Source organism: Cavia porcellus, unplaced genomic scaffold (assembly GCF_034190915.1).
Source record: "Cavia porcellus strain 051 isolate PalLab524CR breed Dunkin Hartley unplaced genomic scaffold, mCavPor4.1 scaffold_12, whole genome shotgun sequence".
NCBI classification, from domain to species: domain Eukaryota; kingdom Metazoa; phylum Chordata; class Mammalia; order Rodentia; family Caviidae; genus Cavia; species Cavia porcellus.
In genome coordinates, this window is record NW_026947495.1 from 53,557,125 (window position 1) to 53,629,213 (window position 72,089).

The 72,089-nt window shown below is 35.5% G+C and overlaps 1 protein-coding gene and 1 pseudogene across 4 annotated transcripts; both read right to left on the minus strand.

The window, feature by feature from the left end:
* Nucleotides 1–6,572: 6,572 nt before the first annotated feature.
* On the minus strand, nucleotides 6,573–51,757 carry Slc38a11 (solute carrier family 38 member 11). Of its 4 annotated transcripts, none has more exons than XM_063259187.1 (12): nucleotides 51,648–51,757; nucleotides 50,774–50,888; nucleotides 48,846–48,920; nucleotides 43,162–43,296; nucleotides 42,132–42,197; nucleotides 40,801–40,907; nucleotides 39,066–39,145; nucleotides 22,653–22,723; nucleotides 21,794–21,955; nucleotides 18,806–18,918; nucleotides 15,779–15,910; nucleotides 6,573–6,971 (listed from the first exon to the last, which is right to left on the minus strand). In XM_063259187.1, the coding sequence occupies exons 3-12, from the start codon at nucleotides 48,904–48,906 to the stop codon at nucleotides 6,678–6,680; spliced, it is 1,221 nt and encodes a 406-aa protein (XP_063115257.1). In that variant the 5' UTR covers nucleotides 48,907–48,920; nucleotides 50,774–50,888; nucleotides 51,648–51,757; the 3' UTR covers nucleotides 6,573–6,677. The 4 variants fall into 4 exon arrangements, with proteins under 4 accessions (XP_063115257.1, XP_063115256.1, XP_063115259.1 ...); XM_063259186.1 differs by lacking the exon at nucleotides 51,648–51,757 and adding an exon at nucleotides 51,312–51,501; XM_063259189.1 differs by lacking the exon at nucleotides 51,648–51,757 and adding an exon at nucleotides 51,063–51,204.
* Nucleotides 51,758–63,618: 11,861 nt separating this feature from the next.
* LOC134478240 (large ribosomal subunit protein eL8-like) lies at nucleotides 63,619–64,381 on the minus strand (annotated as a pseudogene).
* Nucleotides 64,382–72,089: the final 7,708 nt, after the last annotated feature.

Here is a 72,089-nt window from a genome sequence, read left to right on the forward strand (position 1 = left end):
TTCTTAAACCAAATACTTTAAGCTGGTGGAGTACACATGCCTCTGATCCCATTTACTTGGGAGGCTGAGGCAGGACGGTTGCAACTTTGAGGCCAGCTTGGACAACATAGTGAGACCCTACTTCAAAAACAAAATGGTCAAACAAATAAACAAACAAAAAACAAAAAGGGGTCTGCAGATGCAGTTTAGTTAAGTAGTAAAGTTTATTGTCTAGCAAGCATGACTCCTTAGCTTTGATCCTCAATAACATAAAGAAAAAAAGCCTTCTGTGCCTGTATATCTATAATCCAATATCCCCTTTTACAAAGCCCTACCATTTTCTAACTTCTATTCTTCTTAGTGTTTAAACTTGCTTTCCTTCCCTTGTCTATTCTTACACCTTGGAAAAAAAATAAAACCTTTAAACTCATTTTGAAACTTGAGATGCAGCACAAGAAACTCAACCTCTACATCCTTTGCAGAGAATAGCAGTTAAAAGATGTAGCTCTTGAAGGCTTTAGGAACATGCAAAACGTTTGTAAGAAAAGTTAGAAATTGCCTAAAGGCTGTGGTTCTGACATAGAATAATTCTTATTTTTTCTCAGAAAATATTTAATGTTTTCTCTCCTAGAACCTAAAGAGGTAAAGGACAATGTTTGCATGCGATGGCAGTCAACTCTAAGGAGCCTGGACTGAATTTTTTTCTTTCCTTTTTCTCTCTCTCGTTTTTTTCTTGGAACTGGCCTTACTACCTTCTGGCAAAATGAAATTTCAAAAATGATAAATGCATAGCTGCCACCGTGCCTTAGAAATAAAATTTCCAGTCTTCCATTTTGAACTGCAAACTAAGATGTTGCCTGAGGTGCTTTTCTGAAATCGCTGCCTGCTTGTTCCTGAGCCGTCTCTTCTCTTCAGTGTTTTATCAAATTACCGAGCTGAAAGTGGAGGAGCAAAAGGGTGAGAAACCACCAGCCAAACCCTGAACGCAGATTTGGTTTATAGCTTTGACTCTTTGTTTCCTTAGAAATAATATTAAACAAACGAATGGGTGCAAGTTTGTCTTCGTGGGATATAAATTTAAACATACTTTAAATATATCTAAATTAGATAAATTTAAGTATATTGAACATTTTGAATGAATAAGATCTAAGAGTCTACCCTGGCAAAATTCAAACTAAATATGACATGGATTTCGGTTTCAAAGAGCTTGTGATTAAGAAAAATTCACATAAACTTTAAACTCATTTTGAAAATGAGTTCATTTATCAGTGAAACAAGTGAAAAGACAAATACTGATTTTTATGTACATGAGCCATTTAAGGCCATTTCATATAATTTTTTTAAAGTTTCCATGTCCAGAAAAGCAAAACAGATACAATTCATCTAAAACAGGTTTTTAGAGAAATGAGTGTGTATCACATTAAATTGCTTCTTTACTGAGTGACAATTATAAGGGAAAACCAATAAAATATTTTGTAATGTTATTGGTACAATTAACCAGTTTCTGTTTCATAGCATAACTCTCATGTCAAAAATTTAAAATTTACTATGTGGGGAGGTGCACAGTAAACTCTGTTACTATGTCATGGGTCAGAAAGGATAAAAAGAGGCTTCTAAGCACATTCTCCATTCTCAAGGAACTGTTAGTCTGGTTGGTCAAATAAGGTTCTTTCGTCTAACTTAACTACAAGAACTACAGAATGCCTCGGGAGGAGCCAGCCTCCCATTAGTAAGGCTGTGGAGAAGACTGAAGGACTAAAGGAATTTTCAAGGTAGCTTTGGGTAATTTCACACAAGAGAATGGCAAGAATTCAGGGACAAAGGTGAAAGGTGCATTTCAGTGTGAAGAAATGCTTTGGTTATGTTTGAATACACAGCTTCTGTATGTAGTTCTATCAGGGCTAATAAGCTCAGACCAGCACGCTGAGGCCAAACTATGAAAGGTTTGAATACAGGCTGTAGAGTTTGTACTTTATACTGCAAGCACAAAAATTTCTTGGAAAGTTTTAGAGCAAGCAAGCGATACTTTCCAAGCATTGAATTAATAAAGTGACCCTTGTAGTGACAGACAAACTGCTTTGCAGGGGAAGAACTGAAAGGCACACTGCTCAGGCGTGGGGTTAGGCATTAGTATGGCTGTGGCTTGGTAAAGGCCAGAATCAAAGGACAATTAAGAGTCAAGGACAGACTAAACCCAGCATTTGTCTGCTTGTTTGTTTTTATTTTGAGGGAACATGTACAGATTGCTACAGTTGAGTAATATAATGAAAATATCAAAGCTAAACATACTGATAATCTTTATGAATGGGATACTAAAACATCTTACAAAAGAGGACAGAAGGAATTCTTCATTCACGGTGTTATCAAGGACGTGGTGAGCATTCTTTATAACCACTTTTCCTCATATTCTTTATGCTATATTAAAAGTAAGACATAGTCCTCCAAAAACCTGACATACTTTATAAAATATTTTAACAAGTTTATTAACTGACATAATAGTGTAGAATTTAAGTTTTGACATATGTGTCTTTAAAAAGCAGCTTTAAGTTTCATTGACTTTATTATTTCTAGGCTATTTCATTGAGTTATAAATTCAGCTCTCTACTTATTAATTTTTCTTTCAGTTTACTAGGTTTAATTTGTTTTTTGTTTATTTTTTCTTTCTAAAGTTTATTTTTATTATAATTATTGGTGCATATCAATTATACAAAATTAAGGGCTTACATTTTTTTTTCATTTAATATAGGATTTCAGGCATATAATGAGATTTGATTGTGGTTGGTGTACTTTTGAGGAGCTGGTATGTTTTTTTCCTTCTCACAATGAGACTGTAAAGCTCCAACAATCTTCCCTGAATGCAGGCAGGCTGGGAACCAGGCTCACTGCCTGATGACCACAGCTGTGTTGACTTTAGGTTGTAATCTCTGTTTTCTCCTTTGTTCTTAATTCTTCTCCCCTCCTTTCCTGTATCTTGTTTGTATTTTGCCCCAGCCTCTGAGCCCTCATCTACCACTTTATTATATAAAATTTCCAAATTATTAGAGTGTGATTCTTGAAGCAATAGCAGTAGTAGCTTTGGGGACTTTTCAGAAATGCAAATTCTCAGGCTCCTCTCTAGAGTCCTCAGCCCAGGTATCTTAGAGTAAGGCCCAGATATCTGCGTTTTTTCACATCCTTCAAATTATTCTGGTACACACTGAAGCTTGAAAACTACCACTCTGAAGAATAATCTATGTTCTTTTCTTTCCCTTTAGGGTTATATGTTCCCTAGCTTATGCTATCTCAGGTCTACTTTGCATAAATTGTTCAATTATCCTGGTGAATTATATATATATATATATATTGTTTCATTGTTAGGGGTAAGAAATAGCAGGAAAGAGTATCCGGGGTGGTAGCACAGGCCTAAAATCCCAGCTCTGCACACTTCCTAGAATAAGTAAAAATTTTAAAAGGAGTTCATCCAATTGGTGTAGCTAATTATTATCCTGCCACAACCAGCACACAGAGGTAGTCTGTCTCATCGTCACTTGCTGGACCATGCCTCAAATACTCTTAGGTAGTGTGACAACACCTGGTCCAATCAGGGGCTATCCTTCAGTAAAAAACAGATGAGAAGTATTTTCTTGAGTAGGGTTGGAACACATAAACCAGTACATGACTTGTTCCTGTCCAAGAAATTTGTCTTATTGACATAAATGTGTACAGCTTGACTCTAGTAGAAGACTAGTTAGGATTTTCCTAGTTGGATAACCAGGATTCAGACCATGTTTAGAAAAGACAAAGGGTGACACGCACTGCTTAACATAATTGAAAATAGTCCAGAGGCAGGGACTTTTGCTCCTTCTGATGTGTGTTCCTTCTGATGTGTGTGTGTGTGTGTGTGTGTGTGTGTGTGTGTGCGGTGTTAGGGATCAGACCCAGGGTTTGCACTTCTTAGGCAACCAGTCTACCACTGAGCTATCTCCCCTTGTCCTCATTGTGACTTTTGAAGCTGTTTTAAGGAATGATTGAAATTAAGGATTATAAATGAACAAGAACCCAGTTCCAAGATTACACAAGATGACACCCAACTTATATTCTTAAAGGAAATATACTGTTGGATGTTTTCATTGGGGTGTATAGACACTGTTGCTTTTTAAACCATCCTTTAAAAACTATACATTTAATAAACTTAAACATAATGACAGTTTCAAAAACTGGTGTAAAACTTCAAGTTTCGTTGTTAGGGATAAGAAATAGCAGGAAAGAGTATCCAGGGGTGGTAGCACAGGCCTAAAATCCCAGCACTCAAGAGGCTGAGGCAGAGAAATCAGCTTGAGGCCAGCTTGGGCTACACAAATGAGTTCAGGGCTAGTATGGGCTAGTAGTGAGATTCTGTTTCAAAACAAACAAATCAACAAATAAACAGCAGGATGGAATGCTTTTCATTGGAAATCTCTTTAAATTGAGACAGAAAACATGTAGAGATGAAGGATGATTTATTTTGCCCACCATTCTGTTCTCTGTGGTGACAAAATAGGCAGAAAAGCATTCTTGCAAAATAGATGTGAAATCTTAAGATTTTTTTCAGTCATGACTTGCATGATGCTGGCAATCCATGCACCTCAGAGCTGGGTTAAAGGCTGTGTTGTTCTACAGTTGACTAACGGCAAACAAATATTTACTAGATACTGATGCTGCATCTAGATTCCATGAGAAACTTTTCATCTATTTGAAGACTCAAGGTTAACATGTCTGTAACAATACCCGAAGTACAAATAATAGATGGATAAGTGCTAAATTACGTTACGTTTGGCATATTTTTGTATACTCTTGGAAATCTCATCTCTCATGATTTTATCTAATGATTGTAGGTCAGTGTTTCTTAGGAGTGATGTAGGGATAAACTGCTGCAAAAAATACTTAACATTCATTCCCTCACTCTGGAATAAAAGCACTTTCATAATTATTTTGTCTAACCATGTACTAATCTAAAAATAGCTGCTAAATGCTCAGACTGATGACTTTTAAACAGTGATAAAAAAACAAATTTACAAGTTATAACTTGTAAACAAGTTGTAACAACTAGTGGGAAGGATGACATTTTATTGAAGCAGATACTACCACCATCCACTGGAGCTTTAATAGTTGAAGTTTCTTGGTAATTTTTAACTAGGACTAATGTAATAACTCAATCTTTACTTTCTTCACATTGCTGTGAAACTATTTTTATATACATCCTGTGGGATTTGCTTTTGCCTGTGAGTTGTACAAACAAATTATGTATGTATGAACTCTGCCTGTGATATTTTCTCATTATTTTGCAACAATATAGAACTACAGAAGAATGTCAACCCAATGGAAATATAGATAAAAGGTTAGGAATTCAATCTTGGATGATACTTGATAAAAGGAAACCATTCAATGGTCCCATTATTTTTTCTTTGTTACATTTTAAGGATTGCTACTGATCCAAAGATGTGAAATCTTCATTCGAAGACAGAAATCCTTGTTAAAAATTGAGGGCATCTGTAGGGGACACAGCTGTGCCTCTCAGCTCTCCCTACAAGGAAGCCTGCAGTCCGCCAGCCAGTGGCAGACAGCTGGTTTCCTGCTTTCACTTTTTATGGGGTTTGCTCAGCTGCAGAGAAAGAACTGCCTACCCTAAAGGCTCGTCCTCCCTGGGTGCCCACGTTCAGTGACTGATGGAAGCAGTAGTACTAAAATGTGGCAGTTTCCTCTGAATGAGGTCTGCTCCCACCACCCTGTGTGCTCCGGCTCCCTGAGGAGTTGGTCGAGGCTTCCTCAGCTTGCCCCACAGTTTCACTTGCCCATCCCAATCCTGGTTTCCCATGTCTCCCATTACTCTTAATCCCTGATGCTACCATCCATACCCAAAGAACTCAGTCAACAAACGCTCCAGGCATCACTCCCCGGAGGCCCTGCAGGGTTGAGAATGCCTTCTTATAGCTTCTAGTCTCAAAGTCCAGTTTCCGACTGTGTATTCCTGCCAGCACTGAAAATTCAACTGGTCCAAAACTGACACATAACTAATTGTTTAGGTGCGTGTCTCAGAGCAGTAGTGTGTTTTCTGTCTTACAATCGTACGGCCCTTGAAATTCCTCACATATCTTGCTCTGCACATTCAGTTTATTATTCATGCTTCTCACCCTCTGTAGGGCTTTTCTCATTTCTCCAGGGATCCCCTTTTCCCTAAATAAAGGATGCTACTGAAATTATAATAGACAACTTCTCTTTGCTCTTGGGATAGCTACTCTTTTTAAAGCTATTCTTTGTAATAGCTTTATATTTCCCTCTCCAACCAATTCTGTAGACTAAAGTTATTTTTTTTTCCAGAAGGACATATACAGAAAATTCCAACCCATAATCACCTACTGGATGTATTGGAGCACAATACATTGGCTTGCATATTAAATAAAAGAGTACAGCTTTAAGAAGATAGCAAGAAATGCTCAAGATTTCACTTTTCCTTCTTCACTGAGTGTTTGGTGCAGCCATTAGAAAAAACCATTTGTCATAGCTGAAGATGAAATGTATTCATTTTTTTCTTTAACTTTTACATTGTACTAAAAAGCAAAGAAAGCAAGCCTTGGTAAATTCCAAAGTGAAAACTTTATAACATAGAAACTAGAACAGATGAATATTACTAGGCAACTCACAGGTCTGCGGAAATAAACATACATTTTAAGGCAGAAAGCTCACTGCAAGATACTGGCGTTTACAATGGAATATTGTGTTGTCAGCTGAAAATAAGAATCCGAGGTGTTTGTGAGGGAGAAATTGTCAGTAAAGCAGTAGAACATTTCCTGCCCATGAGTACAATCCTGAGGGTTCGTGATCGCCATGACGAAGCCAAAAACCATCACCACAGCTCCGACAGGCAGCAGGACACAGGACATGATCTTATCTAAGTGTGTCCTTGGTTCTTCAGACAGCTTCAGATAACATGCTGACGGGATGATAAAAATCAGGGGGGCAGCACAGAGTGCACCCTGTGTATTGAAGACAAGAAACACAACAATGTTACAGGATGGAAGCACTTTTCAACAGTTTTTTCTTAATCATTTTCAAAATGTTTTTTTCATTGCATACATTAAAATTTTGATAGGTTCAGTTGAATCAAAAAAAGGAAAGGAAAATAATTTTAAGAAAGACTTAGACATAGGATTTCCCTTTTCTAAGGGACTATTTACAAACGAATAAGGTAGAACAGTATTATCAGACCACAGAAGAGAAGACCTGGAAATAATATAGAAAATGAAGTAGATGTTAAGAGTATCTTTGGGCAAATGTCAAATCTTTCATTTCTGAGCCACTTCCTATATTTCCTCCTCTTCACTTAGTATCTCTGTGTATCAATTATGTTTTCAGACTTCACAGGTTTGTCATTTGTGTATAAATGGGGACCTTGGGAGATTTTTGTGGGCATAACTGTTTTTCTTTCAGAGTTTGTACTATGTGATTTTAGAGCTTGATTATGTGAAAATTATAACCCTAAGGGCATTTGATATGAAATGGCATTTGTAAATCCTTTTTCACTGACAGAAGAACAAAATGACTAACTTCCCAAACTTCCCCTACATCAGCCATAAGTAAATTCAACCTGAGGGGGAAGGTCAGATTGAAGATAATGAGCAGTAGAGTATTCTATTATAAAAATTATCAAACATAGGGGCTAGGGATTTAGCTCAGTGGCATAAGCTCCTGCCTTGCAAGCAGGCAGTTGTGAGTTCAATCCCTGGTACTGATAAAAAGGAAAAAGACTAAAAAAAAAAAAATTATCAACCATTATTGATTTCAAAGGAAAAGAGGCTTTCCTCTTTTTAGGCCTAATTCTAAATAGAAACTTTAGAAGTAAGTAAATGTTAAATTTTAAAGCATTACAGACCAGATATTTTTCTAATTATGTCAATTGTTTATCATGTTGCATACTAAATATTGAACAAATCATAACATTAATAAAATATATTACAATTTTACAATACATGTTATTTTCCTAATTTATAAGATATAAATTTACTTTAAATTTTTTTTGTTTATTTCAGATTTTCTGGAATATATACAAGTAGTGAAATGGTTAGTACAGTGAAGCAAATTCACATATCTATCATCTCATGTAGTTTTTTTGTGTGCATGATGAGAGCAGCTAAAATCTATTTATTTAACAAAAAGTTCCAACAGCAACACAAATTTACGAACTTATACTGTACTTAAACTTATGGTCTTTAGCTATAGGTTAGGTTTTTTAGGCTTCCTCATCCTACTGATCTACAGCTTTGTGCACTTTGACCTACATCTCATTTCTTACTATTCTTCCACCTCAGATAACCATCATTTTGCTCCTTATCTCTGTATATATCACCCCTCTTTTAAGATTTCACACAAGTGAGATTGTGTAATATTTCTTTCTGTTTTATTTAGCACATTGTTTGCTCAAGATGTCGCAAATGGCAGCATTTCCCTCTTATGGCTGAGTCACATCCTGTTGTGTATATGTGCCACATTTTCTTTATTCATCCATCCATTGATGGACACTTTGGTAGCAGCCATATATTGGATATTGCAAATAACACTGCAATGAACTTGGAAGTCCATGTATCTTTAGAAGATAGTGATTTTTGAGATGAGTTAGGATTCTAGTGACCCCAAAATGGAATTAGGAAGCCCAAAATGAGCTTGCTGAGTTATTACCCTCAAGGGGTTACAAAAACATCTGTCAAATGTCCTGAAGTTATCACTGTCTTCTCTAGACTAGGCTGGAACATGGTTACGCAGGCCATTGGCTCAATGGTGCATATGTCCTGTGTAGACACTGTAAACACTCCACAGATTGGACCCTGAAAAATAGTCTCTTACCACATAGAGATTATAGCACTTGAACAACACCTTGCCTGAGCTTTCTTCTAAATCCCTTAAACCGCTAGGCAAAGGGTCTTTGGGGCTATCCCACTGAGAACACCCTCTGGGCTAGAGAGAGCTCTACTTTCTTGTCTTTATTTCTTTTAAATACACTTGCTTGTGTTTTGCATCCTCTGTCCCAGGTTTCATTCTTCATCACTGTGGGACATGACTTGGAATTTCCTCTCCTTTGGGTATAAAAACTCAGAATAGAAATTACTGGAGCACATAGTAGCTTTGTTTTTAATTTCTTTAGGAACATTTTTCATAACCTATCTATCTAAAATATATTACTGACTTTCATATCTATAATAATTACTAATTAAGTATAGTAATCAGTGTGTCACTGATTTTTATATGTTGGATTTAGCCTTTCAACTTTACTAATACATTTTTCACTCTAACATTGTGTGTGTGTGTGTGTGTGTGTGTGTGTGTGTGTGTGTGTGTTCTTTGGGTTTTTGTACATATAGGATGCTCATTTGCAAATAGAAACAGTTTTACTTCTTCCTTCCTAATTCAGATATATTTTATTTCTTTTTCTTGTCTGATTGCTCTTCCTAGTACGTCTAGTAATATATAGAACAGCAGTGGTGGAAATAGGTGTCCCTACATGGTACCGGATCTTAGTGGAAAAGCTTTTTAGTTATTTCTCATTGATTATGACATTAGCTGTGGGTTTTTCATAAGTAGACCCTTTTATGTGGAGGAACTTTACTTCTATGCCTAACCCATTAGTTTTTGTAAAGAATTGATGTTGAGCTTTGTCAAATGCTCTTTTCCTATCAACTGAAATGATCACATGGTTATTATGTTTCATTTGTGCTATATCACAAATATTATTCTCCCAATCCATAAAATGTAAGTTTTTAAACACACCAGTGAATAGGAAATGTGATACTGGTTTGCAGTTAAACTCAAGGTTTCCATTAGATACATTTTTCTATATTTTAAAAGGTCATGTAGATTTATAAATATATATCAGAATGATATAATAAAGCCATAGTAACCTGTCACCTACAGGTTACAAGTTTTTGACATTATTTTTGTAGATTTTCCTAGGATCAATCAAAACAAATTAAACTTGCAGTTGCATGATACAAAAATAACAAATTATATCTGAAAATATTTAAAATAATTATTTTGTCAATATCATTAATAAAATTATTTTTGTTTCATAGGAAAAGCAAACCCCATGTCAGAAATACTACAATTATAATTTCAATAATTTAAAGAATCTTTTTATAAAAACAAAAAAAGAGTCCAGAAAAATGGTCATGAATGTTTTGTATTTTGAACTCAAATAAACGAGATAATTTGTGATAATTTGAAGAAGCATTATGAGGAGCACACTGCCTGAAAAATGTTTTTACAGGAAAAGAAAATACAAGTATAAGAAAATACTAAGTGGTATCACTTTTACATTCTAATTTCAAATATATGGAAAATATGGTTTTTCCATTCATAGCATTTGAAGACAAATGCATACCTACAAAGACATAATAAACGGAGATCAGTGGTGGCTAGAATTAAATCAATTATGGATTCTGTAGATTCCGTCATGACTTTTTAAATTATGAAAAATAGTATAGAACTCAATCTATGATTTTTCATTAAAATGTTTCACTCTGGTTTCTCTGAAGTAATAATTTTTGAAAACAGCAAAACAATTCAAATTCACGTGAGCCCTGGCTTTGCCATGCAGTCTCTTTCTTTACAGGAACAAACATGTGAGCTAAGTCTTTGGGAGCTGCAGAGGGAAGGGGTTATGAGGATGAAGGGACCACCAGCTGCTGCCAAGAAGGTATCATCAGTCGGCCCTGTGGAAGGCTTTCAACCTAATTTTCTGGGCAGGACAACACAATGGGTGTTCTGTTGGTGTTGTCATTCTTAAAGGTTGAGAAAGTAACAATCAGAGGGAAAACTACATAGTTGATGTTCGTATTGGAGAAGGCCCAGTTCATTATCTTGTCTGGATACTGGTAGCTTTCCAGGTATCTAAAATCTCAGTCTTGACAAAGATCATTGCTAATATTGAAGATTAAGTTAAAAAAATGATGGTACAGTTCCATCTGATCTATACTCTATAAATTAGTCCATCTTGACTCATCTATTTAGTGTAGACCTATTGGAGGATTTGAAATGAGTTCTTTTAAATTAGAGTACTGGTCATAACACCATAACTATTTACTAAAAACACAGTAAAATATGGTCTGATTTCTAAAGACAAGATAATGCTATTCATTGACAGTAACACTAAGAATGCCAGGGAATTTTGTCTTTGCAATAGGGAAAGAACACAAGGTGTTTAAGATTTTACTAGCAATGCAGGTTGGAAAGTGTCTCAGTGCTCTTGCTTGAGTAGAAACCTCTCAAGGATGCTGAAAACTAAAAGAATGCTTATACATCTTTTAAATGTCTACTCTGTAATCAGTTCAGACATACGAAATTTATTCCTATAACATAAACAATAAACAGCCTCTTTCTAGCTCAGGGTGTCTTTGGCAATGTGGACCTATGGCTTGCTCACAACCGTGACTATATTTCTGTGACCAGGCTCTCACTGTATATTTGACTGGCTTCCTTCTTTCTGTGCAAAATGCACACAGCACTTGTTGGGCTGGCTACTCTCACCATGGACACCAGCTGTTTCTTTTCTTCTTTTTGTGCTGCTGCAAGTAGCAACCCATAGAGCCCAATTACTGCAGATACGTCTTTCTCTAACAGGAGCATCAGGGCCAAGGAGCTGGATTCTTATCACCAAGAATGGGATTTATACTGATGTTGCTAGCTTTTAAAATGAATCCTTCAAGCTTGGGGGAGGCTGGTTTCGAAAAATCATTTCATAGTTATATATTGCCATGAAAACAGTGAAATTAAAGTAAAATTTTAAGGGCCAGGGATTTAGCACAGTGGCATAAGTGCCTGCCTTGTAAGCACGAGGTCATGAGTTTGATCCCTGGTACAAAAAAAAAAAAAAAAAAAAAGGTAAAATTTTAAGTGAAGTTTTAATTTTATTGACCTCTAAGTCCCAAATAACTTATATTATTTAGTTTTACAAAATGACAGCATTTCCTTAACATTGCAAGGTTGAAGGTCTTTGTGCTGCTCAGAGACAATTCAGAAGCACAACAGAAAAAATCCCTAAATTACTACAATTATTAACTAATATGATAAGGCTCTGTGTTTAATCCCAGTATCTTTCCCACAATTAACTAGAATGAAAGCTATCAATTAAAATTTAAGACAATCAATTAAAATTTCATTTTATTTCATTTCTTAGTATTTAATCCATTATTAAAGTCTATTCCTATATATTATGGATTATTCTTAACTTTAGAGATAAATTCAATGCATAGATTTTTTTATTTTAAAAAATAAGTAGAAGAACAGAATTATTTTTATATAGTTAAGCCCTCAGACCTAGGAAATCTCAGAAATATTACAATGATTAAAAATGTGGGCTGGGGCTGGGGATTTAGCTCAGCGGCATAAGCGCCTGCCTTGCAAGCAGGCAGTCGTGAGTTCGATCCCTGGTACCGATAAAAATGAAAAACACACACACACAAAAAAAATGTGGGTTAGAGGATCCAAATACCTACAACTAGTATGACCTCAGACTGTTTAATTATAGTGCCTTAGTTCTCCGCCTGTGAAGTTAACATGGGTTAGGAAAGATAAGGCATCAAAGTACTTACCACAGTATAAGTAAATGTTAGCCCAAATTTTCATTATGAATTGGAACATAGCATGCTTTACTTCTAATATGTAGCACATTCCATTGTGTGTTAGTGACTGACATAAACGATGTTCCACTTGGCTTTACTTGAAGTGGTAAGTGCCCACACAGAAGAGGGCAGGGAAAAGGCCTGAGTATGTCATTATGCACACCATAAGACTGTTAGTGACAGGGAAATGTGTATTCTATGATAGTTTATAGAGAAAAGGGTCCCAGATTTCATTAATTCTCATAAAGTGTTTTAAAACTAGTGCAACTATTGGGTATTAGGTCATAAGAGACAATATAGAACTCTTCCTTGTTTTGTGTATGTATCTATATAAGCAAGTTTTAAAAAAAATCTGTGTTTTGAAGAATGTTTTAAATAATAAAAATAGTCTTTCACACACTGCCCATATCTTAACTTTTAATGGATAGATATTCACAAAGTATTTTTCTCTTGTTGTAATACTCAGGATCCTGTTAATCATATAACATTTTCAATATAAGTAAAATAGAGAATATTTAGTGTAAATGCTTTTACAATTATGTCGCACATTGTTAATCATGGAGATTAACAATTAGTTCTAAGGAAAATAACAGTCAAATTTACAGAAATATATCTTTTCTTAAAAATGAGCAATATGAGCTTAGAATGACCAAAAACTTCTCAGGCAATTAAGATGTGGTGAACATTCAAGCAGCTGATAAGCATATTTTCTCTGAGAACAAAATCCTACAGCATTAAGCAAGCAAATAAAATGTGTACACTCAATGACACATCTTTTTCCCAATGGCACATTTTATAAACATTTATAATACATAGGTACTTTATAAACAGGACCAGGGATGATTATGCTGGTCCTCTCTGTAGCATACTTGAAAGAGTACGACTATTGTCAACCTCAATACTGTTCTGTAACAATTTCCTGGTACTATGCCAAAGAATGTCTCTTATGACTGAGAGAGGAGGGACAAAGTGGAATAAAAGAATTGAAGGTACCATATATTCGTGTACCCACTCCCCAAGATGAATGTAATCATTATGTCCTGCAAACATATACTAATCAAAAATTTAAAAAGAATGTCTCTTATGTTGAGGAAGATTTGTAGAAATAGGTCCTGAACCGTAGTCTCAAGGAACACTCATGTAGTGATCTTAGTACAGTGTTCTCAGCCCTGCACCAAATATCATGGAGCACAATATTCTTGTTTCAAAGATCTGACAATTTTGTAGGTAAGGCAAATTTATAAGTAATTCAAAAAGTATACAACATGAGATCATAGAAATCAAGTTATTGCATTAAAGTAATAGCGATTCATTAACACAAATCAAGGTTGCCACACAAAATTATTTGGAGTGGACCTGCTATCCTTCATCTTGTGCAAAATGTGAAGTAGGTAGATGTTCCCTTTGACATTTATCTGTCCCTTGTGTGCGTTTTGTTCCTCCCAGAGACGGAGTCTCACCTTGTTGCTCAAACTGACCTTGAGCTCCTGGGCTCATGTGATCTTCCTTCCTCAGGCATGTAGTTAAGACCAAAGGCAAACACCACCATAACTGGGCTTTGTTTTTCAGTACTGATGGAACACAGAATATTTCCCTAGTCACCTGAAATTTTAGAAAGCTGCATATTTTTCATTTTCCATTAATTCTGCTACAAGAAAATACCCAGTAGTATGTTCTTGATTGAATCTCTTACTGCCTTTGTCTGGAAGTTCAGATTGAAATGGCATCTGTAAGGAACAGTGAGGTGGCTGGTGACAATACTTTCATTTATCCCCGAACTGTTAATGCAATGAATGAATGAAGACTTGGGGTTTTAGTGGTAAAAGTTAGTTCTCTTTGTGATAAATGATCACAAATGCTAAATATTGTGATTCTGATCAGCAATTCTGTAAGGATTGTAAATGATCTGACAGTGGCAGATTTACCTCTATTCCTGTCTCACTAAATGGTACCATTTTCCTGGTTTTGAAACATACTCCCAAGGACTCATTCTTAACGTGCTCCTTTAGCTCTCTATCCTCCCAGTTAAATCTGTCAGCAAATAATATCATTTTTTTCTTACAAAATGTCTCTTAGGAGCCAATCTACCTTCTCTCTGTCTTCTATTACAATCTACATAGCAGCTGGACTCTTACATTTGTGAAAAAGCATAGATCCTTTATGATTTCCTTCTATTGTGTGGCAGATAGTAATTAATAAAATATGATCAATGAATAAATAAATTACAAGTTATACCAGACTGTAAAATCTTTGTAATATTTTGATAAAAAATGAAAGGAAAATAATTATTAAAAGAAAGAAAAATTAGCTAAGATAAAGGATAAAGAAAGAATTGACCAAGTATATGTATAGGCCCCAAATAAGGTTTACTAAAGTTTGGAGAGAGTTCCAATGCAAATGAGAAATTATTCTTTAAAGATACGGATCAGGTTATTACAGCAACAGAGTTGATGCTGGCTCTGAGAGGAAAATGGGAATTATGTGGGAAAGGATACTGATAAATTGAAAAGAAAAGTTAACTATGTGGAGTTCAAGCAAAAAGAAAAAACAACAAAACAACAGCAACAAAATACCTGAGATCAATTAAAACGTGATATGATGGAAACCTATGTTTGAGTTGTGGCATTAGAAACTACAAAAGAAAGGCTTGGAAAACAAAATAAAGAAAAAGAAAACTGAGCCATGACATATTTTTAGATGGCAAAAAATTCCATGTCTATTTTATTTATGAATATTCTTAGAAATAACTGTATAGTGTAGTGGTGAGATTTGCAACCTTGGCTGTATTGATCCTTTTCAGATCAGGTAATTTGTTGTGAAAGGTTGTTCTATGCCCTGTAGGATGCTGGCAGCGTCCCTGGGTTCTTCTAGTTACGTTCTGCTAACACTGCCAGCCCCGTTATGCAACCAAATATGTCTCCAAAGACTGTTAAATGTGCCCTGGGGGAGGAAGAGTTCCCCATCAACCTCCATTTGAGAGCCACTGCTGTAAAACTATCCAGTCCTGTAAAATGGAGAGTATCACCATTATAAATATTTGCTATTGTACTACAAAACATTTTCATTCCACTTCAGAAGTGACACTTTTTAGTTAAGGAAAATATATCTTATATTAAATGGAAACATTAAAGAAAGTTTTAAAATGGAAGGAGGAAATATTCCAGTGTACTTACATTGAGTTCTAAAACTATCCCAAGGCAGTCGATCAGCAGAGACACCAGTGTGGCTACAGTAATGATCACCAGGGTTATAACGATGTGGAACACTGATGAAAGATTCCCACCAAAAAACACATTGGCAATTACCTGTCAAATACATAGATTATTTTGAAATTTACTATGGAGGTATGCAGGATTTATTGACAGAGTATTTCTTTCTTTCTTTTTTTTTTTTTTTTTTTGTACCGGCACTTGAATTCATGACCTCCTGCTTGCTGACACAGTATTTAATAATGACACTTAAGAGTGTATCAAATGTCACCAATAAGGTGATTCATCAAATTTCAATTATGATGAATTTTGATCTCAGTGTAGTTACATTCTGAGTTACACATATCCATATCCCTTGTTGAGCTATTAGTTGATAGGCTATGCTACAGACCCAGAGCACGTCTTGCCAGTGTTTGTATAAAGTATAAGAGAGCTCTTGGCAAGTCCTTTTATCCTTCTTCTTGAGCTTAACAAGGTTACTTCTGAAATAAACTATGACTGCTATTTAGATTATTGAATGACCTCTAAGGAAGGAGCTACCACATTGCCTTTAATCATAGGAATGACCAAGGTAGTAATATACTTTACTAAAAGGAAATTAATTCTGTGTAAGTTAAATCTCATAGCTTAAGTGCATTTTATCTTGCCTTTCCTCAACAAAGATGACCAGGAAATCAATCGATGGTCACCTATTTAATAGATCCCACACTGTGATATTGTTCACAAAAAGAAAACGCCTAGATGTCCCTGCTTTCTGGACTTCACTTTCTCAGAGGAGGCCTACAACTAATCTCAAGAAATAAACACAAGTCAGCTTGTGACAGGACAAACAAGATCAAACAGAATTTAGAGCTACAAGGAGCTTCCCCTTTGTAGATCTCCCTACTTTGGTCTGAGGTGAGCACTGAACCGTGAAGATCTGCAGTAGAATTACAAGCTGAGGCAGCAGAATGAAAAAGAGAAAAGAGAAGAATAGGAAGAGTACCTACCGGTTGAGGAAGACAGTCTGAATAGAGTGGGGGCCCTGAGAAGATCAGAGAGGTGAGAATAGGAGACGGGCAGACACCGGACCGATGGAAGCCAGCTCTCTAAATTCTTTACCTGGATAGGTAACATCTCCTGAGGTCAAATGCTGCAATGACTGCTAAAGATTTAATGGTGACACTAGTAACTTTATTTATAATTTGAAATGTCTCTTCAAATATTACCTTTTTAACAATCTATGTAGATAGCTCTAAAATGAGATTATGGGAGTAAAAAATCATCCAGTGAGACACACTAGCCAGGGGTATTTACTAAAGGATATAACCTTCTTGTCCCTTTATATACAGCTGGGTATTTTACCAAAGAGTGAAAATGGTTGTAATTATGCTAAAAATGTATCTGTGTGTATGTGAGCATGCACACTGGAAATAGCAAAGAAGTTAATGCATGAATCAGGGAAACGTCTAGATAACCAAAGCTCCTTCTAGTTCTAAATTCTATTTGATCTGTTTGATTTTGTTGTTGTTGTTACAAATTGACATTCTTCAGCCTATATTTGCTGCCATGGCAAAGATCTTGATTTAGTTCTTTCTTCCTGTCAGGACAGCTAAAAAGGAAACTCAAGTTGTGAATGCTAAAGACAGAAGCCTCACAGGTGACGTGAGTCAGACAGTCCACGAGCAGTTTCCCAGAAACCGCTGCAGACTGAGCTATCTGCAGATCAGAGCTAAACCTGAAGCACTGGGCAGACACTGGAAGAAGATCATTTCCTGCAACTAACAATAGTTAGAACACAGTGGAAAGGTCTTACATTTTGAAAATGGCCCTTGGTTCATTTACTTATCCTTTCGGGTGGCAGTGCCACATGCAGTGCCCAGAGGTACTCAAAGCAGAGGGCACATGCAGGGCTGGATGTTCCCCTCTCCCACACCCTCGTGCTGGTCCCACCCCAAAGCTATCTAATGAGTAGGCACGAGGCTGCCCTGAGAGGCCTGCCGATGGCTTTGTGTATTAGAGCTATGTGGACAACTCGCTTCGCTTTGTACACTGGACACATTCACATGGTGCACGGCATAGCCTCTGGGAATCGGTCTGATGACTAAGCCCTTTTTATCTTGACTCCTAAAAGTATCACATTTTACTGCTAAGCAGTACAGTGTGTGTGTAGCTGACGGCAGAGGGACCCCTGAGAGGCCATGTCATCCAATTTTACACAAAAGTGTTCATTCTCTTTCAGCTAATCTTTCTCCACACTCAGGTGGACTATGTCACATAATCTGGGGCTGATTTTAGGAGTGAAATATACATAGATTACATATTTACAGTATTACATGATATTTTGTTCTATATATACATGTACATATATGAATATATTTCTATAATATAGAAATGAAATACAACTGTAAAGCTATATTTCTCATGGAATGTGATTTTTTAAAAATAAAATGAATTAGAATCTGATATATGGTATCTTTAAGGCACACTGACTTACACAGTATCTCAGAAGAACATAATTTTGTAAAAACGTTCTTTAGAGTTTGGTACATAAATTCTTTATAACAACAATGTTTTGAAAAGAAGGCAATCACTTAGTCTGGCTGTACTGAAGGCAGTTTTTCACTTTGGAGTGTAGTTGTACAAATATGTGTCCTTATAATATGAACCAAATTACCAAATTCCAAATTTCAAATTCAAATTTTGAAAAATTATGAACACTGAAACATAAATTCACCTTTAAGTTCTTTTTTTTTTTTTTTTTTTTTTTGTCTTTTTCTTTTTTATCGGTACCAGGGATCGAACTCACGACTGCCTGCTTTCAAGGCAGGCGCTTATGCCGCTGAGCTAAATCCCCAGCCCCCCACCTTTAAGTTCTGATACGTTGTAGTTGAAAACGAAAATTTTAGAAATTGTATTACTTGTGTTGGGAATGTGAAGAATAGAAATATTTATAAATCTCCCATCTTTAAATGTGATAAAGATTAAATAGAAGGAAGAAACTGTGCTTACCTCTCTTGTCACAAGGCATTCAATTGGATACGTCAAGATGACAGTGATACCATAGCAAAACCTTCCAAAAGTTACCAGGTCATCACTTCTGCAATAATTTTCAAATAAATCTCCTGAGAATAACATAAAGTACATTCATTTACTAGATATTGGATTTTTGAGGTACTAAGAAGTGAGATGCTGCTTATTATATCAGTGAAGCTCTATTAGTGTCTTGATATTTCATTAAGATGATAGGTCTGCTTTAAATATAACTCTCTTGTATTCATCAGTAACCATATGGTTAGTTATTTACAGATGTTAAAATAGATGTTCCTTCCACTCAAAGATACATTTAACACTAACAGTTTCTTCATTGTTCGTTTTGGTAGGTTTGCCTCTAATTTGTATCAACTACAAAAAATACTTTATCCATTGTCTTCTTACATCAGGATCAACTCCCCAAATTCTTATGAATGAGAAATATAAATCTGCTTCTGGTCTTTGTTTCTGGTAAGTGACTACATTATTTAAAAAAAGAACTTTATTAAAATAAACAAATTCACTTTGAAATGCTATTTTTAGATCAAGGGCAATCCAGAAAGGAAGAGTAGACCAGTCCATCTGGGGAGCTGAATTTCCTGCATCATCTATAGTGGCAAGCCCCAAACACAGGACCTCACCGAGGAATTTCAAGCATGCGTTGTCTTTTACATCATCTGATGTGCCTATTTGCAAATGTGCTGTTCCTAAACTGTGAAAATATGGCCCTTTGCCAGAGAACCATACATTTAATTAGTTCCCAACTACATAATTGGTCATATATACCTCAAAATAATTCTTACATAGAGCCTATATGTTTTTAGAAATCTATAAAGAAATGCAAGCATCTAATGAGGGCACAAAAGATATGTCTGATAAAAGCACTTATTAATGCTGAAACAAAGCATTTGGGCCTGTTTATTTCCTGACCATATCATACTTAAACTTGAAAGCTGTAGTTGCCTTTTTAAATTAAACAATAGAAAATTAGATCAAAGTCACATATTTTACAATACTGTTTATAAAGGGCACAACAATTACTCTGTAGTTTTTTCATTAAATAACTAAATACCTTAAATGACCTACCTCTTCCCAAGACTTACTTTAAATGACCTCCCCCTCCATCAACTAGAACAAACATACATTACTTTTTAATGTCTATTTTGGGCAGAAGGAGATTATAGCATAAAAATGAAGTTGCAGAGAGCTGCTTCAAAATTGAATTAAAAGGTTCCAGTAGTCTGGAAAAAAAATGCCTATTAATGAATCTTCACTAATAAGTACTCATGCATCTTTCCAAATGTCCCTGGAAGGTCAAAAATGAGCTGCAGTTTACCTACTGTAAAAGGGGAGAAAAGAAGCATGTATTTTGTACAAATAAAACCAGATTTGCCAAAGGAGAATGGCCTGGAGAAACAAGGTCAGTTTATTCCAGAGTGAACCCAAGTGTATTTTAGGAAATTTTAGCTAAGAGTAGAACAAAGACAAAAACCACATCAAACAAACTTTGTAAGATAAATATTTAGTTATATCTGAGCAACCATCACTGATAAAAACACTGGGAAAGTGTGACTCCCCAAAACGATTTATGTGTTACAAATGTGGCATTTACAAGCCAAGGTTCTCAGCAGAGCTGAGCTTTTAGGCCATGCATCCTGGCAAGCTATGCAGCAATCAAGACACAAAACACAGTGCTTATCAGCACTTTCAAGGTCACTGTTAACTGCTCTCTACTGGCACACACAGGTATTGTATTTTTGACTGCATTAGCATCATGTTAATCATTTTTAAAGCCATTTTCTTTATTTTCTGAGAAAAAAAAAATCTATGTACAGCCATAGTAACCTGCAAGCTTTATTTAAAACAAGGCAGTCATTACCCAAGAGCATCCTCATGTCACAAGAAACACAGCCAAGAGGAGTCAGAGGCTGAGACAGCCATAGTGAGCGCGTGGGTCACCGCGGCCAAAACAGGGGAGTCAGAGGGAGAATGGAAGGACAATTAGCCTTAGGCGCCAGAATCCTTGTTTTGCAGTTTGTCAGCAACCAGCCTGGGCAAGTTACTTCACCTTTTTGTGTCTCAAGCAGGAGGTAAAACCAGTTATTCCACTTGCCTTCAAAGGGTTATTTGAAGGTCAGATTTCGAAAGCAATGAAAATATGAATCACTGAATTTAGCTGCTGTCAGAGTACCCAGAATCTACTATATGGATGATGGAATGAACAGGTTAAAGGCCACAAAAGAGAGGGCTGCTCAGTTGTTGGGCCTCGATGGAAAGTCAGGGAGTTTTGGAGGGAAGAGCAAGCACTGGTTGTATGGGGGAAGCTGGTGTTTTGTGACTAAGCCAAGAATGCGGCAGTTAAGTAGAAAGGTCCCACAGGCTGGAGAGGAAAAGCAAAGTGTGGGCTAGGGTGTAAAGGGTAAAAACATCTGGGAAATTTGCTGCAGAATGAAAACAAGGCAAGGTGTCTGACCTAAGCATCCAGGTGAGTGGGGGATTAGAGAGGTCAAAGAGAAAAGAAAGACAGAACAAATGTTAGCAGAGGAAAAGGATAACTATGATAATACAGCAGTGCTTTTCCTTCCAAGGGAAGACAGAGCAGAGAATGGCACTGTTATGTGACTCGGAAAGATACAGCAGAACCCGAGTCACGAAGGTCATTAGCACTGAACGTTGAGAGGCCGTCGGTACCTTCCGAAAGGAAGGTGCAGCTGAGCAGCGGGGAGAGAGCCAGTTTCCGTGATTGAGAGTGAAAGCAGGGAAGAAGAGAACATGGAGTACAAAATTATTCAAACAATATAAGGAGGAGAAAGGGAGGAAACAGCAAAAAACCGAAAGAGTAGAGAATGGGCAGAGAGTGATTAAATACAATCCTGGAAGCGCTTGTGTTAAAAATGAGCAGGACCCAGTTATACAGGTGCCATCTCTGCAACACAGAATATGACGTCACTGAATCTGCCACTTTACCTTGGGTGAAGCCAGTAAAAGTCAAGTATCCACAAGTCGCAAAGAGCACACAGATCAATACCGACACCAAAATGGACATGTGGACGACACGGGACCACTTAGGTACCGTGGGTTCTTCCAAAGAACCGTAAACTAAAAAGCAGTTGTGGTGGCAAATTAAGGCTGTAACACAAAACACAAAAGAAAGCAAAACAAAAATTATTAGAGTAAGTACCAGAGATTTTAATTCTGGAAATTGAAAAATATATACTTCTTTAGAATATCGAATAAAGTTCAATATATTAATTAACTAAATATGCTAGAAAATCAATTTTCTAACTTGTCAAGGAGTGAGAAATTCTTATCAGGTTTATATGGTACTTGCATGTTGTACTTAACACAAACTAGGTCTTTCAAACTTTTTGCTCATTTTTCTCCTCTTAAAGACCTTTCCTATACTAAGGAAAATCTAAAAGGCACCATAATTATCAGTACATGACTTCCGTAGCCGCCTGGGGTATGGAAGGGGATTAGGCAGTGGATCTATTCCTGCTACTCAGCGCACAAGCTGTGGAAGAAGTCCATAATGCTAGATCTCCAAGCTGAAAAGCAAGATAACCAACCAACCAACAAACAAGGAAGAAACAAGATAACTAGGATAAATTTCCTGCAACAGAAGCAGATTTCCTCAAGTTGAAGCAAATTTTAGTGATGAGAAAAGTTTGAGCCCAGTTTTATATTGGCACAAACTAGATCATATCCTGCTAATAAGAAATCTAAAATTGAGACCTGCTACCCAGACATAAATATGAAAAAGTACTTTCCCATGGCACAGATGACTGCATCTTGAGAAAGGACCCTTGAAAAGCCATGTACTCACCAAAAGACATAACTCCAACAGCCTGAATGGCATTGGGCTTTGCAAATACCCAGGCATCTTCTGTTTTTGGTCTAGAAGAGAATTAGTAAACTTGAAAAATTACTAAACAAATGCAGATGCAAGTATATTAGAGAAAAAAAATGGCATCACAAATAAAATTGAGTATCTTTAAGTAATAAATTAAAGATCTATTAATCCTATTTAATTATGAATAAATTTCAGGAGATATCAGCATTATCTCAACCTGTGGTGGCTAAAATGCATGTTGTATATTTGGACAGATTATATTTTTACATATGTAAGCTATCCAATGACTATGCATTTTTTGTGGATTTATTTGCTCACCAGAATAACAACAAACTTTTATTATGTATTTACTTGAGATATCTCTTGAGGGAGACACCAGATTAACAATGTCCAATTACTATTGTTTATTTCTTTATTTTTTTTCAGGCTCAATCTACCCAAGGGGATTGTAATTTATTAAGAGAGGCAGACATAGACTAATACCAATTGAGGGTGTAGTATGTCCTCTGTTATATCACAATTTTACAATAATATTCAAGTATTATCATCATTTAAGACATCAGAAAAGTCAGTTTCTGGGTGGTAATATAATTTATCAAGCCTTCACAGATGAATAAAGAAGTGGAGATTTGCCTTCTTGGTCTAGTGTACCTATCTGATAGCTTCCATGTTGAGCTGTCAACATGTCAAATTTCCATGTGTGGGTACACTTCTGCAAAAGAGTTTTGGAAATACAGTATGCACACTCTAAATAGCTCAAGGCATCCTAAATCCTACCAGATTAAACTAATCTGTATCCACAGGGATTGGTCTATCTGATTAACACCTTCCCACTCTGGTAAGGATGGCCCAGGAGTCGAGTCAGATAAGTAATCTGTGTTGTTCCTCCGGCTTTTCCCACTTACTATCTGTATGATCTTAGGCAAGTTACTTGATTTTTTCCATGCTTTGATTTCTATATCTATAAAATGAGGTTAATGGTAGTATTACATTATTGTGCAGACTGAGGAAATAAAATCTATGGAGGAGAGACTGTGGTACAGTGCATGTCAGTAAACGGTCATTAGCTTTCACATCATTATTTGTATAGTATCAAACAGTCTAAAAGCATGAGCAACTTTTCTAGAAAGGCAAGATTTAAGTATGTCTCAAAAGAATGTAGGAGTACAGTAGAGGAGGGCAGAGAAGCGATCCAGAGGACCCAAAAGCACTGGACACTTCAAATAAAGAGGAATTCCAAAACTAAAGCCACTACTCATATATAATTCCTATAAAAAGTTTATTCCTATAAAAAGACACACACATTAAAAAATCCTGTTTTGTCAAAGCTTGTGGGATTTACACATTATATTATTTTTCCTTCCACCTATGAGCCCAGCAAAGCACTTTGTGTAGTCACAAAGAACTTTCTAGAGAAGCCAGCTGATAAGAAAGGCCTCCAGCTGTTCGAGCAACCTGCTCCATGTCCGGTTCTTTGAGTGGGCGCTGCTGCCACCTGCTGTCCTACGACTCTTACTGCAGTCCTAAGCGCTTGTCAAATTTCAACCTCAGCTGGAAAGCAGTCCGTTTATCCTTAGAAAATGACTGCGATCCGGCAGTACTAACACTTGTGCAAATTTGAAAGCTGTTTAACTTTCTAGTATGCTTTAAATATATTATGTTAGGAAGACTTTTGCATGTGGAGAATGCTTGTTTTCCATTTAGTGCAGATTGTGATGATTGTTTACTCTTAAAACCTTGTATCAGTAAAGAAAATGTTGGAGTTTGATTTTGCCCTTATCCTTTATTTATTTATTTTTCCTGGTTCATTTTGTTCGTTGAGCACATCCCTGGAGTGTGTAACAATACCTCGAGATAATCTTGGATATTTTCCATTCATGTTAATAGTGATAGTTTTATAAGATATAAAGTACCAAAAAAGGCAGTTGAGTTAGATAAAAATATTAACAGTCAGAGAAGTCTGGGCCCCCGAAGGAGCCAGTGCAGAAAACCAGATACCTCACAACTGTTGGGAAACAGAAACCTCTGCTGTGCACCAGACCTCAAGAGAAAAGATAAAACAAATGTACTCACATACTTACTAAGAGATTCAGGGATTGATATGCTAAATAGGTCTCTATCACCTTTAAGGAAGCCAAAAGGAGCCACTAAACTAACTCCCTACAGATAAAGGCCCTGTTCTGTGTGCCTGCCCTCTTGTGTATGTGACTGGCTTCCCCATTTGTCTCCAATTTAATCAATTTCACCTTAGATTATACTCATGATCTGATTGGTTGACCACAGTTCTGACCCACCTCACGCCCACCTTATGAGTTTCCATGTTTCCCTACCTTGGGCCCTGCCTCACTGTGGGGTTTTTGCTTTATAAAATCTCTCGAAAAGACCGTCTTTGGCATCCCACTAAGGATCCCCTCTTGTCTCTCAGACAGAAGCTTTCTTTCTATCAGTAAATATATTGTGCTTTTAACCCCCAGTGCTTCTCAAATTCATTCTTCAGCTTTAGAGAGCACGAACTCCTACTGGACATCCAGTGGGTTGGGAGTTTCTTAGCCCTGTATCAGTGTTACGGATAGGACAACATATGTGTCCAAATTTAGGGAAAAGGAGGAAAACGATATTGTTGTATATGACTTTCTGATCATTTACGATACAGAAATGGATAAAGTTCCATTAAAATGTTTTAAAGAAGACACACACACACACACACAGTGGGGGAGAGAGAGAGAGACAGGGCAGGAGGAGAGAGAGAAAGAGAGCACTGAAATATTGATGAGACTGTAGAAATCTTGATGCTCAACCTGGATAAAACCAATCTTCTGAATTTAGGTTATAGATGTTAAAATATAAATAAAATACAATTATAGCCAAGTAATTTATAAGATTAAAATTCATTATTACAAAGAGTTTTTCCTATAAATGTAAAGATAGATTAGTAATAAAGATACATGTCAAAGTGTACTATATTAACAGATTAATAGAGGAAAAAACATTTATGAACATTTCAAAAAATACAAAAAGCATATGATTCAGTATTTACTTTGATAAACATGTTAAGCAAATGATTAGTAAAATAGAACTTTCTTAACCTGATAAGAAATCTCTATACAGCTATAGCAAATGAAATATCAAAAAGCGAAGTTAGAAATTTTGCAATTAAAAGAAGACTCTCAGTAAGGATGTTCAGTGTCACTGCTTATGTAACATATAGATTCTGTAAGGAATAGATTATTTGTACACCATATAATTGTGTCTATAGAAAATACAGGAGACTCGGATAAAATTTTGGAATTAGGAGGTCTCAGTAAAGTTTCTGGACAAAAGTTCAGTACACACAAAAATCATTAAGTCTGATGAACATAATTCAGTCTTTTTAAATGGCAGTGACAATAGAAACACTATTTTACTTCAGTTTTCACTTATATTACTACACGTTTACATCATGTAATGATTACATTCCTTAAAGGGAGTTGACACAATTACATGTTAAATTTTAATCCTTTTTTTGGTTCAGTCTCTTTTCCCCCTAGCTCATCCCTTCATTTCTTTATCTTCTTTGCATAAGAGAAAAATCTTCCCTGTTTTAATTTTTGCATTCGTAATCAAACTCAGGAGCTTGCGCTTTCCAGGAAGGCACTGTGCTGTGGAGTTCTGTCCCCAGCCCATTCTTCTCATTGCTACTACCCACTTCTAATTATCTATCCTTTATTTTGGCCTTTATTTATTTTTTGAGAGGGAGGTTTTCTCTTAAGAAAAACCTTGTAATATTCCAGCTTGTGTGTCTGGTTTGTTTTAGTTACCATTATGATCCCAAGGCACATCCATTTTCCTACAAATGACTGTAATTTATCCTGTATAGCTGGGTAGTCCTCCTTCGTGTATAAATATCACATAACCCATTCATCTGCTAATGGGCAGAGAGGCTGCTTCCTACATTCAGCATTATAAATTGAGCTGCTATAAACATGGGTATGCATGTGTCACTGTCTTATAAACACTTGAACACTTTTGGGAAGATACCTAGGAGAATAGCTGGACCAAATGGAATTTCTCATTTTAGTTTTTTGAGTAATCTTACTAATAAATACTGGAAATACTGATTTCCACAGTGGTTAAACTACTTTAGATTCCCACCGACAATGTGGAAGTGTTTCTTTTTTCCTCTTGCAATTTTGTGAGCATTTTTTATTATTTGAGTTCTTGATGATAGCCATTCTTTTTGTAGGTTTTAATTTCCATTTCTCTAATGACCAAAGATGATCAACATTTTAAAGATGTATTTAGTGACCATTTATACTTCCTCTGAGAAGTGTTTACTCATTTTATTTATCCACTTCATGGGGCATTTTATTTTGGAAAGTCTTATTGTTTTGAGTTCTAGTTAGTAGTCCTCCGTCTGTTTCTGTATCCTCTTCTCTGTTCCACTGATCCTTATGTCTATTTTGGGGCCAGTACCATGCTATTTTAATCACTGTACCGTTGTAGTATGACTTCAAAACTGGGATTGTTACATCTGTTTTGCTCTTGTTCCCAGGGTTGCTTTTGATATTCGGGGTCTCTTCTCATCACATATGAATTTTAGGGGTGCTTTCTCTAGTTCTGAGTTATTGGCATTTTTTAAATTGGGATTGCATTAAATCTGTATATACGTTTTAGAAGTACGGCCATTTTGACTACACTGATTCTGCCTATCCAGGAACAGGGCTGATGTCTTACTTGATCTCCTTTTTTAAAGTATTGTAGCTTTCATTGTAAAGGTCTTTTACTTCCTTGGTTAGGTTAATTCCTAGTTATTTAATTTTTCTTGATGCGTTTGTGAATGATGTTTTTCTTCCTAGTTTCTTTCTCAGTGAGATCAGTATAGGTGTACAAGAACACTATTGACTTTTGTGTGTTGATTTTATGTCCTAGCACAGTGCTGAATTTGGTTATTTTAGGAATTTTTTGATGGAAGTTTTTGCATTTTTCAAGTAGAGGATCATTTCACCTGCAAATAATGATAGTATGATTTCTTTTCATATATATATATATGTATATATATATACATATATATATATATATATATATATAAAATTTTATTTATTTTTCTTGCCTGAGTGCTCTTGCTGCTGTTTTAAGCAATATGTTGAACAGGACTGGTGACAGTGAGCATCTTTATCATCATCCTGGTTTTAGGGAGAAAGCTTTCAGTTATGATGTTGGCAGTAAGTTTGTCATACTTTTTAAAAAATCAGTTTATCAGTAGGTTCGACAGTTTCTATTTTTCTCAGTGTTTTCATCAGGAACAGATGCTAGATTTGTCTAAGATTTTTTCTGTGTTTATTGAGATCCTTGGTTTTGTTTATGTGATACATTACATGTGTTGATTTGAATATGTGGAGTCATCCTTGTATCACTGGGATAAAGCCTATTTGCTTTTGATATATGATCTTTTTGATGATTTATTGCATTCTGTTTGCTGGAATTCGAAACTTTCAGGGGGAGAACTGGATGGAAAGTTGAGGTTAGTTTAAATCAAGTTCATCCTTAGCAGAGTGCCAATCACCCAGCCTTTACACCCAGCCCTGCGGGAGGGAACCACACATGTGCTCTGGGAGGAATATGCGAACCTGGCTAGGTAAAAAGCACTTTTCCTTCAAAATATGAAGGATCATTGCTTATATTGCTAATTCTTGTTTCTGGTCACATAAAGAGTACATAACGAAAAGCAACTCTGATTGCTCTCTGTCCTCCAATAGTTTCAAGCCATCCTACTCTAACTGAAGTGACTTCCGGGGTATTTAAAGAACCATCACTTTCCTTCATCTATTTTTTTGCTTTCTTCTTGGGAGCCACAGTTAAAGAGTAGTGTATCCAAATGTAATTACATAATTCCTGGTACAAAAAATGTAATTGCATAAACAAAAAAAAAAAAAAATTAGAAAGAGATTACTTATGCCCCAGGAAAGGAAATGTGCAGAGTCAGACAAACCCTGAACAACTTTAAGCTTACATCTCAGACTTATTCTTGTCATAGATACAACCTACAGCAGTTTTTAAAAAAGCAATAAACAAAAATGACTAAAAAAAAAAAACCACCCGGAGCAGGAGAAAGTTGGACTTACAGAATGATAATCTAATCATATGATAATATGATTAGATTCAGTTGCACATATTTCAACAAAAAGTCATAAAACACACCCAGAAAGCAAAAAGTATGGCCTACTTATGGGAAAAAACCCCATCAGCAACAGTTGTAAAAAATACTGGAAGGCAGGACAAAGATTTTAAAACAACTGTCTTAAAGATAACCAACGAAGTAAAAGAAAATGTGGACAAAGTCAAGAAAATGATACAGAAGCAAAATGGAAATGCTAGTAAAGTGGTAGAAAGCCTGAATAAATAAGAAATTCTGCAAAAGTATAAGGACTGAAATGGTAAATCTGTCAGAGAGATTCACAAACAAATTTGAGCAGACAGGAAAAAGAATGAACTTAGGAGTGTGGAATTGTCAAGTCTGAGGAACAAGAAGAAAAAAGATTGAAGAAACGTAGCAGAGCCACAAGCACCTGTGGGACAGATGAGGTGAACCAACATAGGCATTGTGGGAATCCCCGAGGAGGAGAGGGAGAGAGAGGAGGGAGAGCGGGGAAGAGGCCACACACACACACACACACACACACACAGACGGAGACACAGATAAAGAGAAATAATGACTGAAAATGCCTCAGTGTGGAACAAAGACATGGATGGAAACGTCGATGAACCTAAATAATTCAATACGATGAGCTCAAAGAGATCCAATCTAAGACCCATTATAACTACTTCCAAAAGCCAAATCATCTTATGACAATTCCCAATTATAAAAGAGATTTATTCTGTCAGTATTACAAAAGTGAAATTTCTTCCTTTTCTGTTGAGCCACAGAGGACTGAGATAAAGAGTATATTTATATTTTAGTGTTAACATTGATAAAATGTTAAGTAAGGTGACATTTATGTTAGTCTGTTGAACACTTAATTCTTTTTTCAGAGTACAAATTTGATTCGGGGAACTTATAGTTTCATTTTTCGTAATTATTTGAGATTCTTACATTTTTTTTTAAGATAAAGTGGCCTCATGTGTATAATCTTCAGAGGTGCGAGCATGTGCTTTTTTCAAATTCTTTGGAAATAAGGGAAATTAATTTCTCATGACTTTGTCAAATCTCTCTTTCACTGAATATATAAATAAGCAAATGTAATCAGTACTCCATTTGGGGTATTAAACAAATATTTAGGATGAGAAGATAAAAGTTCTATTTTGATCATTGCCTTTCATAGATCTCTTCCAAAAGCTTTTGTTTAGATGCAAATACAGAAAGTACCTACTTTTCATTTTTTTCTGAATATCTTGGTACAGAATAGAACTGGAAAATATAATAATTGGATATCTTTAAAAATATTTTTCATTGACATAATTACATATATTTTGGGGCTATTATGCAATATTTTGCTACATGTATATATTGTGCAATGCTCAAATCACTGTAGGCAGTCCTAGGAGAGAGTCTTCAGGAGTTCACACACTGCACACATCGGCTTCAGCTTCACGGCTCCTCAGCCTTAGAATGCGAGTCTTGTGAATCAGGAAGATCAAATCTAGTACATGTCCAAACTCTTTTCAGCCAATCAGAAGCACCTTCCAAAGTTATATTCAACCGGCAGGCCTGCATTTTTGCTGGAAGAGCTTGTGTTGTTAACCTCTTGAAGGAGACACATCTGAGAGTTAAGTGCTCTGCATGGCACACAACGAAGGCTCTCTCTACACTTCCTGTCACACCACAAGCTGTTAAGGACAGGCAGATCTGACCACTTCCCCCGCTCAGGCATCAGCTGAGGGTTCTCTGCCACTTCCCCACTCTCAGTCCACTTGTTTGTGATTCTGTTCCCTGATACTTGTGGTTTCATGAACAGCAAAAGCTGTTCAGAAGAATTCTTCTGAGGGAATCATTCTAAAAACTAAGACAGATTCATTTTTTTAAATAAAGCTTTCAAAAGTTGATTTTGATTTAAAATTACATAAAGCTTTATGCTGTTTTTGTCAAAATATAACTTCATTATAAAATATGAATTATGTAGTGATTTTGGCACCAAAAATCTCATGAGTTTTTTTTTTTTTTTTTTTTTTGACATTTGGGACATCATGTCTTTTGATTCTTGTTGTCATCTACTGTATTCATTTTTATTTTCTTATCCTTGCCTGTTGAGTACCTGGACTTACAGGTATGCATTGCCATGGTGACTGTTGTATTGATTTTATTGTCTTCAATTCTATTAACTGTTTGAAAATTGTTCACTACATTTACTCTTGTTTGTTTGGAGTAAACAAGCAGGGTATGTGTGGGAAAGAGGAGGATTTCAATTTTTAAAATAAACTGCACCAAAGGAGTCCAGGTAAAGTTACCTGACACAAGAAAGAGGTTAAAAAACAAAGCCCTAAGAAGACAATGAGAAATGAACTGTCCAGAAAGGACCTGGATGACTTTTATGTGTAGATAACAGCTCCCCAACCAAGTGCAAGGCACCCCTTCTTTCTCAGTCCCTACTAGTGACTGAATCTTCAATTTTTTTCTGCCATTACATAGATCCCATTGCTGGTCATCATCAATTTCTAACTCTAACAGTATTTTCTCACCTCTCCCTACCACTCTTGACCCCCTTTTAATCCAATTAATCCTTGTGCAGTTTTTGACTGGCAGATCATATACTCTCTTACCTTGAAATATTACCTGAATATTGGACCGTGGGCCCTGTTTCTATGGCACCTACACATATCTCTATTATGTTATATTGAAAGTGTTTCATATGTCTGTTCCATAAAGTATAGTGATCTGAGATCAGGGACTGTGCTTTCTACATCTTTGGAGCCCCCAAAACTAGAAGAGTGACTAGCATCAGTTAGGCATTAAAAACGTTCTTACTGGATCAAAGAACAGGTCACTCTATTTTTTTCTGTCTGATTGTGAGTCTGTACCGGAGAGCAGTGCAGTTTCTGTCTGGTATAACAGAGAGCTGGTAAACCTCATGAAGATAGCCACTTATAAAAATAAATGATGCTGACTGAGTAAAGACTTATCAGGGAGCAGCCTGGACTGTCCCCTAGCACCACCGACAGTCACAGGACTAACCCTGCCTGGCCATACCCATCTTGTAAGTGTTTTCCCGAATTTTGTGTAGATTAAGCCAGGCAGTAGTTTTGTATGCTGTTTTATGTGGGCAAAATGTGCCACTGGCACAAACCTTGCTGCAGAATCTGGACTCAAATGGTATTTTGGCAAATCAATTAGCAAATTCTGCTAGCATTTGATGTAACCCAAGGGAAACTGTCTTTGACAATAAATGTTTTTAGGATACAAGCGAGGCTTTTGTAGGTAAATAAATGCAACTAGAGAACATACTCATAAATTCAATAAATCAGACTCACGTGTAAACACTGTACTGTCTCATTAGTGTAAGAAACAGAAAGTAAATAAGATCCATAAGTTACAATGGATATAGTGAAAGGGAAAGAAACTGCTCTATGGGCAGTCATATTGTATGTTCAGTTTTGTGTGCCTGTATCTGGTAACCTGAGCAACTATTCTGAAGATAACAATATTCAACATAATTACCATTGTTAAATTCCTACCATCTTCTTTTGAAATCTTGTATCACTATTATTTTTGTTTGTTGTCCTTTGGCTTTGTTTGCTGGGTAGTTTTTTTTTGTTTTTTTCTGTGCTTTTTTTCTCTTTAAAATAAATAAATGTTTTTAATGATCTTAAGACATGTTTATTGTCCCACTGCTTTAAAATTTAGGGCAATCAGTGGACTAAAACCTAAGTTCAATGAATTAAAACCAGAAGATACAAGGATTCATTCAACTGATTATTCAGCAAGTATTTGCTGTACTTAATTCTATGTCAGGCAGTATGCAATAAAGCAAAGGTTATCTCTGTTATCGTGGTGCTTTAGTATGATAAAAAACACAAAAATAAAATAAGACAATTTAACAAGTAACATAATTATTTTATCCCAATGTGTAGATCCTTTCTTACTTTTGATGGTGAAAGGTCCATATTTCACCAGCCAAAATATTCAACCTATGACACTGCTACCGTCTATTACACTCCCAGGTAATAATTTCATCTTTGAGGGTGGAAGTTTTCTGGACATGAACATTCAAATTCCCTTCTACAGTCTTCAGAATATATATGCATATTTCATTCTCTGAATCTTTACACTACTATTTCAAGAAGAAATGTATTACATCTCATTTCCAATTATTACTCTAATGATATCCCAAACTCCAACCTTTCAAGATTTCATGGCTTCACTTTTTTACTTGATTTATAACATGTTTAATATCTCCTATGGTGAAAAAGATATATTTTAGTGCTTTTACTGTCTCATGCCAATTTTTTCATGTTATCTTCCATCTATTGATATGCTTCAAAAAATGTAGAAGAGAAAGAAAAGGAGGAAGGAGAAGGGAAGAATTTGCTAAAGTCATTTCTCTATCAAGCACTTAAATCTTTCTAATCTGATTTCCACTCCACCTTTTGATTGAAATTTTTTTTTTTTTTGGTCTTTTTCCCTTTATCGGTACCGGGGATCGAACTCACGACTGCCTGCTTGCAAGGCAGGCACTTATGCCGCTGAGCTAAATCCCCAGCCCCTTGATTGAAATTTTTATCATCTGAAGTAGACACCTGTAGTTGTATCATACAAGGCTAGTTCCCCTTCTCTGGGTCTCACTGCCTTGATTTCTTTTGTGACTGTCCTTTTCCCTCCTTTCAGTCTGGATATTTTAGTAGAGTTCTTGGAGCTAAAAATGTGAACACAAGCAACTCAACAGGCCAAGATGAAAAGCTCTGAGAACACCACAGATCCTCAGAAGAGCCAGTAGCAACTAACTGTTGGAGTGAGATTGGAGGTGGCCTAAAAGAGAAAGCTCCTTCTCTTTCTATGGACTTAAACTTACGTGGATTTGGGTGACACTGCAGCTGCCATCTTGTCACAATGAGGAAAGCCTTTAAGAATAGAGCCAAGACAGGAAGCAAAGCAGAGATGAAAAAGGAAAAACTATGTCTGCTTTTATTAACTGAGCTCCGAAATCCAACCATATCTTAGAACTATGGTAAGTACCGTTCCAAGAGAATTAGTAAGTTAGATTCATTTGTACATCTTATAACATATTATAAAGTGTATTATTATATGCCTTATAATAATAATCTTAAACTTTGGTTTAAGTTGAGTCAGTATATTATCTTTTGCCTCTATCAGTTAACCATTCTGTGATCGTCACTTTGCAACAAAAATGTCAATAATTTATAAGTCATTAAAGAATACAGTGGTTGTTATTTGTCACAACTAATGATTCCCTTTCTGCAGCATACACTCTTTCTCTGTCAGTATCCATTATTTTCTGATCTTTTATTTAACCCCCTATAGTTCATTATGTGTAGTGTTAAATTATAAAATTGCCCAGTTAAAATCGATATAGGGTAAGGACAATAATATGCATTGAGATTTTGGGGGATTTTGAAATTTTTTTTATAAATGCTGTTAAAAGTGTAGACACATTTATTATGTTTAGAAAACAAAACTGTTGATTAAATGCTGTAAAATAAATGTCATATAAAAGGAAGATAGCTTTAAGTTTGAATTGCATGTTATCATTTCATGCTGAATGCAAAAAGTTTAATATTAATGAAAAATGAAAGGCTTGCAACAATCATTCCTCTTGGAAAAAAAAACAGAATTGTGTTTTTATGCTTGCAGACTTTTGGAACACAATTAAATTGCTTTGACACCTTAGTTTTTAGAAAGCAAAAGATTAGAAAATACAATGAAACTGAACATAATTTCCAAAAGAAACTGAAAGTCTTTGGCCTGTGAGATATTTGAAATGACATCAAAAAAAAAAAAAAAAGCAGAATTTATGGCCTTTTGTGTTATGGAAGAGGAAATTGAATTGTGTTTTATTTTTAAAACACAACCACTAAAAAGGTGTTTCTATAGTAACCAGGTCAATACCAGTAGCCATTACAGACCTTCCTGTTTTCTGATAGTGGGTTTAAAGATCTTTTCAAATATCATTTTGAAAGCTATGAAAAAAACTACAGCTTTTCTGATCATTCATCTGAACCAAAAATGAAGAAAACCACATATGGTATATTGAATTTCTCATGTTTTATGGATTATAAGCATTTTTTTGTTGTCATATTTTCAGAGAGAAGCTTGCTTGACTAGCTTCCATGTCAACCCCTGAACATGAGACTTAATTAGCCTGACAGTAAATAGGGACAAACAGACATTGTTTGCAGTAGTATTCAAACAGAAATAAAAGGTGGCACAGTATTAAAAAACATATTTCATCACAGTTTAAATATTGAAAGAGTTAAGTAAATAATCCCTGTTATTAGAAAAATTTCAAAGACTTAGATAAAGTCTTGTATCACTGTCAGAGGAAGATGTAGGCTACATTTTGTTTACAACCAAAATCCTTAGCTCTTTTGCTGTAATTTATGTAGCTCTACCCAGAAGAAGACTGCCGCTCCTCTTTCCTCCCTCTGTACTGCCCATTTGGTAGTCATTTGTGTGGCTTTATCTTTTCTACTATACTGTGAGCCCCTTGAGAGCAAAGATCTTTTATTTTTCTTTGTATTCATGCTTGCACATGGTATTTTGTGTATAAAATACTGAGAAAAGTGAAGAATGAATCATGAAAAATAGTTGTTCAACAGTAGCTAAGGTGATATAGAATCTCTGGTTAAATTTGGAAGTGATGCTTCAGTCTATGTATCTTCATGATCTTAGTGGTTTTTTTCTAGATCGTGTTAAAAGACTCGTAAACTGCTGAATAATGAATCCAATTACCTGGCCCTTTGATCGATTCTGTCAGCATCACTGCACGTGGGGCCCTGGCATCAACAGTTTTTCAAGCTATTCAAGTGATTCTAATGTGAAGCCAGAATTGGAAATCATTACTTTACACAGTTATCCTGGGACACAAATGAGGATTGACTTTTTAATTTAGTTTTTTCCCCTATCAATATTGTTTCATGATAATATATATTCCAAATATAGAAGACCTTTTAAAGAAAATATGATGACTTTTTTCTTAAAATCATTTTTCATACTAAAAATTTTCAATTAAAAGTTCGGTCTCCTATGATTAACATTTTAGTCCAAATTATCATTTATTGTTTTCTGTTTATTGTACTTATTAACTTTTTATTGCTACAAATTTACCTTTTGAAAGTCAAAACTGCTTGACACAACAGACAGTGAATAAATATCAGTAGAAGAGAAAATGTACTTTTTAAAGCAGGCTATGTTTGCACATGCTTGCAACCTTCACACTTGGAAGGCCGAGACAGGAGGATTGCTGCAAGTTTGAGGCCAGCCTGGGCTACACAGTGCGTCCAAGGCCAACCTAAATCATATAGCAAGACCCCATGGGGTTTTTTTTTTTTTTTTGAGACAGGGTCTTGCTATATGATGTTATAGATACTTTGTGGGAAAAGTTCCCTTATCTGGACTGAATCATTAAGCAATCCTATTGTTTTGTTTTGTTTTGTTTGCATTGTTTTTGCCCCTGTTTTCATACTTCTACTTTGTACTTATCACAAACACACTTACACTTTGTCATTTCTTTTTCTTATTTTTTTAAGAAACAAACTCCTTTTCCATATTTGTGAGCAACTTGCAGCAGAGTTATGGTTTTTATCTAGATGTCCCCTCAAAGCCTTATACACTCATGGGTGGAGTTTTTCAGTAGTGGGTGGATCAAGTCTGTATAAATACAGATTCAAAGTGTAACACCAGGATTAAGGATGTGCAGTACTGGGTTTGTCCACTAATTGCTTTATCATAGTTCTGGGTGTGGGTTGTGGAAAGCCCCACCCTGGTTATGGGTGGTACTACCCAAAAGGCTTATAGCATGAATGAGATAAAAGAAAAAGGGGCTTGTTGGCTGCTGCTTCACTGTCCCCTGCCTGCTTTACCATGTACTGTTTCTGCTTTATGATGTCCCTCTGCTATGCCACCCTGCCTTGGAGCCAATCTACTATGGACTGAAGTCCTGAGCTGAAAAAACATTTCCTCCTTTAACTTGTGGGTGTCCACAATGAAGAAAGTCACTGAGACAAGTAGACACTGATTTATGCTTTTCTCTGCTCTTATTAAAAAGCAGCATGACTGCAAACAATAGGCACTCACTAATGTCCCCTAAATGGCCATGGTGAAGCAGGCCAAGTGTACATCCAAACCTCTAGCACTGGTGACCGAATTGTCTCCCTCTAACACACATATTAAAGCCTTAGCTCTCAGAGTAATGGTATTGGAGAAGTAGCTTTTGGGAGGTAATTAGGTTTAGATGAGGTCTTGAGGGTGGGCCCTCACAATGGGGTTAGTGCCCTGATCAACAGAGACCAGAGTGATCTTGCTGCTTCCCTCTGCCATGTGCAGACACAGCAGGAAGCTGTCTTCTAAAGTCCAGGACTAGTGTGCTTGCCAGAACCCAAACATATTGGCACCCGGATCTTCGACTTCTAACCTCCAGAACTGGGGTAAAATAAATCTCTGTTTAAACCACTCAATCTGTAGTGGTATGCTGTGGCAGCATGAGCTGACTGATATAACTATGAATCAGGATGAAAAGATTTAAAGAAAAGATAAATATAAACATGATGAATATTTATGCTTTCTTTTATTTAAATCGTCTAAAAATAGGAATTCACTTTACAAACCAAAGCTATCTGAAAGGCAAATAGACTACCTATTCATACTTTCTTCTAAATAAACTTGAGAGTTTTTTCCCCAATATTTTGTTGTTAAGCTAAAAGGCCTATCATAAGCATATACAGTTGAGTAATTTTGGAGAGCAACACATAAACAATAAGAAAATAAAATTATTTTATGGGCTGCATTATTAACTAGAGCTGTTAATCAGGTCTCTTTTGTGATCTTTTCTCATAGCTGCTACTCACTGAAGACCCAGAGTTTTGCATTGCTTGAGATATCATTACTTTGCCTTGTTTAGTAGAAATCCCTTATAATGTATGGGATGTGGATGGCAGATATTTAAACTTTGAAAACTTTATAACAGTCAAAGACATAGTGCCATTAATCTTCCTTAAAAATGCTCCTCTTCACTTCACACACACGTGCCTCATTGTCCTTGACATTTCCAGCCTGGAAGTTCTCTTTTGTAAGTTTAAAAAAAAATTTTGCCATCATGACTGTCTTGATGTCCTGAATCAATTCAAAGGGTTTACCTTCAGGGTCATTCTGATTGTGGGGAAGAGCCAGAAGTGGCAGGGTGCCAGGGTTGGTTCAGTACAGTGGATAAGCAGGCCCTGTAATATTTTCAAGCCTGCCTTTCCACTAGAAAGTCAACTTTCAGAACTGCTTTCAGAATGATGGGATAACTGTATTTGAAATGATTGGAAATATTTTGAGGAAGATTAAAGGCAAGGTGTCTTTGATTGTAATGCATTTTTAAATTTAAAAATTCATATTTTATATATTTTGATTACATCTCATATTTATTTATAATTGTTATGTCCTGCCTGAACTACAGAGCAAGTTCAACTCTAGACTATCTAATGAGAATTTGCCTCAGAAACTTCTGTGCTTAGGAAATTCAACTCTGTTTAAAGCCAGTTTAAACTGATTTTATTCCAGTATGCTCTTGGGTCTATGAATATAAGATATCTGGTTTTCTTACCTGGTAAACCTACTTGACAACTGTAGTTTAGATTAACAGTACACAAGCTTTTAAATTACAAGGATGAGTGACATTTTTGGAAAATGTGGAAAACATATCAACTTGTCAACATTTTACTTGGTCAAATAAAAACATTAAAAATAAATAGCACTACCAACTATCAGTGTTAATTAACGAACAATAGAAGAGTTTAAAACAAAACAACTTAAGAATATACTGTTAGAGTAAAAGGCAGTTTTCAAAGTGACTATCATTAGTTTAATGGAGAAAAAGAGACTCACCATATTCCTTTACTCTTATTTCAGCTTAGGCTGGTGAAGCTATTAAAAATAAATCCATCTCTAACTCACTCCTGTTTCCCACTATTCAAAGTCCTTTCCTTATTCTAATGCTTAAGGGTGACTTGTAAAATGTTGACTGAACTTGATTTCATTTTGTTAATCTTGCAGGGTTCAGCTGAAAAATATATGCTTACTTATATACAACTTTTTTCTCCTATTTTTCAAATACTGAAGATAAGTGGTTTTCTGATTACTTATATTTCTTTATTTTCTTTACACTTCTGATTGCTTTGCATTTCTGCATTTATAATATATCATGTACATATCTATGTGAAGATAGATCAAAGACAAGCAAGTTCAACGACAAAACTTACATTAGTGGACTCAATGAGACTACTCTTGTTATTACAATTCCAAGAATTAGCGTTGTTAAGATTGTAGAAATAAAAGAGATCTGCAAAAGAAAGTATATTATGGGTTTAGACTATGTGTTATTTTATGTAACACATTAAGTATTTTTCCTTCTTATTTGTATAAACAAATGCACAGATTTCTAAATCTGATTCTTTCATGATTTATACTCATAAACTGATGCAGATAACATTAGGCAGCAGCTTACTGTACTGCTCCCCCCATAGATGAGCATATATCAAATATGACTTTTGCTGTAATTTTGTAACAAGGCTTTAAATGTTTTCAGTGGCTTTCTGCATATAATATGAAACTGAAACTTACAGTTTATAAATATAAAGTGAAATTGTGTTTTCTTCATTCTTCAGGCTTTAAAAAGATTTGTACCTTAAAAAAATTGTAATTGTTCTTTGTCTTCTATCATTGTCTTGCCCTTTCTTTTCCAACACAGCATGTATATTACTCCTCTACTTTTTAGACGCCTTTGCCTTTTTTTCCCTGCCTTCTAGCTTTGGTAGTTTATTTTTCCTAGTGATTGTGCCCTGTGACCTGTGCTTCTGCTTCAGCTTCTCTGTTATGCCACTGTTTAACTAGCTCAAATAGAAACTACAGTGTGTGTGCATAGATGAGCTCTATGAATTTATTACAGAAAGTTTGTGCTTTTATTCTTATTTTTAAATGATTCAGCACATTTTATTTTCTCTGATAAGTATTTCTCTAGTAAGTAAAACAAATCAAATTGATTTTACTTCATGTAATTATCTTTGTTTTGTACATTGTTAATTTTTAATTAGAAAGCGATGGCTATTTGGTTCAGTACTTGGCTGTTTTGAGGAACATAAAGATTCAGTGACATGCCCAAGTGCACACAGCTAGAAAGTGACAGAGTGCATTCAAATGCAAGCAAGCCTGACTCCAGATCAGGGCTCCTTACTACTTTGCTTAGTAGGGGATTTATTATGTGAACATCTCAGTATGACACTTTCAAGTAGTATTTAGAGGAAAATATTCAGGTATCAACATGGTACGTATTAGTAGCTTGCTTTTTTCTATTTTCTTTTCTCTCTCTCTTTTTTTTTTTTTTTTTTTTTGTTCCAGGGATTGAACTCATGACTTCACGCTTCCCAGGCAGATCCTTTAGCCGCTGAGCTAAATCCCTGGCCCTAGTAGCTTGCTTTTTATGAATGCTTCACTTTCGGCAGTTAGAGGATAATATTTATAACTACATTGAACATGTGAAATAAAAAAATAGTTCAATCATTCAGATAATTCTCACACACAGACCTTTTTGATACACTATGCTCATGACTGACAGCTAGTGATGAAAAGTGTGGTAGTCAGCATATTCTCGAATATTGTGGAAATTACCTACAAAAGTGAAACAGTTTTGAAAAATGAAAATTGCTTTAAGCACAGCTCTTTTTATTTTCTAAGTTTAAAAATGTGCCATCTCTATCATTAGGGGATCTATCCTGGAAACAGAAGAACATGTTTAGTTCACTTTCATCAACTCTTTAATCATCAGTTCCAAAAGCAAGCTAATAATTCAACCACAGTTTACTGTAACACAATCATAAACCAAAAGAGGCTAGAAATAAATATTGTAATTAAGAATTTTGCCAAATGAATTGTGGATGAATAAAATCAATGCAGATAACAAGGTTAATTGCTATGCCTACTTAAAATATAAAAAATTACCTTCCCAAGCTTTGCTATATCTCGGTACAGTGACAACGGCAGAGTGCAACTAATGGTGGAAAGTACAATAATGAAGTGTCGACCAATAAACAAATTTTCAGGATCAACTAAAATACAACAAATATTATTTAGTGTTTATAGGTGTAAGTAGCACATTGATGACATGACTTTATAGCTAAGCTGTAGTTATTTTAAAAATGACTTAAGCAACGTAAAAGGTGCCTAAATGCCAATGACTCAGTTAATAAACTCCATAAAATTATGTAATAATAGAAACAAATCACAAAATGTAAATATAAAATAACTTAAGGGTGAACCTAGGCTTAAGTGATGTTATAAAATTTTGCATTTATATTTTAACAGGTTTCTAATTAGTTTTCTGATCCTACTCTTCAAAGAAAACAGGCTTATCATTTCTGAATTATTCCAACAACAATACTGTGAAAAGCTGAATAGGAAGTGAGGTTATGGTACATGTTGAAAAGGTTCACTTGAGAATGTTCACAGAAGCTTTTTGTAGTCAACCCACACTAGATATAAAACAAATATCCTTTAATTGGGGGATGAAATTCTGTTTTTGTACATCTGTAAAATGGAATGCTCAACAATTAAACATACATGCACACACATACACAAACACAAACTACTGATATACTCACAGACATAAATAAATTTCAAACACACCCTGCCAAATGTCAGGAGCTCGACTCAAAAGTTATATCCTGTATGATGCTATTTGCATAGTCTTATGGAGAAAGCAAAACTATAGTCCAGAGAGAGAAATCAGGTCAGGGCTGCCAGATGACAGACTATTTCTGGAAAAGGTGGTCCTGAGGAAGTTTTGGAGAATGATGGAATTGTATATTTTGACTGTATATTTTGATGGGTATATGAGTATATACACTTGTCAAAACTCACAGAATGTACAGTAAAGAAAAGTTAATTTACTGCATTACATTGTAGATTAATACAAATAAGGGCACAAAAGCTTGTTTATTTAAGAAATTATACAGTATTATTAGGATATAATTACATAATATAAGTAGGATGAAAACATGTTTCTATAGAGAGTTGGTAATACGAAACATAAGGAATTTAAAATGTAAAGTGTTTAAGTATATGAATAATAATGTTTTAGTCAGCTAAATAAAAACTAAACTGTATGAAAGTAGATTGATAGTTTAGGATCAATGTGGATCGTGAAAATTGCAAGACATCTAAAATAATCTAATACTTTAACTTTCAAATATTTTACTTATAAATTATTATGTAACTATAGATAGTTACATAAAATAAATGTGTTTAAACCCCCAAGTCTTATTGTTGCTTACCTCCTGGGATTCTTTGAAAAACTTTGCTCAAAGTATCTCCAGCTATTATGTTGTAGCTTATCATAGCTAGAAATATAATTGAAACAAGCCTTAATAAGCCATCATGTACTTCATTTTGAATATTTTGAGTATAATCAGTTATAACTTTCCAAATATTATCATAGTCGTACTACTTTTAAATATATATTATGATTATTAACATGTAGAACTTTAAAAATAATTACACAATGGATTTATGATACAATACTGATTTGTACTATAAAAAGATTTCACTTTACATATTGATTCATCCCAGAACACCTTTAAATAGCGAGCTTTGATAATCATTCAAAATGTAAGTAAAGTTCAATTTCTAAACACTCTTTCAGGAGCACATGCACTGCTTAAACTGAGGAATAATAACAGCAAGTTTTAAGGCACCAAAATAACTCTTTAATACAAAATATAAGACTTTTGGGGGAAACTTATTCTTAGCTGTCTGTGAAAGCACAGGGAACTAAGTGTTTGGACTGTAACTTCTGTAACACTGATTTTAGAAATGAAGTAATTTTGGTCACCTAACATTTTATTTATTTAAAAAGTATGAGGTAGCATACTCACTATTATAGTAAAACTTTTAAGTAGTATGCTGTCCTAGTGCATGGCTTTTGCAAATTCTTAGGTTTTCTTTCTTTCTTTCTTTCTTTTTTTTAAAAGAAGTTTACTGAGCCTTAGCAGTCTGTTTCATCTCCCATTCACTTCCAATCATTTTGTATTTTTCATTTGGATATTTTTGCCAAGAGGGAAACCTAAACATTAATCTGATAAAAATGGCCTCCACTTTATCTCAGAAAAGTATGCGGAATAGACCAAATAGACCAAAAGAAAAAAAAAAAAAGTTAATAATGCAAGTAAATCTTTAATTTGGGAAATATTTCAACTACTAACTTTTCTTGAATGATTCTTAACTGACTATTTAAACTATTTTTATTCAGAAGTGGCTGTATATTAATTTAAATCATTAAGATATTTATCTCAACAGTTATCTTACCAATAAAAGGGTATAAAAACTGTAGAATTGAAAGGAGGAGATAGCCTGTAAATCCGAAGGTTCTGTTAACCAAAGACTGGTAAGTGTCTGTTCCAGAGAGGGCCCCTCCTTTTATCAATAAGACAAGAGAAAAATCTATGGTAAAAATAAAAATTAAACAAAAGTCAGAATACATTTGAAGCAAAACGTTTTTATGTTTTGACTTAATTATCATGGAAAAAGAAGACTTTATTGCGTGATTTTTCTTACATAAAAAGTCCAGAGTATAATAATTTAAAGAGCAAAGTGAAGAAACAAAAAATAAATGTCCTATTCTTTAAAAGAGGAATGTATTTAATGATAATGTTCTTCTATGAGAAGATTCATTTTTTTTCATGAAGTATCACTTTGCATGAAACTGTCACATTTCTAGTTGTATATTTTCAATCAAGATGCAGTGCATGTCACATATTCCGGCGACAAAATTAGAAGGTACACAGAGTCAGGGAGTCAAGGTTCCATTTTAATTTCCTAACTCAACAGTGCAATCACTAATGACAGGATGTGGCTCGAGTGTCCAAGCAACCCAACGTAAGTAATCAAACACTTCACAGATATTCAAAGTGGGCAGGCTGAGAATGAAAAAATGCTATAGACATTTTAGAAAATAATAGATTGAAGAGATTCAGAAGGTTTGCTTTGGGCCAAAATAAAGCTACGGTAATTTTATAGTTACTATGGTTAGGAGAACACCCTAAAATATTTTCTTGAAACATAATCTAGAGAATTCAATTTAAATTTTAGAATTAAATTTGAAAGTATAAATACATAGACATCATATGATTAAAAGTTAATTTCTTCTTTTTCATTTATCTCAGTGCCTTTTTACTGAAAGACACTGTGGCTGTATTGGGCATAGGGTGTGGTATTTGCTTTTTAAAAAAAAATCTCTCAATTTTTCTATCATAGTGATTTCTTTTTTATTCTTTAAATAACTTGGAAATGTATTAGAATACAGAGGAGAAAATACAATGCTGTATAATTTTCACTGATTCCCTCCTATACCAGGGAAACTGCTCTTCACTAAGCTCATCAATGATGATTAATCCAATTACTTTTTCTTAAACCTTGTATTATTTGCTCTTTCAAACATAGTTGCCATTTTCATTTCACTTGACTATCTTCCTTCAGTCTCTGTGCTGTTATCTTCTCCTGGTTGTTATCCTAACATTTGAGGAGGGCTGGATTTTATTCTTTTATACTGGTTTATACTGGATATTTGGGCGATTTTCTCATTCTTCAAGATGTTTTACTGTGATCTCATCATCAATACAGTTCCAACATTCACACACATGTTAGGAACACTTAAATTCATGTCTTCAAGTGAGCCCCTTCAAAAGTCAGACTTTTATATCTAACTGCTTGTTATTTATTTTTACGCCAGAGATCTCATAAGCACCTGTATCTCAAAATGTTCAAATTTTAATTTGTGTATTTGTTCTGGAACTTGATTCTCCATCCATGTTTCTCTAATCTATGAATAATATTAACTGCAACTTGAGAATTTCTCTAGACTTTCAATGTTTATTGCTTTCTATTTTATTTGGTCCTTAAATACAGTAAGTGTTGAATCATAAATACTGACAATTATCTCTTTGACTTGCTTTAATGTAGAGCTTTGGGCTTTGGTATTTCTAGCCAGGACTGCTACAATAATATCCTCACAATTCTTTCATTCTTCAGTCTTACTCTCCAAGATAGTTTTGACATCTTCTCCCTACTGAGATATTCTGATATTGGACCTGACCAAAACATAAATCTAACTGCCTTCTGTCTAAAGTCCTCCAAGGAAAGCTACCAATGCTTTTACATGGACAGAAAAAATTCTTTGTTAAGTGTGTAATCCTTCCTGAGTCTTATCTATGAAGCAAAGCACTAACCAACATTGAAGAGTTGGTTATGTTTAAACATCTGCCAAAATGCCTGATGTGTTAGAGAGGTTAAATAAACAAGAGGTTGTGCTGTTTTTGTTTATTTTTTTACTGGATGGATATGGTGGTTGGCAAAAACCCTTGTACTTGGAGTCGGATTATAATGATGACAACCACAAACCACTAGCAAAAGCTTTCACACCACCACTCCATTTTCCAAGTCTTTTCTCAAATGCTTTACCTATATTTACTAATTTAATGTTAGCAGTAACACTAACTAGGTGACATCATCCTCATTTAATTAATAAGAAGAGTGAGACCCAGAGAATTAATCTATTTCTGATTTTTTACATTGTTAGTAATGGCAAAATCAGGACTCAGGACCTGGTAGGCTGGCCTCATAATCTATGCACTTAATCACATAACTCAACTGCAGACTTTGTAGAAATCATTTTAAACCAATTAAGTCACAATCTTTTCCTTCATAAAAGTAAATATGAACAGTTTGCTCATGGATCCAGAAAGACTTAGCGGTGGGGCTGCACTGATGCTCAGCACCTACCCAGCACTCAGGAAGTGATAATCACTGTCTTTATGTGAGAGCCTTCATATCTGCTCCTGCAAACCTCTCCAATTTCCCCTCTCCACTCTGAGCATCAAGCCTGCACTTTTGCAAGGCTGAATCACATATTTTCTGTGTGCACGTACCCTAAAGTACCCTTCCCTTACTTTCTTTAGTAACATACTGTTTTCTTGAACACTCAGTGGAGCTATCTCCTTCCCAAAATACTCCTATTTCTTTAAGCTAGTTTGAAGCAAAGTTCCTGCTTTGGGGTACAGATTTTTATTATGGTGTTTTCCTAGTGTATTATCATTATGTAGTGTTTATCTGTCTGTCACATGCATTGTGAGCTTCATACTGGCATAGGAAATTTTTCTTTATTTCTATACTGGCAGCAGGGTCAAGGCCTAGCCCACTATGATCTGCATATATTTGAGGAATAAATTTATGTCAGCATTTGAGGATTGCTAGATGTCTGATTCTAACTAAATGTAACAAACAACCTAATAAAGAGATTTAAAAACATTCTACAGGCATACCAATTATGCTTATTAATTTTAATCGAGAGGGGGCCTGGAAAATGCTTCAATGAAAATTTGCATGCTGTTCAGAGCATGAACTACAATTTGCTTGGTAGACAAGAATGTTAGAAAACAGGACTCTCGATGGGAAAAGCGAAGGCAGTGTATGTGTTTTATATGTGGGGAACTGAACAGGTCAGATTATGTAACGGACAATGTCTGCACAGGAGTGCTGGTGACTGCTTAGAGTAACTACACATGAGACTAAAAATGCAAAACTGTGGCCAAATCATGAAGGGATTTGATTGCAATACATTTTTATAATAAATATAAATTTGTCATTACAAAGTGTTGGGTGCTTTGAATGGGGAATAACAGAGATGAAATAGAGGTTTTTAGAAAGATAATTCTTGTAGCAATGGAGGATTGGTCAGAAAGAAGACAGACGGTAAAGACAGGAAAGTTGAAGAGCTGCTTATTAGTTAAGGAAGGGAACCAATGAGGAGCTGTGTCATGAGAGGAGGCAACTAATTTCATAAATGTTGTGAGGTTTAGGGAAGAACTGTGCATATGAAATGAGAATGCTGAGGGTTTCTGAGAGCTCAATATGTATTGCTTAAAGTTACCATTTAAGAGTTATGTCAATAATAAATTTATTTGCTTTCATCTACTTGTAAAATACAGGTCATCAAATTATTCTCTTAAAAATTTTAGGTATTTCAGCTGGACATGGTAGCCAGAATGTATAATCTTGGCTACTTGGGAAGTCGAGGCAAGGGGATTGCATATATAGGCCAACCTCAGCAAGTTAGCAAGATCCTGTCTCAAAAATAAAATAAAAAAGGCTTGAGTTATAACTCAGTGGCACAGTACTTGCTTGACATGTGTGAAGGCTTGAGATCAATCCATACTACTACCAAAAAAAAAAAGAAGCTCAGTTATTCCATATATCAATTACTGTAATATTTTGATCTCTGTAAATATATGATAGGCAAAATTTTAAAAATAATCTATCAGTGAATTATAATGTTATTTAACAGTGAAATTTTCTTTTGAAGCATACTTGGGCAACAAAAGTTATTTTACTCTCATTGACAAATATAAAATTTTAAAACAAATTAAAATAAAATTATTCTTGTCAATATTTATAATTCAACATTATACTATGTAACTATATATTTATATGACATACACAAAAACAGAATTAAAGAAACTACTTGTAGCTAAAAAGTTATTTATACTATTTATCTTATGATTTGGTTTCAGCAGACTATTCACTGCAAGTCTTAAATTCTCTGGTGATATATGCTGTTTAATTTTTTCTATCTACTGGTTTACAGTGTGTGTAAACATTTACAATGCACTTAAACTGTAGTATTATGCCTGGCAGGAAATTAATTATTTGCCAGCTCAGATTATTTAGGAAGCAGGAAATTTAAAAATGACAGGGTGAATCTTTGGATAAAGTTTTAAATTTGACAATGTTTTAACTAGTGCAATGCAATTTTTAAATACCAGTAACTCTTAATAACTCTTAATAAGCATAGAGCTATTGGTCCCATGCTACTAAGTAATCAATGTAAATTACTAATACATTTATTCCCATGGTCCATATTCTCCAATAACTTTGAAGGGAATGGAAGGATCAGGCAGGGGAAACAGCTCACTGAGGACGTGGTCTTTGGTGAGACTAGCTATGCCCTGGCATTGTGCTGGTAAAGTTCTGGAACGCCAGCTGCACCACATTAGGCCAGGAAGTTGGTTTTTGGATTTCTATCAGTTAGTCATTGACTGAAAACTACGGGAATATCAAAGTGGAAGAGTGTAAAGGATTCAAAGGCTCACGGAAAGGTGGCTCTCTTGAGGCCTAGGTCAACACTCCAGAGAAGGGGCAGCTGGAGCATTTTGTAGTAGCGTGCACAGTAGTGTGCACAGGTCACAGAAGGTACACAAGGAGCAACCCTGCAGACAGCGTGTATTTACAGTTCCTGCCTCTTTCATAGTGATCCCAATGCCGAGGGAAGATGCTGTGCTTGTTATAAGGTGAGCTGTTGGAAGGTCAGGGCTTGGATTAGAGTAGGAGAAAAATGGATTCGGGGCAGTAGGGGCTACATTTAGACTGGGTATGACAAAACCAGGGAGTGAACAAGTCCATTACATGAAGAGGGGAGCAGAAGAGAAGTGACTTCGTAGTACCTTAATGCTGCATTTAAAATCAGGGTCAGGCTGGGAATGGGACAGACTCAGGCAAAGTGGAGAAAGGCAGTAAAGCCTGATAGTTGAGCACCAGGCTTCCAGTTCCACCTGCACAAGCATAGCGGACAAAGTAGCTCGTTTGCAGGCACCTGCTCACAGAAGCTCACTGTGCACTTTCCGAGTACTGTCCTCTCTGAATTTTAACCAACCTCCAAATTAACTTTCCCACACAGCCCTTTCTGCATGAAGTGAAAAGGCACATGAAAAGGATTTAAGCTTGGTAATATATTATGCTCTTCTACTTTAAAAAATCTGTTTGAAGGAAAGGATTAGTATGAGAAATAAATCTCCTCAGACATAAATCTTAAATTCTTTAGGATTCTTTGATGCACTTCTTAATTAACTTGGAAATTTAATTGCAGGTTACACTTATGTGTGAAGAAACCATTATACAGCCACTTAAGGTGCAGGAATACGCAACTGGACAGTACCTACCTGTAATATACGACACCCAGAATAAAAGCAGTATTCCCAAAGGAAACCCAGCTTGCTTCATTGAATAAGGCAGGCCTGGAAAAAACATAAAATGACTCAATCCTTACATTAATAAGACATAGAGAAATACTGAAGTATTATCCCAATTCCTGCATATAATACTATATATTAAGTAAATGTATATATTTATATGTCATGGTGGTAAGAAGTACAAAGGATAGCCCTAAATTTAAATGCATATTAGTATGTTTGCCTCAGACTAAAAAGTTACTGAAATAAGATATCTCAAAAGAGCAAGTTTACAGAGTTTTGGAATAAAAATTAGAAAGCAAATCAAAGACAGATGCAGTTCACCTAAATAAAGTTTACTTCAAGAAGAGGGTGCCAGATGTCCTAGAATACACGGAGAAATGACCCCAGTTCTTCCTTATGTGGTAGTACGGAAAACTGAGAGGATAATAGGCGAGAAAGATTATGGGACATTATCAGAGGCTGATCCTGTGGGAACTGAGGCAGGAGGATCAAAAGCTTGAGCCCCGCTTGGGCAACTTGGCAACTTAGTGAGATCCTGTTGGCGGGGATGGGGGGGTGGGGTGGGGTAGGGTGTGTGGGGGGGTGGAAGTAGCTCAGTGTGATGGTCCTGGGTTTAGGCTCTAGTGCTACAAAACAAAACAAAATCAAACAGCTGATCCGGAAGTCAAAATGAGGCAGCCATGTAGGAAAAGGGAAGAAAAATGTGAATGCAAAAGTATTTTTATACAATTGAGAAGGCATACAAAATTATTTTGTACAATTTTTAGAAAAATGGATTTAGATTAAAGGAAATAAAATATTCAAAATAAAAACTAAACTTTTTCACTTGAAGCTTTTGTTTTCTAAAAAGGTTTCCTTAGAAAAAACTACCGGCCATAATAATACTTTTTAATGTTGCTAAGAAGAATCAATTTAAAGCACTCACATCCGGAATTGACCAGAATTCTGCCAAGCAGAGCTGCCCCCCTTCCATGGCACACAGATGCAGAGTGTTAAACGTGTCTGTCCCTGTTGACTCCTGCGCCACCTCAGGTAGCTCTTTTGTGAATCATGTTTTTAGTTTATATATGGATAAATGTAAAACTGAGGACAACTATTTGTTGTCCAGATAAGCACAAAATTTTTAATAGATTGGAATGCCAAAAAATGCAACAAAAAGTTATCATCTCAGCGAGTGATGCAGTTTACATGATTTTGGTTTTTCTTCTCCTTTTTGAAATGGAATGTTTTCCAATAAAAAAAGGACAATAACCTCTGAAAATTGTACTTTAAATTTTTTTCCCAATTTTTTCCCCTTGCTTCTGACACATTAATAAAATATGGCCCATTTCTTTCTTTTAATTGATCGCGTGGCTCTTTTGTCAAAAGCAATCACATGCATTTTAAGTTGGATTTGTGCTATTGACTAAACAATATTAAAATTAAAGCACCATAAATTCATAATTTAACATTATATAGATGGGTAAGGAAATATTGAAGGTTTATTTTTTCACAAGATTGTTCCTCTCATGTGAAACTTCTGTACCTGCAATATTTGCAGATATCTGGTGATTTTTGAAAAGATAATAGTAAAGTATTTCAGGTAATAATTGATGTGTCAGGAAGAGGAGAGAAGTGAATTTGGTAAAACTATCAATTAACCAGAAAACACATAAAAAAGAAACCAATTTTTCAGCCTCTCCTTCGTGCTACTCCACTACGTGTGTGGAAATTTCTCTGAGCTGTGGGGGAATGAATCTGGAGGAAAAAAAAAAACACAAAAAACAAAAAAGACGACTTTTAAGGGAGAAAAATAGCAATTATCTCATTGAGATTTTTCCCCTTAGATTTGGTCTTTTCACTTGGGAACAAACAAAACAAAAACCCCACAATCACACAGAACGTGGCACGCTTACCTATTATACCAGATCCGATAATCGAGTTGACCACGTTAAAAACAGCAGCAGACTGACAGGACTTCCCTTTATTCTCCTGTTCAGAAACGAGGGTTTCTTGGTCGTCTAGATCCCCCTAGGTTAACAGAGAAAATGGTGATTAAGCAAGTATGTATAAGCTGAAAAAATCAGAAAGTGTCTGACAAACATGCAGAGGAATTCGTCGAACGTATCAATAATATTATGCAATGCCCATAACGATAACACAGTAATGCGAATGACGGATAACACGGCCGCCGGTGCAGCAGACCTCGGTCAGCAGCGCTGCTGGTGGAACACCTAGTGCCTGGTCCGTTAGAGCCCACAAGGCACTTTCTGCGAAACTGAAGACGTTGCATTTTAAGAAGTGCTTGTCGAGGCGGAAAAATGTCTGATTGGAGCATTTTTTTCCCTCCTGGATAACTTTCTGCGGTGTTAAGCCAAGACCCCAGAAAGGCTGCAAGAGGAATGAGCCTAGAGAGGACTGCCTGGAGCTGCTGCCTGGAGCTGGAGTCTTTACCTGCGGCGGGACGGAGCGCTGCTGTCCCTGGTAGCCCATGGCTCCCGCGGCTCCAGCGCCCAGCTCGGCCCGGCTCGCGCAGCCGCTGGAGGGCGCCGGGTCAGCGCCGCCCCAGCCCGGGCGCTGCAGCTCCCTGCGCCGCAGAGCGGGTCCCTGCGCACCGCAGCGGGGCGCGTTCTCACGCCGCTGAGCCCAGCCGACGTGCCTTCCCCTGCGGACCGAGCCCGCGCGACGTTTCTGAGCGGGCAGCCCTATTCCGCCCACCCTGCGCCCCGTCCCCCGCCCCTTCGCCCGGGGTCACCAAGTGCTACGCCTTCCGGAGCTGCAAAATATAACCTGTTCCTCCACGGCCCTGCCCGATCGCAGTTAGGACTCCCGATGTCCCACTCGAGCTCGTCCCACACCAGCTGCGCCTCTATCTGGCTTCGCGTGCCCCGCCGGGGCGTGGTGGCCTCCTGCAGAGAGGACGGTGGAGCTTAGTAATGTGCAATAGACACTGAAGATGCAAAGGTCCTGAGGCTTTAGACAATTTAATTACCGTGAGTGCTTGTGTTTTCTGGTAACTTGTCAAAAAAGATTTAAAGAGGGAAAAAGAAGATGTTATTGGATTTAGGTAAGGAACTTTAAAAGGGTGAAAGAGGAATACAGGGAAATGGAAAATCACTGCACTTAGGAGTGTGAGCCAGGAAGAACCCTAGCTTTCATACATACCTGTTTGCAGGACAGACTGATGACGGTCACCGTGTGGAGCTGGGAGGTGTACACAACACATTTGAATTTTTTACTTCCCTGTTTTCTCCAGAAAGGAGGGTTTGGGTAAGTGGTAACAAATAGCACAAATGGAATTGGCAGGATGTGTTATGATCCGAATGTGTCCTCCCAAAATTCATAGGCAAAAAGAACCTAAAGTTATTATGTTTCTCCCCTTTGGCACTAACCAGATGAGGAAACCGAGGCCAGGGATATTTAATCACAAAGATACAGATATAGTGTATAGAGAATAATTTCAAGGACAATAAGAACGGTATTAACGTAATAATGCTTATCATTAATTAAACAGGTTATTTTAAAAAGACATTTATTTAAAATGGTACGTTTTAAAACCATGAAATAGTTAAAATGAGTTAACTACTATCAGATTAACAAATGCTAACATTTTGTTATCTTTCATCAAATTGTGAAAATAAACATTTAATGTTACAATAGAAACCCCATTATCCTTTTTCAGTCTTTGTGCCTTGCATCATCTCCGCAGTCCTTGGATTCATGAAGTTGATGTGTATGTTTTCTATGTTTAATAATTTAGTTAATATGTGTACTAATAGAAAATTTAAAATAATTGCCAGGGATTTTGGTAAGTGAACAATCCACTTAAAAAATCTTTACACTTGATTGTATATTCAATTTGTGCAATTTTTCAATTTTATAAAACTGCTTAATTTAAAAAATATTTTGTATTACAAATAGTATTGTTTATATTCTTGTGATATATACTCAAAATAATGTGATCAACAGTAACTGGTTTAAAAAGTAACTTAGTTCCTTTATATAGCCATACCAATATATATTATTGATGATTTATAACATTGTATACAATATATAAATTTGTAATCTGTTTTCTAGATTTACAAGGAAGGTATAATATTGTGTGTTATCTTACCATTGGCAGTTTTGTTTACTTAACACACAGTTTTCAAGATATATGTGTATAGGTACATGTGGGTAGTTTATTCATTTTATCTACTTAGCTGATCAGTTAGCCTGAACTGACTAAATAGATGGAAGTTTTAATGTTTCAGTCTCATCAAGAGTAACTATTTCTCTAAAGGTAAACTTGTTAGATAGAGCATGAACATTTTCAACTTCACTAAATGTTTCTGAGTTACTCTACAAATTAATAGTACCAATTATACTCCATCAGCAGAGGCAAAATTCCTATTATTCTGCATGGTCAATATCAGGACTGAGTTTAGTAGTTTTAAAGTGTTGTTCTTGCAAATTTTAAAATGTTTAAAATAGTTGTGTAAATCAACATTATTGGGATTTATTTTGAGATAGAGGATCTTTTCATGTTTCTATTAAGTATTTGAATTATTCTCTTTGTGAACTTAATTTTGCATACTTTTCACACTTGATTGTGGTTATTAGTCTTTTCCTTACTGATATGTTATAGTCATTTATGCCTCTGAGGCAGCAACTAAACTACCTGCCAGTCAACAAATTAACAAAGGAGAGGTTTAATTTGGTTCATAGTCTCAGGGGATTCGGTCCATGCCCAGCTGGCTGCAAGGCAAGAACATCATGATGGAGTGGCTTGGCTGAGAAAAGCTGCTCACCTCATGGTGGTGGGAAGCAGAGCGGGGATTCAGTGTCACAGGATGAGCCCAGGGACCAAATGCACTACCACGGTGATGCCTCGGTGATCCACACACACACACATGCAGAAGTGTGATTTACTAATCTCTTCAGTGGCTCAGAAGCCAAATTGGCACAGCTCTCTTAACCATCATAATGAACATTGTTTTTATTTCTGAATAAAATGAGAATGTTCCCCAAGTTTCCCCATAATGAAAATATTTGTTATAATTTATGAATTTAAGAAAGTTGTTTTCTATTTTTGCCCTTTGTAGAGTTTGTTAATCAGGAATTCAACATTATCAAATATCAAATGTCTTTCCTACATGTAGTAGTATATTAATATGCTTGTATCTTGTAATATGTTAATATTATAAATTGTACTTGTAGATTATTTGAAAATTAAACCATCACTTTGCATCTGGAATACATTGAACTTGGTTAGGAAATTGTTAACTTTTTCATACAACTGGGCTCAAGTTACTAATAAGTTCTCTGAGACTCTTGCATTTGTGTATTTAGTGAATATGGTTATAATTTTATTCTTCCTGTGACACATGCATAGCAGGATTAACATTATTAATAAATATCACATGATAAACATCAAAAATTTTAAAGAATCCCAGAGAAGTTATATACAAAACAAAGCAAAACAGAAAGTTTTAAAAAATGGAAAAAGACTTAAAGGATTTTCTGGTAATAATTATATTTCTACTCTCAATGAAAACTAGGATTTAAAAAATGTATTATATGTATCTGCTTGTGATTTGTCTACAAATTCAGTAATAATCCCTTCCAGAAGCACAAGATTAACTCTCCTTCTTTTGAGTATGGGCTAGAGTTAATAATATTCTTCTGAGTAGCATGTGATTGAAGTGAATATGTCATTTTTCACATTGTCTTAAACTCACCATGGCTTCTACCTTTCCAGATCATTCAATTTGGGAGAGCCCAGCTGAGGTTTGGTAAGGAAATTCCAACTATTTATGGGAGGCCCACATGGTGAGGAACTAAAGCCTCCTGCAAATGCCCTGTGAAGGAGATACATGGAGAAGGGTGTCCTTTAGCCCCTGTCAGCCTTTCAGATGCCACACGCCCTGACAGCTTCCTAACTGGATTCTCATAAAGACCCTGGGCCAAGCCACCCAACCTAGCTGAATACAAATTCTTGACCCACAGAGAATGTGAAATGCATGTGTATTGAATTCTAGACTACTAACGTTAAGGTTATTTGTTACACAGATAAGTAAGATAAAGCACTCTCTATATATTTAAAAATCTGTCCATATGTTTTAAGGATCTTTCTATACATGTATTTAGGGATCTTTCTTAGGGTTAAGGTTCCCTAAGTACTTTTGTATTATTTCTAAAATACTGTTATTTTGCATAATTTCAAAGTACTATATTCTCAGTGAGAAAATTTAAAGGACACATAGACTCACAAAAGTCCTCCCATGCAGAGATAAATACAGTGTGTTAGAACCCTGCAGTTTAGTCAGATTATACAGTGTTTTGTGTGTTGGATAAATGCATATTCACATTTAAACAGTTTTAGTGAGTCTGTATCAGCCTCAGGCAGAGGTCATGGAAACCAGAGTTTTAGGAATATAGAGAGCCTTAATTTGAGTTTTTTTTTTTTAAAAACAGGACTGTATAATTATATAGATAATACATTATACCCCTGAGTATTTTTCTTCATGATTTGATTACAGTCCAATCCAACTGACTTCTAAGAGCACCTAACTTTTATTGAAATACTCAAGGAAGGCTCTTTCTGGAGAGAAATCTGAATTTAGAAAGCTTTTCCTAATAACTGGTTAACTCTTTTCTGACATTATGAGGTTTCAAATTAGATTGATACCAAAAATAATAACTGTCAATACACATTTCTATGGAAAGTTTATTCGTCCTAAATTTTAGAAAATAGTTATCTCTTATTGAGAATAATTTTGTATCATAAAAATGATTTACACAGTATTAGCATATTGGCTTAGTTGCTATAACAAAAAGACCACTAATATTCAGCATTTCAAAGAAGATCTGCCTTTTTTTTTTTTTTTTTAACTTTTTAGAGGTAGAGGTTCTCATGGTTTGAAAAGTCTAGAAAGACTGCTCAGATACTTTGGGGTAAATAATCAAAATGCATTCTTTTTCATGGATTAATTATTTTACAACATTATTCATGTAAATATCTGGCATAATCAATCTACTATTCATTAAACACAATTTTGTTCTCGTGACACTTTGTTATGATTATTGCTAATTAATATATTTTGAAATATTACCGTGCTTGTAGAGGCACTATAGTGACATTTCTGGTTAGTAACATGGGGTGAGACTTTGAAGAGTGAGTTAAAAATTAGACTGACTATAAACCTTGATTTGCTCAAAACAAACTTTGTTTAGGGTTCTAGTCTAGTCTGAGTGTAATTATAAGCAATGTAATTTTCATTCTTAAAACTGTTCCTGATTGGATGGTAGATCACAACAGCATACTACAGAGAGCCTTCAGGGCTAATGCTACCACTTGATATCTGTAAAGCACTCCTCAGTTTTATCTTATGGCATCTCCACTGAGAAAGACTGGGAAATCTAAACAACATGGAATTTGTTTAACTCTTCAGTTAGCAGATTAATAGCACAGCTGTACAAGCAGAAAAGACCTGGGTTTGAATCAGACCTCAAGGGATCTTGTCAAGTTGCTTAAATTTTTGTGTCTTAAGTGTATTTTGATCTAAAAGAGAACAACAATACTTCTCTCTTAAGCAAAGTTGTGACAATTGGATGTAAGAATTTATTTGGAGTAGTTTCCTAGAATGGTGGTAACAAAGTACCAGCAACTGGGTGATTTAAGATAGCTAAAATAAATAGTTTCAGTTCTGCAAGCTAGATGTCTCAATCAATTTTCTACAAGGCCATGCTCCTTCAGAAATTTGTAGGAGAGAATCTGTCTTTTTGTAACTTCTGGTGACTTGCCAGCAATTTTCATCATGTGTTGATTTATAGGTGCATTGCTGTGATCCTCTACATTCATTAGATCTTCTCCGTGTGTCTCCATGTGTTCTTTCCTTTGTGCATACTTATATCTGTGTCCAAGATTTCATATGTTTATAAGGACACCAATTTTTTTCCACTAAATGGGTGAATCACATTAGGTTAGACCTACTCTAATGGCTTTATATTAATTTGACTTCATTTACAAATACCTTTTTTTTTTTACAAATAAAGTCACATTTTATGGTACTATAATTAGTACTTCAACATATTTCTTTTAGAGGAGCTGCAATTAAACCCATGAAGCTCTTTTAAAAGGATTTTGTTAATTGCTTGCCACATAATAAGTTATTCGTTAAGATTTTATTTCTGATATATCTGAATGCAAAATTACTTTGCTAGGTTCAAACTGTATAGGCAGGCAGAGTTTTGTCACAACAGCAGAAACTATCATTTGGCTCTAAATACTTGTTGTCCCTTCTTTTCCATAAAATAATCTTGATTTTTGTCTGGATTGTAGCCAGCTAGAAAGAGAACTGAGATTCACATCCTCGCTTATAGCTACTTGTGCTCAAGTGGCTAAGTCAGAAATAGAGGATGCAAATGGAATATGTGTCAAAGAGAAGGATAATAATACTTTGTACTGTCTTTTGCTCATTCTTACTTGCTAAAGTGCAGAGACTGTGATGACTGAGGCTGAAGCATTATCCTGGGTCAGCCATCTGTTGGCAACTTCTTATTGAAGATGGCTAAATAACAAGATGACACCCTCAGGCTTGGTGATCTCGACTCCTCAGGCTGATATGAAAAGGAATAAATTTAAAGTTACTTACATCATTGTTACTTTGGATGTAAGTTTTACTATTACATTCTTTCTGGGTACAAAGGCTGTGATTCTAGTATGCAAATAGGACTCAGCCAACCTAGATATTTTATACAGTAAAGCCAAAAAAATGTTCTTTAACCCTATTTTTTGAAAGTAATAGGAGGATTACCATACTTCATGAAATATATAAAATATATTTATGTAAACATGTAGTATAAATATTAATTATTCATGTTTATAATTATATGCTGATTTATTATGTGAAAATAAATGTATTAATATATATAATTTACCAGTTGTCCATAAGCAAAGAGCTGTAAAACTTTGGATCCTGATATTTTTAGTTTTGCATGGCTAATGGGTTGGTGAGAAATCTTGGCTTATAGGGCTAAGGTAATGCCATCTTTGCAATATGGTATGGAAGCTCCGCTGTGTATCTTACATTGGTCGTGCTTGTAATGTCTTATGTGTCTGGTTGGTGTAGCTGTCCCAGGTCTTGCTTTAGGATCTACCTGGAATCTTACTTTTTTGATTAAAAAGTTTGATTAACCCGAGGACTGACCCAGAAACACTGCAGTGCTAGCTCTGACTTGAGTGTACTCTCAGTGTCTTCTTTCTGTCCATATTCTCTGCGTGTTATGTGACTTACAGTTTGAAAACCCATTGGAAGAAAGTATTTCTTCTGGGAATACAAACTGAAATTTAATCCTTCCTGTTTCAGTTCATACTATTTCCTTGTAAATTCATGAACCATCTCTTTGGCACGCGAAGCTGGAAATGAGTGCTGTTCTGGGGCATTAATTTCACACCCACTCAAAACTGAGTATCATGAAGCAAAACAATAGATGAGAAAATTGGGATGTATTTTCAATTAATAATACCGTGAAACACTCATTAAAAAACATGCTCAAGACTGACTCAAAATGACAGGACAGATGATATGACTTGGGTGTTTTGTACTCTTTAGAATCTTTTAGTTAATATAATGTAGGAGGTTACGCTTGTTTTAATAAAGTTCCATTTTTAGCATTAATCAGAAAGTGACTAAAGGGATCAAGAAGAACTTTCTTTTTTAAAATATTTTATTTAAAGAAAGACTAAACAAAACAGAAAATAGGTAGAAATAATACATACATTCAGAGAAAAAATAAACAGTAAGAAATCACTAGTTGATGTTTACATATTGTCGTTTTACAAATAGTTGTTCAAGATACAAAAATGGAACACGTAATGTGGGAATTCAAACAGCGAGACTGCAAACAGTTCTGTTCAACTGTCCAACAAAAACTTAGTAACATGGTTGTCAATCCTATGCACTTAAACATACACGCAGTTATCCATAGCTTCATTTATGTTTAGATTAAACAAACTAAGTCAGGTTAAAATCATTCTGAACAAAAAATAATAGTATTGCTGAATTTCACATCGTGATACTCTGTGATCAGCACTGGGTATTGTAGTGTCTTTTTTAAAAATTTAATTTAAAGAAAGACTAAACAAAACAGAAAATGGGTAGAAATAATACATAATTTCAAAGAAAAAATAAACAGTAAGAAATCACTAGTTGATGATTACAGATTGTCTTCTTACAGATAGTTATTCAAGATAACTAAAGTAGAGCATATAAGGTGGGGATTCACACAGTGAGATTGCAGCCAATTCTGTTCAACTATCCAACAAAAACCTAAAAATATGGTTATCAATCCTATGCACTTAAACCTACATGCAGTTATCCATCTCTTCAACTATGTTGAGATTGAATAAACCCAAGCAGGCTAATATCACTCTGAACAAAGAATAATACTATTTCTGTGTTTTACATTATGACACTCCAGGATCAGCACTGGGTATTTTAGTGTCTCTTTTTCTTCAAAGTATCTGTTCATTTCATCATGTGTCATAAGATCAATTCTCATAAACTGTTTAAAGATTCTACACATGCATGAGTCTTAACTTGGATTTCTATCTTTTCTATATTAGAAGGAGAAAAAAATAAAGTAAGACAAAATAAAACATATTCCTATGAACACATGAAATGAAATAAACATAGAAGACTGTTGTACAAAGAGTTCTACCATGGTTCCTGTTTTGTCTCTTGTTATCTCCAATAGAATTGGCTATATCATCAGACATAGTATAATTAAATATATCAGTACATAACAGTATTAATAAAAACACAACTTTGTATATAGTATAGAACTTCAAAAACCAGCAGTTATCAAACCAGAATGTATCGTAGAGTCTTGTCATCTTCAGTGTAGTTGCCCATACTCTCAGACTTGACACTATCAATCATATCAGCTTTGAATAAAATCTTCTCTGCCTCATTTCTGTTATGCTCTTTTTTTGCCATCAGTTGTCTGCTTATCTTCTTTATTCTGTTTTCTGCTTCATTCATTTAGGCTTCTCTGCCACTGTTCCTGGAATCCTAGTATTTTTCTCTCTCTCTAGAATGCCCTGCAGTATTCTCTGTAGAGCTGGATTGGTGGTTGTGAATTTCCCAAGTTCCTCTTTGTCTTGGAAGCATCTTGTTTCTCCATTAATTTCTAGAGACAGTTTAGCAGGGCATATCAATCTGGAATGGAGGTTATTTTCTTTCAGGGCTTGGAATATTTTGCTCCAGTCTCTTTTTGACTTGATGGTGTGTTGAGAAGTCTGCCTTTATTCTGATGGGCCTTCCTCTATAGTTTATCTGTTTCTTGTCTCTAACAGCTTTTAATTCACAGTGGGACCTTGGATGGTTGCCAAGTCCCCTTAATTTCTTCTTAGGATGAGAGAATTCATCGCCTTCTTTTTGGGGCTTCCCATTCTGTATTATGTTGAATTCTAAGTTGACTATCTCAGGGAGCCTCTGTAGCCAGTTGTTATCTATCCACCATCTTTGCTCTTCTTCCAAGAAGAACTTTCTAACTAAAACCTCAACATTGTTCCATAGTATAGAAATATGGCGCTGACAAAGATCTCCCAAATCCCCAAACATGGTGTAGGTCTCTTTCTTACTGATCATAGGTAGTTTCTCTTAGTTATAGAGTATATTATTCAATTATCTACTTTATGCTAAATTGGCCATGTTTGTGGGAATACTAAGCTCCTTGAGGGAAAAGATTACATTTATATTGTTGTGGGTGATTTCTTTAAAACTTGTATAGTGATTTATTGAACTACTGCTATTTCTTAAAGATTTACCAAATGGAAGAAACAATCTCAAGAGGAATTATTTAGTAAAAAGCTTTGTTAAGTGACAGTAGGTTTAATTTGGACAGTAATAAGAACCATTTGGAGAGCTTTTGTATCAAGGAATTATGATGCTCATTTACCTGTAAGATCTCTGAGAGATGGAAACAGGTGGCTCGTGTCCATTTATTAATACAGCCAGGAAAATAGATGAATTTTAGAAATATGTGACACAAAATTACAATTCATTTTTAGATGTTGTCATTCAACAAACTAAAGCTTTATTTTTAAACCCCAATATAGTACAATAACATTGATACAATGATAGAAGAATGTGTTAAAATACATTTATTTATATTGCGTAAAAGTGGAACATGAGTGAGACATGAGGTTAAGGTTGATTTTAAATGACATATTTACATTTTAGTGTACCTATTTAGTTGTAAAACCTCATTTGGAATGAATGGTTAAATCTGAGTCTCTTTAAGTATTAAAGCCTCGTGTGAACGGCCTAAGTACCTGTAACGGGTGTTATCTTAGAAAGATTTAGTGTAAATATACTTTCAAAAGCTAAGGACACCTAAAAGACTAACAGCTAAAAACATAAATTCTCTACTTACATGTCGATAGGATTACCTACAGTCTTCCATAAAGAAAAGGAAAAATGTAGTTGGCTCTCTTGATCTGTAATCACACATCTGGAAGCTCACAGTATTGACTAGAAAAACAGTATAGGATGCACTGGGCATACTTCCATTTTCTTTTTTTCATCATTATTAGTTGTACTAGTGCTTACAAGAGCTTGCAGGACTGGGACAAGGTTCCTTATAAGGGTGCACATGACCTGAATCAGATTTAATGCAGGACACAGAAATTTGCAAGATTTGCCTACAACGGCTTACTGCAGCATCAAATGTAGAAGAGCACAAAAGATCTGTTAGCACTAGAGACCCAGCTGAAGAGTTGGAGCCCATGGCAATATCCTGAAGGAGTCCATCTCGAGGCCGAAGGGTCCTCCATGGAAGACTGAGGGGTCTTCACAGGGAGATAGAAGAGTCAAGACTCTGCCTAAGGGCGGTGCTGGAAGCTGAATAATATGCTCTGAAAGCCGAGAGATGACAGCAAAGGTGGAAACTGGAGCCCCTCCAAAGAGAATGAAGATCCTCCAAGGAAAACCAGCTGAAATCCTCCCCTTTTTCCTTTTACATTGTCTGATAATAATCTTTCTTAAAATGGGTCTTTCATGTCTAGAACCATGCTGACTCTATTCAACTGGATGCTCCTCACACAAGTGGACAGTCAATTAGCCACCATACCAGTTCAGTCTGTATCATGGTAGCATTTTGTACTTTGAAAAAAACATAGTTTGTCACTCTATATTTTGAAGCCAACCTTCATTAATGAATGACTGACTTAATTATATGGTACAAATCATGGGCCAAATAAATGAAATGGGTGTATTTTCTAAAGCAATTTAGAGGAAGAAGTGAGCATAAGAGTTGGGATGTGTTGTCATCAACATCTGATGAAATACTGAACATGAAAATACTTAACCTAGCAAAGATGAAATTTAATCTGTAAATGTATCACCCTCATCCTAGATCTAAAAGCCAATTACTATATAGAGGTACAAGGTAGGAATATGTGACATCGCAATTCGCTTCAAAAAACAATTTAAAAAATCAACTCAACATTGTAATGGGTCCAAGAAAGGACATTTAATGCACTTCAAGGCAAAAGTGCTTGAAATAAATGGCATGAGACAAGGAAGTGATGATCCAGGCTATTCGTGTTGGTTCATGTGTTTTCCTTTCTGAGAACCACAATTTGAGAAAGTTACAGATAAACTGGGCTGTTTTCAGAGGTTGGGAATCAGCTTGATGAAAGTCTGACATGACTTACAGGGCTTTAAGTAGATGGAGAGAGAATATACAATTCAGGGGGCTGAGTATACACTCAGTATGGGTAATTACTGAGAGATAAACTGGGATAATTTGAGTGATAACTTCCTGTTGGAGATGGGCATGACCCATGGGCATGGGAATTATATAATAATGCTGTAGGACATGGTAGAAAGATAGGAAGGCTGCTAGGTGCTTGCAAATAAAAGAAACTTAATTGAGCTTCCTCAAACTGGGTTGGGTGATGGTTAGAGGAATTTATGTAGTGGGTCTAGAATTAGAAAAATTGTCAAGGTAGCCCTGAATGTTTCCTTTATCATGGCCACATGATCTTTTTCTCATGGAATCTTGGCTTCTCTCAGTAGATCTGCTCCATCATTTTCTTGAAGATGACCACCCAGTTATTTACTTTTCCTGGGCACATGCAAGGAAATGAATCTAGCGGTTTAGATCATTACCTCACCACCATCAGGCAAAGCCTTTGAGCTAAATCTTCCCTGAGAGACTGCTAATCATTAAAATTTAAATCTAAGAGCTGGATGTGGTAGCACACTTTGTAATCCCAGTACTCTGGGAGGCTGAGGAAGAAGGACACAATTTTTATTCCTTACTGGGCAATTTAGTGACTTAGTGAGACCTTCTCCTAAAAATAAATTTTTAGAGGGCTTGGGATGTACCTCAATGCAAAGGTCCTAAGTTCAAGCACCAGTGCTGCAAAAACACAACAGGACAAGGTCACCCAAACTAACCAAACAAAAAATTTATAATTAGGAAAAATTAAAATTTTAAAGACTATATTTGAAGACATAGTAATTCATGTGCCGAATAACAAATGATTTGGGTTCCATCAACAGTGCAGAAGGGGTAATATTTATAAATGAAGTATTCTCAGAAATGAGACAAAAATATCTAATGGATTAAAATGAAACATTAACTTTAAAACTTTTTGTTACAGTCATCTCAGTCAGATGGTCTCCCAACTAATTGCTATGTTTTTGAGGAACAATTTTTATTAGTTTTACATACAGAATGCTTAACACTGTGTATTTAACCTGGTTTACAGATGAGTTAGTTCTTTCACGTTTGCCTTTTCCAGCTTGGCAATGTGACCCACAGATTTGGGTTGCAGTGAACCAAACACTGCTTCCCCAGTGTTGGAGCTCATCATATCTGCAATTGTACTTGGTCCTGATAGCTTCTACTAACTTCGCCAGATCCTCTTTATTCTTCTGAGTTTACCTCTGCACAGGTGGTGTGCATTTTCCTATGGACCAGATATATCAGGCTGTATTTTCCTTACATGATGCACTAAGGAACTCCCATCTTAAAACACAGACAGGCAGCACAACACTCAGCTGCACGGAATCCATACCAAGTGCAGTCACCAAGTGAGGCTTCTCATTCTCAACCAAGGTGATGGTGGTATTAAGCTCTGCTCAAAAGACAGGTAGTCCCTTAGTGGAGGAAATCTTTGTTGGCAGCCTTCTGCTCAGCCCAGACCAACGCTCTCTTGTGTTCCCTCTGCTCTGTACTTGTAGGCCATCTTAGGCAGTTGAGTAGCCATCTGGCTATCCAAGTGTGGGTGGACTGATTAACTGCAGAAGGTCCTTTCAGTCACTTATAGAGGATACTCCACTGCCACTGCATGCAAATATAGTAGAGACATTTGATAAAGCAGATAAAGTCCCTTTGGTTGGATATCCTGTCCAATGGGTAAATTGTTAGGCTTTTTAATCCAGTGGGATTTATAACTTTGCTGTTTCTTCCAAAGAGAAGAGCTAAGCCATCTTCTTTCCCTTTGTTTTCCTTCTTTTGGGCATTTTGGGGAGTTGGAGGAAAGAGAGAGTGAGCAATTAAGTATTTTTTCCACTGGGGATGAACAGTCTTTGGGGGTAATTCCTTATCAAGTGACCAGGTGGCTATAGGTACTATAGCTTCCCCAAAAAGTAATGTGGACTAAGGTTAAGAACAATTGCTTAGTTGAAAATAGATCTTTTTAGTGGCCTGAACCTTGGTTAGCATAAATGATTAGTTTTAAGACTTATCTTTGTCATATGTTCCTTGATTTCATGATAGGATTCCAATTGGAAGCATCAAAGAATGATTCTTGATACAGGGAAAGAAGTAAAAATATGGATTGTTGGTATAAATAAAGGGAAAGATGTTTAGAAACAGATAATGGTCAATTTTTCCTACCTGTGAAAGTACCATAGACATATTATTACACAAAAAACAGTAAAGGTACTTAATTTTCAAAGGTAAAATAATTTTTAAGATATGAGGCACTATGCTTGTGAGTTAATATTGTAATACATGACTTTATTCTTATTAGTATCTAATTTCTCTATATAGAAAGCCTTGTTAAAAAGGAAGTAAAGAATAAAGCAAGAGATTTTTTCTCCTTAATTTTTAAAAATTTCTACCTTTTTAAAAAAAAGGTGTTTATCTGAAATTTCAGTTTATTTTGCTTAGCTTTCTTCTTTAGCTGCTTTCCTTTATGTAGCTGCTGTAATCTATTTCCTACTAACATGAGATTCTAAAGTGTTTCCTAGAAGTGTCAGTATAGATGCAGGGATTGGTTGCCATGCAGCTACCTAGATACCCAGTCTGATTTTAAGACTATATTTTAAAGCACGATAGGTCCAAATGCTAGGAATCCATTTAGATTTGTTATAAATATATTGTCATCTTCTTCAACTTTGTCTAAAAGGACTTACACTTCCCTGGAGGCTGAGACTGGGACAGAACAGGCGGCAGCCACATTCCCATGACCTGGTTTCTCAGCGCTTGTCCCAGAAGTGGCATGAAGCACAGGACAGCAAGTCTCCTGCTGTCTTACTGAATCTTCACATACAGTGCTGGCCCGGCCTTAAAAGGCTTTGTTGCTGTTGTACTGGGGGACCTAAAGGCCTTCACACTGAGCTACTTCCCAAACCATTTTAAAAATTGCTTTTCTTTTGAGAAAGGGACTTACTAAATGGATGAATTGCCCAGGCTGGCCTTGAATTTGCTATCTTCCTTTCTCAACCTCCCCCAGGACAGGCATTATAGGCCTGCACCACCCTGCCTGGCTGAAAAAGACTGATAATGTAAAATATATTAAAATGAAATGTTAATTACTAAAGGAAAGAAGCCATAAACTTAAAGATTGGACATATAAAAAAAGCAAAAATGAAGTAAGGCATAGGAAGATTGTGTGTATGTGTATGAATGTATGTTTTAAAATTGTAAAACTCAACATTTGGTGTGGAGAGCCTATGAATTTTAGTCTTGGTTGTATTTTCGGGGAAAAATAAGGCATGTGATATGTTTAATATTTCCCTCTGTCCACCTCCTCCCAACTTTAAATCCTAGAACAGTGAAAATAAATCATGTACACTTTTCCTCTTTAATTTAAATAGCCACTGGCAACCAGGGAACCATGGGTTCGGTGGCAACAGTTACAACAGTTACAGGGACAACCAATTACACATAATTTTCATTTGCAATTTTTTTATAGCCTAATCAGAACAACTATGCTCCGTCTACACATTTCTTTTGAGATGATTTTCTACTTTATAACAAAGCCTGAAAATGGTATTCCTCCACTATCAATTCATGATAAATTTTGTGCTGCTTAGTTTTATTTGTAGTCATTTTTCTTGTAAGCTGCAAAATGACATCTCTCTTTGTGTGATGTGCCAAATGATAAGACTTAAGGGAGGAAGCATAACTACTTTCAGTGATTCCGGTGATAACAAAATGATTCACAGTCAGCTGATCACGATCTTCAGCAGGCAAACAGTTCCTAGTACATTTGTGATGTCTCATGATCTGGATTTTCAAGAAACAGGAAATCCAGGTCTTAGAATCAATTTGCAGAGCATATGAAAACTTTTTGTCAGTCAGCCCAAACAAAATTTGCATCAGACAGAAATCTAAGAATTTCATTTCTTTTCTCTCCTCCTTTTCATCTTCCATTAATTGTCTTAACTCACGGTTCATTTGCTTTTCTTCCCAGAGACTCGATTCTGTTTTGGGCACTGCCAAAAGTTTCCTCTTGTAGGAGTCTCCTTGAGCACAGTAGAATAAGAAAAGGCAAATTTTTCTCCAGACATTTTGACTGCTTCTTCACCTAACGTATACAGTTTCTATTTGTTTTTCTGAAGACTTTATTCACTACTTAAATCTTTAACATTTACCTCATCCTTCAAAGATGGGAGCATTGCCATCTGCATCTTTACAAAGCGACTGTTTCCATCCATAATTTTAGGTGGTGGAAGCTTCCTGAGTTTCAAGACAATCTTCATGGATCCAGAGGGAGGGAAAGCGGGTGATGGTGCTTCCTTGTTGGTATGGGAATTGAGCAGGCATAGCAAACATGTTGTAATTAAAACTTGGCTTTATTTTTATCTCTCACTTCCTTCTATATAATTTATTCAGAAGGAATAATATGTTCACCTGCCACCAAATGACATTTCCAACAGCTCCCAAGACAGTTGCGAAATGGGCTCCAGAGTTCTAATTTAGTTATTAAAGCTTCCCAGCGAAGCCAGAGGGACCCTGTGGCCCTGGAGGCAGGGGGAGGACTGCTTGGCTTCTCTTTTCCTTTAATCTCTCTATCTTCGTTACTTTTACCAAACTCAAAGTTTGAGAGTTCTCACATTTTAAGAAACTGGTCCTTTCAGATTTCGTCCATGACTGTTGCCATTGTAGGCAGATGTCTTATTAAAAAATGAAAGCTTTCTCTTTCACTGGGTTTTAAGATCTGAAAAAAAAAATGAACAGACAAACAAGCAAAAGCATTCTCCTCTCACTGGTGATGTGTCAACTCAAATTCCTGTCATTTAACCCAGGTTCCTTAATCCCTTGGAAGCCCCTTAAGTGAGAGGCTGTGCATTTCAAGTGTGTGTGGGGTGAGTTTTGAAAGAGGTATATGTGTTTGTTTTGGTCTCACAAATTTGGATGTACTATCCCACTGTCTTGAGGAGTTTGGCAGCCCAGGCAACCAATAACCTATCTTCTGGCATTGCAGATTAGATTTTTGTGTTATACATTTTCATGTAAATGAAATTATGTATTAAATACTCATTTTTGTCTTACTTCATTAATTTTTGACAATGACTTTTGATTCTCCCATATCAATGATTTTATCCTTACTTCATTTAGTCACGTTGTTGAATAATAGTCCATTAAGTTGATATATCACAATTTATCAATTTACTTATAAAGTGAAACTGTTTCTAGTTTTCAGTTATGATAAGTAGAGCTGCCATGAATGTTTATGCTCAAGTCTTTATGAAGGCAGTTGTTTTCTTCTGGTGGATACTCAGTGGGAGCCTGTGGCCTGGGATTATTGGGTGACCGTATGTGAATACTGTATAAAATGCTATACCACTTTTCTCCCCACTCTGCCAGCAATGTGACAGTGTTCCCGATACTCCATCCTTCCCAATATTTGATAATGACAGCTTTAATATATTAAACTAGTAGAATGATGATATGAATTTCAAATTCAATTTCCAATTTACTGATGGTTTATAATATTGAGCATGATGTGTTTAGTTTTTTGGGGTATATTTTTAATATTTTTCCCAAACACAGTATGTTATATAAGATCTTCAATAAGTATTTGTTAAACACATATATATCAGATAGAGAAAATGCACTTTATTAGAGGTTCAAGTTTAGATAATATTTAGAAAATAAATTGAAGATGATTAATAGATTATGTTTAGATTAGTACTTCCAAAGTACTGCACAAATGATCAAATGACAGAGTTAGAGTGCTGTAAAAGTTAAGCATTTTAAAAAAAAGTGAACGTTCTCGTCTCCCTATCAAAAATGCTTTGCTCAGGATTACAGAGATAGTCAGCAGAACAAAGATTAGAAACCTAATTTCATCTTTGTAAATTTAATTTTCTTTATGCTTTAACTCAGAATAAATTTTAAACATTGATTTTGGTCATTTTATTGAATTTATGTTTTATTGTTACTGTTGTGCCAGATATCTCTTCCAATTCTTCTTACAAATTTTAACTGTATCATAAGAAAATAAAGATCTAAAATGTATTTCCCTTCATGACAATATATTTCAATTCTAAATATCAGATTAACAAAAAAATCTTAGATGTTTACTTTGAGAGGCCTAAGTAATAAGTAGCATCTTTGTTTCCTATATTATTATTTTATAAGTAACTAAGGATTAACCAATTCAAAGATAAACAGCTTTGAAAAAGAAGTGCATTCATAATAGCCTTATAATGCCACTTAGCTGTAACTCAAATGAATTGTGAATGTACTTTGTGCAACTAACTGATTGGCTGGAACACTCCAGTTCTAAAGCTGGGTCATCAGTGCCATTTAAAAGCTTTGTTAATATCAAGTAGCTAATGAGAAACAGTTCTATCAAAGATCCTGGTTTTTATACATGGAAGTTCAGATAAAATTTGCCTGAAGCAAAACTCTAGTTAGGCAAGAAAACACAGGAAATAGAGCGTTACACTCTGTCAAAAACAGGAAACCAAATCATTGCTTTGGCTATTCTGATTGAATTTTTAAACTCAAATCCCATTTTCATAAAGTATTTTTTAACAAGAAAAAGGAGGATGCATTACTTAGCCTTTGAGGCATGTCTTAATTATTATTTGTTTCTGACATGGTAGATTACACTGGCAACTAGTTTTTAAATCTGAGTTTTTTATTCTTAAGTGTTTGTTTTGTGCATGCTATCTTATCATTGAATTCTAGTGTATACTAAGAAATGGCCTCTTAAATCACTGGATAGAATATGTGATAATTGGTTTATTTGCAACCAATGTTCATGATCTCTCCAAGTTTCTTTATTTAGGTAGTTGAATAGCAGTCCTTAACAACTGTTTTGAAGTTTAAGGATAAATGTAATATCTAATTTTGGTATTCTTGGACACAAAAATAGCTGTGGAAGAAATTGTAGGAAAGATGATAGATGAGTGAGACCTCAGACACTCTTTTACATTAGTTGAATAAAAAATTTAATGTTATTTATTCCTTCATTTATTAGGACCTTGGATGAGGAAAAACAGAAATAAGGTTATAACAATGAATATTTGATTTCTGTTAAGACTTTTATGATATTTGCATATTGTTACATAACTGATACTTTTCAGTAAATGTTGTTACTGTATGTAATTGAAAATCTCATTTATTTCTTACCATATCCCTAGAAAGACGTTAGCATTATCCACAATTTGGGAATGTTGAAGATAAAACTCTTAACGTTAAGTTAATCACTTTAAGATAAAGTTCTCAGAGTTATATAGTATGTGCTTAGTTAAGCTGGTGAACCCACATCTGGGCCATTCTGAAGTCTATTATGTCCAATATTGTTGCAAAAATGTATTACTTTTTCATAAAAGCAGATATTTAACATTTGGAAAATTCATAAGAATTTATGATTTTATATTTACTTTAAAAATCTTCAGGGGATTTAGCTCAGTAGTTTAAGTGCTTGCTTGCTAAGCACAAGGTAGTGGGGCAGATCCCCAATACCAAACAAAAAACCAAAAAACATTAAAAAAATTGTTAAGTATAATAGATGTTAAAAATGTTTTTTATTTTAAAGAGAGTTAGACAAAAGAAGACATAACAAAGTAGATCAGAACAGAACAATGTAAGCAACACAGTATTTCACCACAAGACAACCCGTAATAAACAGCTACCATTATATTCTTTCTTTGAAATAGTTCATATACAATAGTATCAAACATAACAAAATAGTATAAAACCATTCAAGAGAATGAAAGTATTACAGGACATTCAGAACCAAATAACAGAAAATGAACAAAGGCTACTATATTATTTCACTGTCCATAGAAAATTTGTTTCTACTATTACACATAATAAAATCCAGTAAGATATAACATGATAGGACTAATGGAAACAGAAGAACAAAAGCATGGGAGGACTTCAAAGCAAGATGACATTAAATCAGCACTGGCTATTATAATGTCTTGTATTCTTCAAAATTGCTGTTCAAAACATCAGATAAAAAAATCAAACAAACTAGGACAAAATCATTCTAACTAATGAATGAAAACATTATAAAGTTTCAAAGCAATGTAATGGTGAATCATGATTACCATAAAATCTTATGTACTCTTACCATTTCTTATACTAGGGAGACTATATGGTATTTATACATGTGAGTTTGATTTATTGCGCTTATGAATTTGGTCTCAAGTTGCGTCCATTTATTTATAAATATCTCAATGTGATCATTTTTTATAGCTGAGTAGTACTCCATTGTATAAAAATACCACAACTTCTTTTACCCATTCTTCAGTTGATAGACATTTAGGCTGTTGCCAAGATCTGGCTATTACAAATTGTGCTGCTATATACATGGGTGCACATATATCACTGCAGTATGATGCTTTCAGTTCTTCTGGGAATATGCCTAGGAGTGGAATAGCTGGAACAAATGAGACTTCCAATCCCAGATTTTTGAGAAATCTCTAGACTGATCTCCACAATGGTTGCACCAGTCTACACTCCCATCAACAGTGCAGGAGAGTTCCTTTTCCCCACAGCCTCTCCAGCATTTGTTGTTGATGGTTTTCTTGATCCTGGCCATTGTTTCAGGAGTGAGATGGAATCTCAGGGTGGTTTTAATTTGCATTTCTCTAATGAGTAATGATGATGAACATTTTTTCATGTATTTATTTGCCATTTATATTTCTTCATCTGAGAACTGTATATTCATCTCAGATGTTCATTTTTGGATTGGGTCTTTGAATTTCAGGGTTCTGATTTTTTTTTAATTCTTTATTTGATTTAGACAGAAGTTCTTTGTCTGAGGGACAGTTCACTAAGACTTTTTCCCAGTTTGTGGGTTTTCTTTTCACTATGCTGGGGATTTCTTTTGACATGCAGAAACTTTTTAATAAGAGGTGATCCCAGTTATTGATTCTGGGAAGTATTTCCCGTGCGATTTGAGTCCTATTCATTAATTCTCTACATTCCCCTATATCTTCAAGATTTTTACCTAATTTGCCTTCCAACAGATTTATTGTTTCTGTTCTAATATTCAGACCTTTGACCCATTTAGATTTTAGTTTAGTACATGGTGATAGGCATGGGTCTAGTTTTAGTTTTTGACATATGGAAAGCCAGTTTTTGAAGCACCATTTATTAAAGAGACTGTCATTCTTCCAGTGAACATGTTTGGCCCTTTTTTCAAAGATAAAGAGGTTGAGTGTTTTTGTAGTTGTGGTTGTATCTTTTAATCTATTCCATTGATCTTCAACTCTGTTTTTATTCCAGTACCATGTTGATTTTATTACTGTAGTTCTGTAATATAACTTCAAGTCAGGGATTGTGATGCCTCCTTTGCTGCATTTGGTGCATAGAATTGCCTTTGCTATTCTAGGTCGCTTCTGGTTCCAGATGAATTTTAGGAGTGAGTTTTCTAGATTTATGAGGTATGTTGATGGTATTTTCATTAGATTGCATTGAATCTGTATAACAGTTCTTGGAGAATGGCCATTTTTACAATATTTATTCTTCCTA

Excerpts from the sequence above, each read along its gene's own strand:
- Slc38a11 (XM_063259186.1), bottom strand. The coding sequence starts at position 51,350 with ATGGGCTACCAGGGACAGCAGCGCTCCGTCCCGCCGCAG. Across the intron at positions 22,724-39,065 it reads GTCTCATTGAGTCCACTAAT|ACCAAAAACAGAAGATGCCT; the intron begins GTAAGTTTTGTC and ends ATTCTCTTCTAG. Across the intron at positions 21,956-22,652 it reads TGTTGGAGTTATGTCTTTTG|CCTTAATTTGCCACCACAAC; the intron begins GTGAGTACATGG and ends TTTGTGTTACAG.